The following is a 72089-nucleotide window of genomic DNA, read 5'->3' on the forward strand; positions in this document are numbered from 1 at the left end:
TGGATTCCAAGCACGACACTGCCACCCAGGTTCATCCCGAGGCCATCCTTTGAGGCGCCTCGTCCCAACCAGCAATGTGAGGGATGTGTTGAACATGTTTTGGTAAATGTATCGATGAGAGGCCATGTAGGAGTACATGGTGGGTTGTTTCATTGAGGCCGTCCCTAAGAACTGAGATCTGTATGTGTGATTTAAGATTCAGCTACTACCATGCATTCGGATCCTTAATTGACCCTCTCGGCTTCTTAACCACCCTAGTACTCTGTCCAGGAGTTGCAACTAGTTTCTGGTGTTTGTAGGTTATGTGTTGGCGGCCGTGCGTAGCGCTGACCCTAGGGGTGGGCTATGTTGCGGTAGATACACCATGGCCGGGTATGCTGGGCGACCATTAGGCGTCTCGAGACCCTGTTCACATCGTTCAGGGCCGTATGTGGAAACCTCGGCCGGACTCCCTGCGGATGAAACCTGGATAGGCGATAAACCTGGACTAGAGACTTAAGTGTTTAGGTAGGCCGTTGCCGACACCCTCGCTGGGCTTCCGCTTGAAGGTTGCCGAGTACATGTCGTGTAAGCGGCGGTAAGTGGTGAAAGCGTGTATGAAGAAGTACACCCCTGCAGGGTATAAAACTATTCGAATAGCCGCGTCCGCGGTAAAGGACTACTTGGTTGCCGATACAGTTCATAGACAAGTTAACGGATACTAATAAAAGACTCAAGATAAGTGTGAGTACCGAGGATGGCCCTCTCGTAGGATGACGAGGGAGGATCCCCGGTGGAGTATTGTTTTGGTGAGTAGTGGACTCGTGTGCGAAAACTATTTTACTGGTGAAGTTCTGTAGGATAGCTTAGCCAAGAGTCAAAGCTGGCTTGCTGCATTAACCCCACCACCTTCTTGAGAATAAGCATGTATAGTAGGTTCTGATGCAAGACTTGCTGAGTACCTTTGTACTCATGTTTGCTTAATTACTATTTTCAGACAACAACACCGCCCCCTCTGATGGGTTCTACGTAGACCTTGACGTCGATGAGTGACTAGCCACCCAGGTGGTGATCCAGGCCATGGAGGGCCCTATGTAGATAGACAGGCTTCGAGAAGCCTTCTTTCTTTCTAGAGTCTGTACCCAGACTAGTTGCTTCCGCATGTGCTTGTATGTTTGTATGACTTGAGTGTCGGGTCATGTGATCCCTATATGTATGAACATGTTATGTATGGCTCTCTGGAGCGTTTAAATAAAGTACTTGAGTTGTAGAGTTTTGTTGTGATGCCATGTTGTATGTACTCATATCGGGCATACTGTGTGTATGATTGAAATGCTTGGTATGAGTGGGATCCGACAATCTAGTTGTTTATCCTTGGCAGCCCTTCTTATGGGGAAATGTAGTCTAGTGTTCCTCGAGCCATAGTAGTCCGCTACAGCCCGGTTCACCGGAGTCCTGCTAGCCCAGCACTACTGTTCGGGACACTTGACTAGCCGGCATGTGTTTCACTTCGTGCCTATGTCTGTTCCTTCGGGGAAATGTCACGCGGTGATATCCAGAGTCCTGCCTAGCCTGCTACAGCCCGGTTCCCCGGAGTCCTGTTAGCCCAGTGCTACAGCACGGAATCACTCGCTGATGACCGACATGCTCAATGTGATTCATGTATGCCTGTCTCCATAGGTCTGTGCCGCTTTGGGTTCACGACTAGCCCTGTCGGCCCGGGTTCTCTGTCATATGGATGCTAGCGACACTATCATATACGTGAGCCAAAAGGCGCAAACGGTCCCGGGCCATGGTAAGGCGACACCCGTGGGATACCGTGCGTGAGGTCGCAAAGTGATATGAGGTGTTACCGGCTAGATCGATGTGATTTGGAATCGGGGTCCTGACAGCTCGGCCCCTCGTGAGGGTCTTGATTGGTTGCTGATGAAGATGGGCCGTACCAGGCCGTTGGTGGAGCCATGCTGTAGCGCCAAGATGTGATTCTATCCCAATCACGTGAAGAACTCATGATTGGGGCACAACCGCATTTCGAGCGCATAGCAAGGTGGATATCATTACAACATACCATGTACTGAATAGATGAGAATACAAGATAAAGGCTTACCCTCGCCAAAAGCTACAACATGAATATATCAATACATCAAATAGAAGAGCAGGATCCGACTACAGATGAAATCAAACGAAAAAGAAGAACAACATCCACCCTCCTAGCCCAGGCTCTCCCGACCCAGAACCTATCCCTTGGTCGAAGAAGAAGAAGAACTCCAAAAGCAATCAAGCATCGCTCTCACATCAGATCATCGCATTACCTATACCAGCAACTGTTATTGTAGTAATCTGTGAGCCACGAGGACTCAACAATCCCATTACCATGGGTATCCAGACTAGCAAAGCTTAATGGGTAAGGAAGGGGTAAGGTGGTGAGTTTGCAGCAGCGACTAAGCGAAGTATGGTGGCTAACTTACGAGTACAAGAGTAAGATGAGAATCTACGCAAATGGTCGCAAATTAGTAACAATCAATAAGTGATCCTAAACTACTTACGTTCAAACATAACCCAACTGTGTTCTCCTCTCGAACTTCCCAGTAAAGAGACAGTCATGGTTATGCTTGCGGTTGGTGTATTTTAGTTGAGTTTACTTCAAGTTCACTACAACTGGATATTAACAAATTCCCATCTGCTACATTACCGTGGGCACGACTCTCAAAAGTTTAAACCTTGTAGGGGTGTCCCAACTTAGCCCATGATAAGCTCACGATCCGTGGAGGCAATCCTCCATCGCGGGACCCTCCGATCAGACTCGGAATCCCGGTGCACAAGAAATTTCGACCATGGTAAAACTAATCCAGCAAGACCTCCCAATGTGCCGACAAATCCCGATAGGAGCCGCACGTATCTCGTTCTCACAGCACACTGGATGGGCCAGACATCAGGTTGGCTGAGACCCTGGTTGCCCAGGGGCGCCGGACATCGCCCGGTTTGAACCAACACTCGGAAGAGCACTGGCCCGAGGGGTTGATTAAAAATCCACGGGTGCTAGCCGGTCCCTATGCAAGTTTTTAGTTGTTATTAGGCAAATGGTAAAACCAATGTAGGGCCTTGCTGGAAGTGTTTTATTCAAAGCGAACAGTCAAGAGGGCCCCATACCCATCACCGTGTTAGGGACACAAAATCAAGGAACATAACATTGGTATGACGGAAACTAGGGCGGCAAGAGTGGAACATAACACCAGGCATAAGGCCGAGCATTCCACCCTTTACCAAGTATATATGTGCATTAATTAAATAAGAGATATTGAGATATCCCATGATATCCATATTATCCTTGAACCAACATGGAACAACCTACAACTAGTAACGCTATAAGAGGAGCTGAGCAAAGAGGTAACATAGCCAAACAACGGTTTGCTGAGATGGTGGAAAAACATTAGAGGCTGACATGGAAATTTGGGAGGCTTGATAAGCAAGTGGTAGGTAGCAGGACATTGCGATAGAATCGAGGCAACTAGCATAGCAAATATAGTAGTGAGATCCAATGTGACAGTCATCTTGCCTGAAATCCCGCTAGGAAGAAGACCGAATCCATGAAGAAGACGAGCCAACGTAGTCGAACGGATCCTCACAATCGCAATATGACCGGAACTATCAAGAAGAAGCACAACCGGAAAGAAGCAAACAACATAGTAAACAACCATCACATAAACATAGCATGATGCACAACCAAGTATGATGCATGTCCGATTTAAAGAGGCATGTCATGGCAAGGTGCAATAAACAATACTACAAGTTAAGTGGAGCTCAATATGCAACGAGTTGCATATTGACGAAACACCACATTCAATTATTTAGTTCTATCTCATTTATGTTCACAACAATAATAAATGTTGGTTAACATGGCAATAGGTGAAGCATAAGTAAACTAACTATTTAGGCAAGTTTAAATGAGGCCGAAAACAACAAACAACAATTTCGGAAAAACCCCATATGCATATTTTGAATTTGCTACTGTTCTTCCCTAAGCCATATTTTAAAGTTGTTAAAGATGCAAAGTAAGTCACGAAGTTAATCTATGCATTTTTCTAAGAAAATTACATATATAATTTATTTAATTCGGAGCTACGGTTATTTAGTTATGAAATAAACCATTTTAACATGCTATTTGAGCAAATTTAAGAAAACAACAATTTTAAACATTTTAACATGATTGAAAGTGCATATTGTGAAACTATACAAAATTCCAAGCAATTTTCATATATAAAGTTTTTACATAAGATGCACGGTTTGTGAGTTGTTAAATGCATGATGCTAGGGGGTTTTCTGCAAAACTGTAAACTGTGGAAAATAGCTAAATTCGTAGAGAGAGAGAAAAAGGACATGGGCCGAATCTGAGATCTGACCCAACTACGGGAAAAAGAGAAAGAAAAGGAGGGCGCACTGGGGTGGCCTCATCATGGGCCTCAGCCCGATTGGAGGGGAGGCTGCAGGAAGGGCGCGCTGGGCCTTGCCAGGAGCGGGCCGGCTGCTGCACTGCGGTGCGGTCGACCTGGTTAATGCACGGGCGACGCGCTAGCGTGGCTCGAGATATGGGCGTTTCGAAGCGAAGTAGGCAGCAGTGGTTCGAGCAGAGAAACAGGGCTCCAACGACGCGGAGGCTTGTCGCGGGGTGACGGGCTCCAGGGTGTTGGGGACGGGCAAAGGATGGAGAAGCAGGAGGGAGACGGGCCGGAGAGGAACTTGACTGTGGCGGGAGTTGGGCGCAGGCATGTGGGGACGGTGTTGGTGCGGGAACAACAGGCGGCTATGGAGGAAGGTGGTGGCTTCACGCGATGGAGGGGAGCAGCTGAGCCTGGGCGCAACCAACGCACGCAGGCTCTGCGCGGTCGTGGCTCGAGGCAGGGTGTCGACCTCCTGCTCATGGCAGAAGTAGAGGAGGAGGTGGGAAAGGACAGATCCGAGGCTCTCTAGCGCGGACCACGGCGGCGCGTCGATCGGAACAAGCAGGCTGCAGCGCCATTCGTCCTCCTTAGGTCAAGGCCGAGGCGAAATGTGGCCTGGCGGTGTGGACCAGCGGGGCGAGGCAGAGGGATTTGGCGCACTGGTCGTCGCTGAACATGATGATGAAGCCGAGCCCGGCATGGAGCAAGGAACTTGGCGCGGCGGCTTGTCCTTGCAGAGGTCAAGGCGGTTGGCCACCAGGGAGAGTAGAGGTGTCTGCGCGCGGCAGCGCGGTGAAGCACAGGTGGCTGTATCCAGACGAGAGGGTGGTGGGGAGGCGGTTCCCGGCCTGATCTGGACGGCGGGGCGAGCAGCGACAACGATGAGCATCTGCTGCGAGGCTCCATGGCGCTCCTGTCTGCTACTACCATGACGGGGAGAGAGGAGGGTTAGAGAGAGAAGAAGAAGGGAGAAAGAGAAGGGATAGTGGGGCAATGCGACCTGGGTCCAGCAGGGTTGTCACGGGCGCCAGCTGGCTCCGGCGAGGCCGTTGGCGAGTGGTGGCGCTCGAGGTCGAGGTGAGGAGGCGGTTGCCTCTACAAGAGGATGCGGGCGGCGAGGCTAGGGCGTTGAGAGCCTCCTGGGCTGTCGGATCAGAATTCTGGCGGTCCAGAACAAGTGGGAGGTGGTTGCGGTGGTTGGTGGAGTAGATCCGGGGGCGGTAGGGGATCGGGCAGGCGCGGATTTCGAGGGGAGTGCAGTGGGGTGGCGGCGCATCTCGGGATTGGGTGGAAGGATGGTACAGGATCCCTAGGTTTTAGGGTTTGGTCTAAAATTAGACTAGGGGTGGACTATATATATGGAAAAGAGAGGAGTTGGATAATCTGATCGAAATTCAACGGACGAGAATAAAGAGGTAGGAAAGTTCAAATGAGAAATAGAAGATATTTTAGGGATGTTTGGAGATGATCCGGACCCATCGGTAACGACTGCCCGGGTCGGGTTCGGGTAAGTTTCGGACGCACACGCGAGGGGTCACTATTGCAGGATGGTCCAAACGTGACACTATGATCAGAGACCCTTCGACAAAACTGTGTGCGATGCCATAATCGCAAATGAGGGCGTAAAAAACTGTCAAAGAGGTGCAAAACGTTTGTGATGACGGATGCATCAAACACGATTAACATTTTAGTTGCGTCTACGATGCAGGGCATATGGATCAGTTCAATTAACTATTTGGGATGAGGAGGAACAAAAGAAATAGGCAGCCAGATGAAGGTGTGTACGATATATAGAATACGATTCACTAGGATGAACCGTATGTGATTAGGCAACACAATGGAAACGGTTCAACTGAACAAGATTTGTGTGATACGCAGCAAACAGGTCTGTAATCAGAAATGTGTGAGAACACCAATTATAACATAGACGATTGCTGCTAATAAGCCATGTGATTTTCTTTGTCTATAGTAGAATAACATGTATATATATAACTGAAATAAACATCCAATTACATAAGTGACTATACAGATCATTCGCACACACCTCAATAAACAATTGCGTGCATTCTAAAGTAGGAGAAACAATCGTCTAGTCATCTACTTCTTGTGTCGCTCCCGCCACTGCTAGGTGGCTCGATCCCTCGTCTGGGTCAGGAAGAAGACAGTTCCTCATGTCAATGATCCGCCCAAGGTTGCCAGAATCATGATTTTGAATCGGATCGGAGCTTTGATGGTTGGATCGCAAATCATAGGATCTTCACTATCAGGATCGTAAAGTCATAGATTCTAAGAACTAAAATCATAGAATCATAGGGGTTAGTTTGGACCGTAAAGTCGTAGAATCGTATAACAGAATCACGATTCTGACAACCTTAGATCCGCCTGTACATCTTGTAGCTTGTGTACACGTCCATGGTCGCGTACTTGACATGTTGTTCATCTAGTCCCTTATGCCACACACTGTGTCAGGCGTTCCTGTCCTTATTGCTCTCATTCTTCATCTTCATGTAGTAGGGGTCAATGATGGCTGAGGCGAGGTCAACCAGGGAGTTTAGTTTGTTTTATCGCTGCCCTAGACCTTGTAGTGGCTTTGGATGTTGACAAGATTCAGGCATTTCAAGCACGAAACCTTGAGAGCTTTTAGATCATTGGTGGTGTCGACTGCAGCGAAACTATAGTCGGAGCTGTTGGTAAACCTGGAGAAATGCTTGAAGGCGTTGTGTCTAGGTGGTAGTGGTAGACAAGGTCGTCATGTCGCACGCACAACTGGGCGACGACAACCTTCTGATTGTGCCCCACACGACCCATGGTGTAGTCGAGGTCGAAGCCGAGACCACGTGGTACTTGTCCTTGGCATGGAACTACTCCATAGTTTGGATGGAGTGCTCAACCAAGACCGGATCGTTCGTGTACACCACCGAGAGAGCCTTCCCCCTCACATGGATGTCCACGACATGTTGCATGGTGAACTTCCCACCGTTGTCATGGTCGGCCGCTGGGCGCGCCATTGGAGCCAGGGGAGCGCCATTGGAACCGCTGGATATCCTCTCTGTATGTGTCCTCGTGGGTGTGCTTATTGTGTCGTGTAAGACGAGAGATGAATGTAAATGGCCGCAGGAATAAAAGGGGGCCGGGCAGCATGGATTCTTGGCGCATCCGCATGGCAGTTTTTGTAGCGGATAACTGCATCATCGCGGCGCGCCCGGCACACCCGCATGCACACGAACGTGCATGATTGTGCGCCGGCCCCAAACACTGGCAGCGCGTGTGGAGGGACGAGGGCAGAGCACCCAGAGGGACGCGGGAGTAGAGCGCGCGCGGCGGGAAGCGAGCAGAGTGCCCCGCGGCTGCCTGAACCGCAAGCAACCACACGCACAGAGCAGTTGAACAGGCAGGAAATGGTCGCCTACAAGCCGACCGACAGTTGCGTCGCTGCATAGAGAGTGGCTGCGTGCTACCACCTCCATCTAATCTATAGTCCCCTTTATATTCTATGCCATAATTTGCCCTCGAATTTAACCAACAAAATGTTAATGCATGTTATAAAAATTATATAATTGGAAACTATGCTCAAATACGAATCCAACTATATAATCTTTGGTGACATGCATTCGTATTTTATTAATTAAATCATACTTATAAACAAGGATGGGGGTATGGTAGGTAATTAAATCACAAACGTTCTTTTATTAACCGTATGTGTACGCGGCCTTTCTTCCTCATCTCGCATGTCTTGTCACCCCACTGGCGCAGACGGCTTACAGCGCAAGCTTGCGCCGCGCGCGGGGGTGTTCCTTTGGCCAAACAGTGGCGCCAATGAATTGTCGGTGAGCCTGTTCCTGCGCAACCTTGCAGGTTCCCACGCAAGCTTCCTGCCTGACTCGGTGAAATCCCCCAAAATCCCAATCCTTACCGGCCTGCTATAAAAACCCTCATGGCCGGCGAGTCCTGCATCGCATTTTCCGCTCCCTTCCTGTAGCTTATCTCGTCTGCTTCTCCCACAATCACCAATGGCACCGGTACGTCGTTGTCGCTCAGCCACTCCGCCGTCATCAGAGGACAGCTCCATGTAGGACGCTACACCGTGGCGGCGACGCAGTCCCCAGCATAGTGTAGTGCGCGTGGCATCCATGTTGGGTGTGCGCGGAACACCCACCACAGCTCTTCCGCCGGTGCCCGTCAGCAGCTGTTCCCGGCCACTGTTGCCGCCACACCACCACCGAAATCCAGGGCCATCACCTGCTCCGCCACCGCGGCCCGAAGGCGGGAGGTGGCCTTCGTGGCTGCCACTCTACTGCCGGCCACCATAGGCATCGCCCGCTCTGCTACCGTGGCCCAAAGGCGGGAGGTGGTGGTCGTGGTGGCCGCCCCGTCGTCGGCCGCCGTGGCCACCAGCCCACCGTCGACCGCCAGGGTCATCACCCACTCTGCCACCGCCGCCCGAAGGTGGGAGGTAGAGGTGGATGCATGCACATGTGTCAGGGACCTTCCGCGCTACACCATGTTCCTACGGGAGGAGGAGGAGCATCTCGTCGAGCATGCAAAGAGACTTACCACCGCCGTGGCCGCGGCACACGCTGCCTCAGAGGCGAGGAATCAGGAGATCTACGAGGAGAACCACCACTTCGAGAGGGATCGTCTGGAGCGGCAGAGGACGTTCGAGGTGAGTGTCGGTGTCAAAACCGGCGGATCTCGGGTAGGGGGTCCCGAACTGTGCGTCTAGGCAGGGGACACAATGTTTTACCAAAGTTCGGGCCCTCTTGATGGAGGTAAAACCCTACGTCCTGCTTGATTAATATTGATGATATGGGTAGTACAAGAGTAGATCTATCATGAGATCAAGGAGGCTAAACCCTAGAAGCTAGCCTATGGTATGATTGTTGTCCATCCTATGGACTAAAACCCTCCGGTTTATATAGACACCGAAGAGGGCTAGGGTTACCCAGAGTCGGTTACAATGGTAGGAGATCTACATATCTGTATCGCCAAGCTTGCTTTCCACGCCAAGGAAAGTCCCTTTCGGACACGGGACGAAGTCTTCAATGTTGTATCTTCATAGTCCAGGAGTCCGGCCGAAGGTATAGTCCGGTTATCCGGACACCCCCTAATCCAGGACTCCCTCAATAGCCCCTGAACCAGGCTTCAATGACGACGAGTCCGGCACGCAGATTGTCTTCGGCATTGCAAGGCGGGTTCCTCCTCCAAGTACTTCGTAGAAGATTTTGAACACAAAGGTAGAGTGCGGCTCTGCAAAATAAGCTTCCACATACTGCCATAGAGAGAATAATATTTACACAAATCTAATCTACTGACGTATTCCATAGCATGACATCACGCCACGGCCAAGTCTTTATTCGAATCGTTTTACTATTCCACCTCAGCGCGTTTAGCGAAGCGGTTTCCTTGGCACGTCTTGTCAAAGCAGAGATCGTGTCCCCTTATTCCGGGATTCTCATCAATACGGGCGTGGGTAACCCAACTGCGCCATTGATTATGGCGCTTGGGAGATAAGCGAGTTTTACCAGGCTGGTGGGGACGCATAGTCGCGTCGGCCCATATAAGGGGATAAGGATCCACCTTTTCATCCACGCCTTCTTCCTCCTTTGCCTATCTGTTTCCGCGCACTCGAGCTCCAGCGCCCATTTCCGCACACCCCACCTCAACCTTCTCCAGCCATGTCCGAAGCGGGAGGCAAGTGGATGGTCTCCTCCGTTACGGAGGGACACATCGAAAAACTGAGGAAGGCCGGATACTTGTCTAACGACATTGCGCACTAGTTTCCCGAAGAGGGGCAGCTCATCCCCACCCCTAGGCCCCATGAGAGGGTGGTGTTCCTCCCCCATTTCCTCCGCGGACTGGGCTTCCCTCTCCACCCATTTGTCCGGGGGCTCATGTTCTACTATGGCCTGTATTTCCACGATCTGGCCCCGAACTTTGTCCTCAACATCTCGGCGTTTATCGTCGTGTGCGAGGCTTTCTTCCACATCCGCCCCCATTTCGGCCTATGGCTCAAGACATTCAATGTCAAGCCGAAGGTGGTGCGCGGCACCCAGGCGGAGTGCGGAGGCGCCATGATGGGCAAGATGCCCAACGTCCTATGGCTCGAGGTCTCCTTCGTGGAGTCCCTAAAGGGGTGGAAGTCGGGGTGGTTTTACATCACCGAGCCACGCGACCCTGAATGGGTCGCAGCCCCCGAGTTCCGATCCGGACCCCCTACGCGGCTCGCCTCCTGGAATGAGACGGGCCTGTCGTGGGGTAAAAAAGGAGAGCTGACCGGACTCCAAACATGCTTCCAAACCCTGGTGGGCAAGAAGCTCAAACTTGTCAAAGTAGTCCAGGTTATGCTCATCCGCCGGATCCTCTCGTGTCAACAACGGGCTTTCAACCTGTGGGAGTTCGACCCGGCGTGGCACCGAAATCTTAGCAGGCTCTTCGACACGACGTACGAAGATGCCTGGAAGGTGCTTTTCGAGGGCACCGAGGCCCCTGCATCCGCTACCGAGGATCGCGGATTCAGCATGCAATGTCACGCTCGTGCGGTAAGCTGTTTTTACCTTTTACAGGGTATTAGTTTTCCATAGTTTGCCTCCATGCGGGATCTAAGCTCCCTTACCTTTGACAGGATTGGCAGGAGACGTCTGGACAGATCAACTGTCTGGCTCCTTTGCCCGAAGGCCCAGCAGACGCTCGCTTGGCGAAGCTGCTGGTTCCGGCACTCTATGTGGTGCCGGAGAAGAAGGCCAAGAAGAAGGCCACGGGGACTCAAAAGAGTGCTCGGCGCTAGGAGGTGTCGGATTCGTCATCCGACAACTCCAAGGCGCACTCCTCCCATGAAGACGAGGAGGAGGAAGAAGAGACCTCTCCCCCTCCAGCGGGGGGATGGAAGAAAAGGAAGGCCGCCCCAACTGGGGAGGCCGAAGGGTCCAAGAAGGGGAAGACCCCTCCTCCGGACTACTCCACCAATGTCGACGACGGCGAAGAGGAGTGGCCGCACAGGGCCAAGCCCCTGGCGAGATCGTAAGTATCCGGATACCAGAGTGATTCATAGTATTCCCCCATTGCACAACTTTTCCTTATGTCGAACATGTCTATGCAGTCCGCCCAAGGCCGGGCTTGACGAGTCGTCGAGTGGCTCCCTGGATTCGTCGGATGTGAATTTGCTTCCGGCGGCTACCTCCCCCCACCCTACGGACGACGCCGAGGCAGCGTCCCAACAGGTTCCAAGCCAGGAGGAGGTGGTCCCGGAGGCGCCGCAAGGCGACCTCCCGGACTACAGGCGTGAAGGGGATAGAACCCCCAAGGGCTCCAAGTCTGGCTTTGTGCCGGACACCGCGCCAGAACCTTCAACGGTTCCGGACTCCGGTAGGCAGCCTCCTTCCAAGAGGAGCAAGCCTACCGAGCCGGTGACCTCCGTCCAACCGGAGGCACCGGACAATTTGCTGGAGGTGCTTAACAGCGCCTCCATCGACGAGGAGCACCACACTATTATGAGTGCGGTGATCCAGAAGGTTCAGTCCACCAAGAGCGGACTGACTGAAGCCTGTGCCAGCCTTCTAACAGGCTTCGAGGTAAGTAAAGAATATGTAAAAATATTACCGCATAGATAGTAGCCCCTGATGCTCTGTTCGGTGTTCGGAAAGTAAAGCCGAATAGAGGATCTAATAACATTCGCAGGAGTCTAACATAATCAAGTCAATATGCGTATGCAAGCTTTGCTGCTGGCCTCCGCCGCACTAACTGCGGAGGTGGATACGCTGAAGCAAAACCTCATGCGGTCCGAGAACGAGCTCGGCCATGCCAAGAGGCAACTCGAGGAGAAGGAAGGTAAGTAATACCTTGCGCAGGTATATAGAGAAGTTGTGGTTGCAAAAAATGACAGGATCAACGTGCTATTATAGGGGCCACGACCGAGGTGGCAACCCTTAAGAAAGCGCTGTCCGAGGCCGAAAATAGAACGGTCGCGGAGCGCACAGAGAGAGGGAAGCAGGAGGCGCGGGTGGAGGAGGTGCAGAAAGAGTTCCAGGTGCTCGTGAAAAAACACGAGAGTATGGAGCTTGACTCGAGGACGCAAGCGTTCGAGCTTGCGGAAGCTCTTGAAAGCGCGAAGTCTGCCAAGGCCGAAGCCTAGAAAGCCCTCCAAGAAATTGGAGATATGAAGAAGATAGCAGCGGGTAAGGCATTCATTATGCAAAGCAAGCACGTGAAAGTGAATTACTTGTTACTTACCCGAGTCGGGAGCTCTCCAGGAGCATTCACAGATTTGCCCCGTAGTGCGTCTGATGCCACTGCCTACTACCGACCCGAGGAGGGGAGCTCGACGGAGAAGGTGTTCTGGTCTCAGTATGCTGAGGCCGGACACCTGGTGCCTTTGAGCGACCAGCTGAAGCAAATGGTCGAGCTCCACAAGGTGGCCGAACAGGCCATAAAGGGCCTCATAGTTCGGCTTTGGCCCGGAGAAGCTCTGCTTGGGAGCTACTTCGGGCTGGTGAGGCGGCTGGTGGATGCCTGTCCACGGCTTGAAGTAATCAAGCGCTCTGTCTACATCGAAGGTGCCCGTAGGGCGCTTGCCCGTGCTAAAGTGCACTGGGGCAAGATGGATGCGGAGAAGCTGGTGAAGGATGGGCCGCCACCGGGCAAGGAGCATCGCGTCCCGGAAGCGTATTATGAGGGCGTCCTGAAGGGTGCCCGCCTTATAGCGGATGAATGCTCCAAAAATGTAATATCTGAGTAAACTTGCTTTTGTGATCCTGTACGCTGAAAACTTGTTCATATGACCTGAGCAACGCTGTTGAATTTAAAATATTACCTTCTGTGTGGCCGTTTATCGAATTTGAGAGATGGCGAGTCGTCGGCTTCTGCCCCCATGCCGCGAGTGCTGGGGTGTTCGGGATAAACATGAGATCTCTTTTTCCCATTCTTGGGTCCTTTGAGGGAGGTGCTCAACACAACGAACAAGGCAATCAGACTATAATGCTTGAACACTCTCACTTAGCCATAGAATTCTATAATTTTAAATTTCAGCGAAGCCCCTAGTGTTTGGAAGACCGAGTTCGGGACGCAATCCACGCCTAGGCTGGACAAAGCCGACTCCTCGCTCTAAGCGGCATAAGTCTTTAGGGACTCTAAAACCACTCGAACAACGACCATCTCTCGCCTCATCATGACAATCAGTTTTAGCTTTCTCTACTAAGGTGCTTAGCCCACCTCAACTGGGGCACAATTGCAGTAGTTCTCCTAGTGCTACCTTAGCCGATATAACGGAACGTAAGGTACCAAAACATAGGAGCCGGGCAAACCCAACTATTGACCCAAGACATGATTCGGAGCTGATGGATATAATGCTATAAGTTCGGGGTGCCGCACTTGTAAAAGTGTTCGGACTTCTCAAACCGTATTGTGGGGTACTTAAGCCCCTAGCGTATTTGGCCGTACCAAAGTGTACGGGTGCAACATGTCATTAATGAACATATATTCGTAAGAAATAGTAATGCAATAATAGACGGAAGCTATGCATTGTTTATTTAAAAAGGCTGCAATCAAACAGAGCGATACAAATAGTGCAATAAGCAAAAGATGGGACTATTTAACATGTCCCTTCCAGGGGCGAGCTGCGGAATGTTATGTGAAACAGGTATACTGCTTGTTATAGAGACCACCTTAGAGTTCCGTAGTGCGGCGTAGCTTTCTGCTTCCCTGGTTGTATCGTTTGTGCGGCCATTGTACTGCCGGATAGGCCTTCCGAAGAATGGAGTCCTGAAAATAAGAGAAAATTAAGAAATCGGCAGCCCCTAGTGTGGTTTAAGACGTGTGTCGGGCATGCCGTGATGGTGCCCCTCCCCTTGTGCCCATGGCATTTCCAGAGCATAGTTATGTACGCGCAACACTGGTTTCGCAAGTTCGCGAGGGCTGGGGTTGGGGCCGCATTGCTACGCTTGCTCGGATCATGCCAGGCGGTCTGGTTGTAGGTTACTCTGGGCACACTTGACGGTGTCCAGATGTTTAATGGCCGGACTGGAGAATTGCCTTGAGAGGCTGCTTTGTACTTCCGCTACGATAGCCGCCGTATGCTCCTTCATTCGGAGAGAGCGTTCGATGTTTCCATTGACCGTGATTACTCCTCGAGGGCCTGGCATCTTGAGCTTGAGGTATGCGTAGTGCAGCACCGCATTGAACTTGGCAAATGCGGTTCGCCCGAGCAGTGCGTGATAGCCACTGCGGAACGGGACTATGTCGAAGATTAACTCCTTGCTTCGGAAATTATCCGGAGATCCGAAGACCACTTCAAGTGTAATTGAGCCTGTATCGTTAGCCTCTACACCTAGTATGACGCCTTTAAAGGTCGTTTTAGTGAGTTTAATCATCGAGGGATCGATGTCCATTTTCCACACTGTATCCTGGTAAAGCAGGTTCAGGCTGCTGCCGCCGTCCATAAGGACTCTAGTGAGGTGAAATCCGTCAATAATTGTGTCTAGAACCAATGCGGCGAATCTGCCATGACGGGTGCTAGTGGGGTGGTCCCTTCGATCAAAAGTGATCGTGTAGGAAGACCATGGGTTGAACTTTGGGGCGACTGGCTCCATCGCGTATACGTCCCTTAGCGCACTCTTCCGCTCCCTCTTGGGGATGTGGGTTGCGTATATCATGTTCGCCGTCTGCACTTGTGGGGGAAAACCTTTATGTCCACTATTGTTCGGCAGCCGGGCCTCCTCCTCGTCATCGCTATGCAGCCCCTTGTCTCTGCTTTCGGCATTTAACTTGCCTGCCTGCTTGAACACCCAACAATCCCTGTTGGTGTGATTGGCTGGTTTTTCGGGGGTGCCATGTATCTGGCATGAGCGGTCGAGTATTCGGTCCAAACTGGACAGGCCCGGAGTATTTCTTTTGAATGGCTTTTTCCGCTGACCGGGTTTAGGGCCTCTGAATCCGGCATTAACTGCCGTATCCTCAGCATTGTCGCCGTTAATGCGGCGCTTTTGCTTGTTACGACGCGACCTGCCACTGCCGTCCTTGGTATCCGAATTACCAGGGCTCTTGGTCATGTTATTGCTGCGAGCTAGCCAGCTGTCTTCTCCCGCGCAAAAGCGGGTCATAAGTGTCGTGAGGGCTGCCATAGATTTCGGCTTTTCCTGTCCTAGGTGTCGTGCAAGCCACTCGTCGCGGATGTTATGCTTGAAGGTTGCTAGGGCCTCTGCGTCCGGACAGTCGATGATTTGATTTTTCTTGGTTAGGAACCGTGTCCAGAATTGTATGGCCGATTCCTCTGGCTGCTGAATTATGTGGCTAAGGTCATCGACGTCTGGTGGTCGCACATAAGTGCCCTGGAAATTGTTGAGGAATGCGGCTTCTAGGTCCTCCCAACAACCAATTGATTCTGCTGGCAAGATGTTAAGCCAATGCCAAGCTGGTCCTTTAAGCTTGAGTGGGAGGTATTTGATGATGTGTAGGTCATCACCGCGGGCCATGCGGATACGAAGGAGACAGTCCTTGATCCATACCGCAGGATCTGTTGGGCCATCATATGATTCGATGTTCACGGGTTTGAAACCCTCAGGGATTTGATGATCCATTACTTCATCTGTGAAGCATAGTGGGTGTGCGGTGCCTCTGTATTGGGCAATATCACGACGCAGCTCAAACGAGCTTTGTCTACTGTGTTCGGCCCGGACGGATTGACTGTATCCGGAGTGACGATTACCGTCTCGTGCCGTGGAGCGCCCACGCGATCCGTAGATCGATCTTGTTTGCCTTGCCTTGTCCTCCAATATATCTCGCAGGTTTGGCGCATTTTCCCGTGCCTTGGTATTTTTTGAACATCGCAGGGGTGGGGCTTGAGTGGAGGGCCGAGAGGCTTCTCTGTCGCGGCCACGGGGTGGCCGATCAGCTGCATCATGCGCTGGTGATGTAGGTTTAGGTGCTTCCTCCTCTAATCGGGGTAGCAGCCTGCGCTTTGGGTAGCTCTTGCAGGGGCGTTCGAGTTCATACTCTTCGGCCGCAAGGACCTCAGTCCATCTATTGGCTAGCAAATCTTGATCAGCTCTAAGTTGTTGCTGTTTTTTCTTGAGGCTGCTCGCCGTGACCATAAGCTTGCATTTGAAATGCTCTTGTTCGACGGGATTCTCCGACACGACAAATTCGTCGTCGTCGAGGCTTGCCTCGTCTTCGGAGGGAGGCATATAATTATCGTCCTCGACCTCTCTACCTGCCGCTCTCTCATGAGGGCTGGCTTCTCCATCCTCCCGTGCTGAATCTTGCTGGAGGTGGTTGTCTTCGGCACTGTCCGGGGTGTTATTATCTCCCGTGCCGGAATCACCATTTTTGCTTTGGCGGGATTTAGAGCGGCGCCGCTGACGCCGGCGCTTAGGCTGCTTCTTGGAGGGGTCATCCTCTGCTGTTCCATCGCCATTGACTTCTTTTGGGGTGTCCACCATGTATATATCATACGACAAGGTGGCTTTCCAGTGCCCTATAGGCGCTGGTTCTTGATTGTCTCCTGCATCGGCGTCCGTACCGTCGATGTCTTCGGAGTCGAAGTAAAGCATGTCGGTTAAATCATCGATAGTGGCTACGAAGTGGATGGTGGATGGGCTTTGAATTTCTTCATCATCCGCATCCCAACCTTGCAGACCATAGTCCGGCCAGGGCTCCCCTGATGTTCGGCTCGATCGCCATAGAGATTGCAGCCCCCGAGGCGGTGTCCAACCACCCATCCTCGATTGGCGCAGTTGGCTCCGAATTAAGGGTCGAAGCTGATGCGGGTGCGGCCTCCAGGGCGCTGTTCGGCGGCAGAGCTAGATCATGCCCATCGTGACAGTGCGGCGCTGTGTAGTTTAAACTTCCAAATCTAACATGACGGCCAGGGGCGTAGCTTTCGATCTGCTCCAGATGGCCAAGCGAATTGGCCCGCAGTGCAAAGCTGCCAAGTATGAAGATCTGTCCGGGGAGAAAAGTCTCACCCTGGATCGCATCATCATTGATTATCGGAGCAGCCATCGGGCCTAAAAGTGATGACACAGAGGAACTCCCAATGAAAGCACCAATGTCGGTGTCAAAACCGGCAGATCTCGGGTAGGGGGTCGCGAACTGTGCGTCTAGGCGGATAGTAATAGGAGGCAGGGGACACAATGTTTTACCCAGGTTCGGGCCCTCTTGATGGAGGTAAAACCCTACGTCCTGCTTGATTAATATTGATGATATGGGTAGTACAAGAGTAGATCTACCACGAGATCAAGGAAGCTAAACCCTAAGAGCTAGCCTATGGTATGATCGTTGTCCGTCCTATGGACTAAAACCCTCCGGTTTATATAGACACCGGAGAGGGCTAGGGTTTACCCAGAGTCGGTTATAATGGTAGGAGATCTACATATCCTTATCGCCAAGCTTGCCTTCCATGCCAAGGAAAGTCCCTTTCGGACACGGGACGAAGTCTTCAATCTTGTATCTTCATAGTCCAGGAGTCCGGCTGAAGGTATAGTCCGGTTATTCGGACACCCCCTAATCTAGGACTCCCTCAGTGAGCGTCGGCGAAGCTGCAACAGCGGCAGGCACCGTATTGTGGTTGCCCAGCTCGTCGGTAGGCTCGTCCTCCTCCGCCTCTTACTAAGCACGCTCAGCAGAGGAGAGGCAGCCGAAAGTAGTACAAAGCCCATCCGCAGTAGTAGTAGTATTTAGAGGCCATATTGTTCAGTTCATCTGACTATAGATGTGGTGGAACTGTACAACATACTTAAAATTAGCTAGTATATATAGTTGAACTAGCTATTTCAGTACGTGGTTGGCAACAATTGGGAAAAAGTTTGGTCGGTTCAGCTGTCGAGTTGAACTGTTTGTTTAAATTAAGAACAATTGCTTAATCTATGAATGAAATTTATGCTTAATTACCAAATTTTAGTTGCAAAAATTAGATACTGCTAGTGATTTTTAGCATCATATTTTCACAAATCACAGTGTTACAAGGTTGACAAATGGCAATGTTGCTAGGTAAACAAATATCATCTTTCTAGTTTGACAAATTGTAACATACCCAATATGATAGATGCAAATCGCACCAAATTGTTTGTAAGTGGTTGCACACGGGTCATCCAAAAGAACCGTTTGCGTTGAAGAGATGCACAAATCCTGCTCTCACTTTGCATCCTGTCGTCCCGGGGTCAACGGGCATGGGGCGGGAGGACAGCAGCTGGCGGCGCTAGGAAGTAGCATTCGACGGCGGCGTCCCATGCCGTTGAGGGGGGCGCACGCACGGAGAGGAAGGCGGGAATCCATGAAAGTCAAAGGGCTCGCTTCCTAATGAGCTTGCGCATGGTACATCTCGCACGCTTCTCGGTGAGCCTGCGCATTGGAGGACAGTTTGCACTCCTCTCGGTGAGCCTGCGCACCGGACTGCGCTCGCATGCCTCCCGTATAGTCAAGGTCAAGCAGTTGTCCGGACAGCACATCCTACAACCATTAAAACCAAGACACATGGTGTCACGTGAATGGTTAACAGAACGCACACGGTTTGTATTATACAAACGTTTGAGATATTAAAGTGGGAGCTATTTTTTCAAAATGCCTTTATTGGCGGTCATTATTCAAGTGAGCTTTCTCTCAAAATGGACACGAAAAATTCCACATCATGTCGGGTGCCATTCCATGATAGCATGCCAAATTTCACGAATTTCAGACGAGTTTTGGATTTACTAGAATTTAAAAACCAGGCATCTCAATTTTTTCCGGCAATCAAAGGTGCCCTGGTGTTTGAAATTCATTCCAATTTCTTGCATGGGACCTAAGCATGCACCCAAGGACACATATTTGATTTTTCAACCAATTTATATGCACTGGAGCATGTGCATGTAGTTCAAATTTGAATTATGCACATAAATGCGTTGAAAACTCAGTTAATGCATAAAAATGTCCAAGCGAACCCCGAAAAATCACAAAAATTGAAACAACACTCCTGTTGTTCTATGTTGACATGAGAAAAATTTTGGAAGCAATAAGAGGCAATGGATATCGTTTCGTCCCCAAAGGTGGGACGTTCCCTACCCAAACCATCATGCTTGTTGTGAGAAGCTCTGGTTTGTGAGAAGCATATACCCAAACCTGCCCCAAACGGGACTAAAGTTTTACCACGGCATGTTGATGCCGCTCCATGATAGCATGCCAAGTTTCATGAATTTCAGAAGAGTTTTGGATTTACTAGAATTTAAAAACCAGGCATATCAATGTTTTGCCGTCAATCAACAGTGCCCTAGTGTTTGAAATTGTTGGAGTTGTGTCGAATATAGTATACAAGGTAGGTTACAGTTGGACTTGTAGTTGTATTGTGTTTAGATAGGATATGGAGTCGTGTCCTAATAGGACACTTGTATCCTAGGCCTCTCATATATAGCGGGGGTAGACACACGATGTAACCTATGCCAACATAATAGCACAGGCACGCAAGAGGGAGCCGGCAGCATGTGTCGGCGCCCGGGTGGACGGTGTGCGGTATTGTGACGGTGTCACGGGGAGGAGCGCCCGTAGTCAAGCCCCGGGGATGTAGCCATATCGGTGAACCTCGTTAACAAATCTCGGTGTCATGCCTTGTGTGATTGCTTGATCCTCGGTAGATCGACGGAGCACCTCGGATTTATTCTAACAAGTGGTATCATGAGCTAGGTTGTTCGGAGGTTGTGGATCGTCGATCTAGAGGAAATATCGAGTTTGAGATTGCAACCGAGTGCGGTGTGGTTCTCGACGAGATTGGAAAAGAGCGATCTAGACCTCGGAGATATTGATACGAATCAGATTCAACGACATATGGCAGCAGGACTGTCTATTGACGCAGAGCCTAGAAGCGGCCTGGTAGGTGCACGTTGGCGCAGCAATTGTGAAGCCCAACTGAGCATCCGCGCAACAAAGGCCCAGGCGTGGGCACGCTTGGTAGACAAGGACGCAAGTTTGCCTGTGCTAGCTTCTGGTGCACAGACAAAGGGTGATGCGCGGAAGCGTTGCTGTGTAGATTCGATGGAGACACCAGAGGCAAGGTACATGCTTGAGATTTGTTTGGTAAAAAGAAGAGTCTACGCTACAAGAAGAAGCTACTAGCAAAAGAAGATAGAAAAGCAGTGCAGAATGAATCCAATGGGGCAACTATGCATGGAAGACTTTTTTGTGTCAAAGTTTGTTGAGATAGCTTGGTCCGTGTGTGGCATGGATGGTGACGTGCGTATAAGGCTCATGGAGTCTGGAGCATGTCATGCAGTCGAGTAAGTTCGGCTAGGTTGGACTGGACAGTCTGACGGATCGACGCAAGTCGGTTGGTACAAAAGACGGTGGTGGGATCGGCACGACGACATAGGAGCGTGATGCTGATGGTGACCAACTTCTGGGCGTGGAAACACGTGGTGTACATGCCCGAGGCTTGTGCGGCTTCGACAAGACTATGGCGCGGGATTGATTCAAGGTGGTGTATACACGGATCTTGAAGTCGATGAGGCGCAGGGGTGGATTGATCATCTACCATGGAGTCATGTTGAAGGTGGAGCTGGATTGAGGGGCTACGGCATAAGTCGACAGAGAGTCGAAGCCTATTCAGCAGGGGAAAAAAGCGAGTGACATGCAATTCGGACTGGAGCCTAGTGGTCTGATGGAAGCGTGAAACTCGTCATCGGTCGGTGATGATCGGTGGTACTCTGCAATGGGGGTTGAGTGGTGTGGTTTCGCGACCCTTGAGACTCAACTGGGATAGCGGAGGCTCGACGCGGTAATAGCGGCGAGGCATGCGGTATGCATGGGACATGGAGACGGCCCAGGGGTCTGGTGGTCATACATGTGGTGAGACAACTGCGAATTTGACTCAGGATGACTACAAGCAATGGTGAAATTCCTGCAAGTTTCGGACAGGCTATCAAGAAAGGAGCAGTGATGTTGAGTTTAGGTAACTCTTATGTGTGACACCCAATATGTGAGTTGTTCACTTTCACGCAGGTCAGTGATCAGTGTGTGATGGCGTTGGACTGTTGCTATGAAAGTTGGGAGCACAAACTAGAGTAACAAGGAACTTAATTTTGCTGGAGTGTTGACTGTGGTCAAGAAAAGGAGGGACTACAAGTTGTAGGTGGAGTCACATGGAGTCTTTGGACAAGCAGCGGTTCTCATGGGATAAACTCAAGTCCAATGTACATGGAAGTTTGACGCATGGACAAATCCTGGGTGGTGGAGTATATTCGCCAAGGTGGAGTTTGTTGGAGTTGTGTCGAATATAGTGTACAAGGTAGGTTACAGTTCGACTTGTAGTTGTATTGTGTTTAGATAGGATATGGAGTCGTGTCCTAATAGGACACTTGTATCCTAGGCCGCTCATATATAGCGGGGGTAGACACATGATGTAACCTATGCCAACATAATATCACAGGCGCGCAAGGGGGAGCCGGTGGCGTGTGTCGGCGCCCGGGTGGCCGGTGTGCGGTATTGTGACGGTGTCACGGGGAGGAGCGCCCGTAGTCAAGCCCCATGGATGTAGCCATATCGGTGAACCTCGTTAACAAATCTCGGTCTCGTGCATTGTGTGATTGCTTGATCCTCGGTAGATCGACGGAGCGTCTCGGATTTACTCTAACAGAAATTCATTCCCATTTCTTTCATGGGAGCTAAGCATGCACCCAAGGACACATATTTGATTTTTCAACCAATTTATATGCACTGGAGCATGTGCATGTAGTTGAAATTTGAATTATGCACATAAATGCATTGAAAACTCAGTTAATGCATAAAAATGTCCAAATGAACCCTGAAAAATAACAAAAATTACAACACTCCTGTTGTTCTATGTTGACATGATAACATTTTTGGAAGCAACAAGAGGCAATGGATATCGTTTCGTCCCCAAAGATGGGACGTTCCCTACCCAAACCATCATGCTTGTTGTGAGAAGCTCTGGTTTGTGAGAAGCATATAGCTAAACCCGCCCCAAATGGGACAATTTTTTTACCACGGCATGTTGATGCCGCTCCATGATAGCATGCCAAGTTTCATGAATTTCAGACGAGTTTTGGATTTACTAGATTTTAAAAACAAGGCATCTCAATGTTTTACCGGCAATCAACGTTTCCCTAGTTTTTGAAATTCGTTCCCATTTCTTGCATGGGACCTAAGCATGCACCCAACGACACATATTTGATTTCTCAGCCAATTTATATGCACTGGAGCATGTGCATGTAGTTCAAATTTGAATTCTGCAGATAAATGCATTGAAAAATCAGTTAATGCATAAAAATGTCCAAACAAACCCCGAAAAATCAGAAAAAATGACACAACACTCCTGTTATTCTATGTTGACACGACAAAAATTTTGGAAGCAATAAGAGGCAATGGATATCGTTTCATCCCCAAAGGTGGGACGTTCCCTACCAAAACCATCATGCTTGCTGTGAGAAGCTCTGGTTTGTGAGAAGCATATACCCAAACCTGCCCCAAATGGGACAAAAAGTTTACCGCGACATGTTGATGCCGCTCCATAATAGCATGACAAGTTTCCTGAATTTCAGAAGAGTTTTGGATTTGCTCGAATTTAAAAACCAGGCATCTCAATGTTTTTCCGGCAATCAACAGTGCCCTGGTCTTTGAAATTCATTCCCATTTCTTGCATGGGACCTAAGCATGCACCCAAGGACATAGATTTGACTTTTCAACCAATTTATATGCACTCGAGCATGTGCATGTAGTTAAATTTGAATTATGCACATAAATGCATTGAAAACTCAGTTAATGCATAAAAATGTCCAAACAAACCCCGAAAAATCACAAAACTTGACACAACTCTCCTATTGTTCTATGTTGAAACAAGAAAAAATATGGAAGCAATGAGAGGCAATGGATATTGTTTCGTCCCCAAAGGTGGGACGTTCCCTACCCAAACCATCATGCTTGTTGTGAGAAGCTCTGCTTTGTGAGAAGCATATACCCAAACCTGCCCCAAGTGGGACAAAATTTTTACCACAGCATGTTGATGCCGCTCCATGATAGCATGCCAAGTTTCATGAATATTAGACGAGTTTTGGATTTACTAGAATTGAAAAACCAGGTATCTCAATGTTTGCGGCCGAGTGACGGTGGCAGGGTGTTTGACATTCGTTCCCATTTCTTGCATGGGACCTAAGCAGGCAACCAAGGACACAAATTTAAATTATCAACTAATTTATATGCATTAGAGCATGTGCCTATAGTTCAAATTTGAATTATGCACATGAATGCACAGAAAACTCAATTAATGTATAAAAATGTCCAAGGGAACCCCAAAAAATCTCAAAAAATGACACAACACTCCTATTGTGTCAATGCTGACACTAGGAAAAAAATTTGGAATCAAGAAGAGGCAACGGATATCATTTCGTCCAGAAAGGTGAAACGTTCGCTACCGAAACCATCACACTTGTTGTGTGAGAAGCTCTGGTTTAGCAGAAGCTTATTCCCAAACCTGCCCCAAATGGGACAAAAATTTTACCAAGGCATGGTGATGCCGCTCCCTGATAGCATGCCAAGTTTCATGAATTTCAGACAAATTTTGGATTTACTAGAATTACAAAAGCAAGTACGTCAATGTTTGCTGGAGAGCCACGGTGCCGTGGTGTTCGAATTTCATCCGCATTTCTTGCATGGGAGATAAGCATAAACTCATGGACACATATATGATTTTACAACCCATGTTGGTGCACCGGAGCATGTGCATGTAGTTTAATTTTGAATCGTGGACTTGAAATGGCTAGAAAATCAATTTAATGTATAAAATGTTCAAACAAACCCTGAATAATTCTAATTCTTTTACGACAGACATATAGTTGCATGTTCACTCCAGATAAAAGGTCTAGCAATTCAAACACCATCCATTGCCGCTGTGACCCCATTATGTAATTCAAATCAAGATGAAAAATCAAGTAGATCACACACAGTTTATTATCACCAACCGTGTGAGATGCAACACAAAATATCCTGGAGCACCATCGGTGTTTTTGGTAGCCTATGGCTTACGCGAGAAGGTGTGTTGGCTACAGTCCACAGCCGGCGTCTCAAGCACACTAGCTCGCTCCCCAAATATCATTTCACTGTTCAATCAGTGCTAGTGAAAGATGGGAACATGGACTGGCGTCGTGAGGGCAACTTCGGTGGCCCACTGCGGCGAGAGTGCGGCCACAACCGCCATGTGCATGCTAACAAGGTGCATGAGCATGGCCGCAATCTGCGACCGGGCGGCCATGGCAGCCCCAACGGCCACTGTTGCTTCTCATGTGGCAAAAACAACATTTGGCTCGGGGATAACAACTGGGGAGAGCGGCACCGTAGCTCTCCATTCCGCAGCGGCAGCCTCAGTCCTGATGGAGGCCGCCCACGACCATGTCGAGGCCGCCCACGCCCAGTTCTTGGCGGTCACCGCACAAATCTAACAAAGCTTCTCCGACAACGGTCGGCAACCCACGGCTGAAGCGCTGGCAATCGCCGAGAGCGTTCGAGCAGCCAGCCGGTCCTCTGTCGCATACCTTGCGACGACGGAGCCCGTCCAATCCCAGATCGCGTCCGCCCATGCCCAGCTTGTGGCGGCCTTTTCCAAAGAGATGGATGACGAGATGCTTGCCGAGTATAGTGTGATGGATCCCATGGAGCCCCTTCCCCAGGAGACTGTCGGGCAGGAGCTGGACATGGAGGCGGCGACGGAGATCGAGGAGCACCAGCCGTAGTAGTACTCTTTGTTTTGTTTAATTAAGAGCGCCGGTCTTTAATTTGTTAGAGTAATGTTTAGGTCAACTAGCTCTGTTTAATTGCTGAACTTGCTCGATTAAGAAGTTAGTCTCCTTTGTGTACCCAAGTTATGCAATGACGTGGATGACCACTATAACCAGGTAAATTCGAACCAAAATTTTTGACATTCAAACTCATCACACACAGGTTAAGCTATCTGAATTGTTTGTGATGTTCACATATCATATACAGTTCTAAATAAGGGATCGTGTCTGATGACACATTGCGCACCAGTTTTTTGGCTGAAGCGATTCCAAATTTTCTGCTTCCGCGGAAATATCTACCTCCCCCCCCACCCCCCTTACCAAAAGCCACATTTCCCATGCTTCTGCCTTCCTTTCCAAGTTGAAACCTTCACTCCATGCTTGCAGCGTCGGCGCCTCCTCACCGGAGACCCTCCTTCACGCTGCTCGACCTCGCCTATCCAAGCAGGTAATCCACACCGACCCCCATCCTCCTCTTCCTTCCACATCCCACATGCCCCGACCGCCAGCACGAGCGCGGCACCTTCCACCCAAATCACCGACCCTCCACCAAATAAGCACGGCCCTAAGCCATGGTGCATGCAATATAGCCAGGATTTCAAGGAGCATTTGGCAGCGGAGAAGCAAATCACGGCCGCACGCGCGGATGAGGTCACGATTGCTGCCATTCGTGCCGACCCCAAGATGTTGGTGGAGCACCTTGACATTTGCTAGCTACGCCGATTACGCATGAACGGTTTACCCATTGCGTGTGCTGCTCCTGCATTTCCTTCACAAATTCTAGTGAATTGTGCTATCTAATTTTACCATGCAATATGTTGCTCTAGTGTATATGTTCTATATGTCATGCAGTGTGGTGCTCACTTATTAATTGTTTTGTTAATTAGTTGTCATTTCAGTTAACAGTTTGGTTCAATTCTGCAAATGTGATGTTCAATTCTTCAGGCTGCAATTTTGTATTGTCTTCCATGTGAGAAATAAATCGAATTTATCTTTACAAAATACATGAGAAACGAAAACAATTGCTATATTTCCAAGTTGTTAAGCATGCTTGGTTTGGTTATACATTGTGCAATGTGGTGCTCAGTTAACGTTTGGTTCATTTGTGTTCTGGTGTTTAGTTAATTATTTGGTTCAATTCTGCAATGCGATGTTCAATAGTTGTGGGTGCATTCTCTTATTGTATACCAGGTGATGAATAAATTGAATTTGGCTGTAGTAGATACTTAACCTGATGACTAACTACCTTATATGTGTTGCAGGGAAACAATGGGAAGCACTGAGGTTTACAATCGAGGTTAGCATGTGCATGGTCCGTTGTCTAATAGCACATTATTGTGCAATTGCAGGAACCATTCTAATATTTTGCTTTTTAACAATTTGGTCTAGCACATGTAGGTCCTGCTGTCAGAGGTTTTGACCCACTATTCGACCCTTTTTGCATATGGGGAAATGAGTTGTCCATGAATATCAATCAAATCAAGAAACTCAGAAAGATTGTTAGGATAAAGAAATTAGCGACAAAAAACAACAAGATCTTTGTCTCCACAATGAAGAAGACATCAGTTCACAACAAGATGGTACTAACTACTATACCTTGCTTTTTTATCCCTTTGCCCCATTTCCAATATAGAGAAGATATTTATGCACATCTGTCGGATTTCGGGGTTCCGGCAGACCCTTAAGGTTCGAACACTGGGGTGCGCACGGAGATCACGTCTTCTACCTCTCCGTCTCGCAAAGATCTAGACTACTGAAAGAACTGCACAAGAGACACAAGGTTTATACTGGTTCGGGCCACCGTTGTGGTGTAATACCCTACTCCAGTGTGTGGTGGGTGGATTGCCTCATGGGGCTGATGATGATGAGCAATACAAGGAAGAACAGCCTCGCGAGGGTCTGTTCTCGGATGGGGCGATGAACTGTTGGGAGGAGTTCAGCCGCCTTTCTCTTTCTCTCTCTTTCTCTCCCTAGCCAACTGACCGACCCCTGCTCCGTGAGCGGCTGGTCCTATTTATAGAGGCCCTGGTCCTCTTCCCAAATATCGAGCGAGAAGGGAGCCAACAATGGCGGGCTAATTTGAAGGGGGACAACAAGTATCAACTATCCTGACAAAAGCAGTATTCGCCTGCGCAAAGCTCTGGCGATGACACCGTCTTGGGCTCCACGGTGACTTCCGTCTCGTAGTCCTCCTGGTCTTGGTCTCGTTGCACCGAAATGACAACCTTTACCTGATGCCTCGGTACTCCGCGGCTGAGCTTGCTCCCTTTGCACCAAAGAGGAAAGGAGGACATTGCGCGGGCTGGCACCCGCCTGGCGCCCTGAGTCGTCATGGCTTGCGTCACGGGCACCTCGCAAGGTACCCCGCCTTGATTTCTCCGCCTCCTCGTGAGCCAGCCTGACGAGGCAGCGCCTGAGGAAGCTCCACGTCGTCCACCCCGCGAGGCTTGGCCCCTCGCGAGGTTCTTGAGTCTTGTGTTGGTGAAGATGGGCCGTGTTGGGCCCCCTTTGAGCCACGCCGCAGGCCGCAGGCAGGAAAGTCTGGGGACCCCCATTCCCAGAACACCGACAGTAGCCCCTGGGCCCAAGGCGCGCCTGGACTTGGCCGTGCAGGGAGGCGGAAGGGCAAGTGCGAAGCGCCGCGGGCCCTAACAGCCTGCGGCCTTGGGCGCTGCGTGGCGGTTGATTGGACGTGGGCGTCTCCACTTCCCCATGGTGCCTCGGCAACCGCACGGATTGGACAAGTCCCTGCATGCAAAGCGGGTCATAATTACCTGCGATTGTGGGGGCCGTTGGTTGGCCATCGCCAGCCATAAGTACGGGCTGGCGCGCGCCCCTCCAGTTCATCCCCCCTTGCTTCTCCTTTTTCTTCATGGCCCCGTCGAGGAGGTTCTCGGCCGCCGAGAAGGGGAAGGCTTGCCGGGTTGAGCCCGCCTCTCCGCCACCCAAGCGCGGCCGAGGGCGCCCTCGCAAGCATCCTGTGGCCACCATGGTGGCTCCCCGCGGCCGTGGAGGCGATCTTCAGCTCGGCGATGGGCGGATTGCTGCAGCCGGGGGGCGCGCTCCGGCCGCGCGTCACCCCAGGCCGCGCATTCGCGCTGCTGAAGCGCTGCCGGAGTTCATCGTGTGGTCGGCGGAGCCGACTAACACCTGGCTCCTGCTTCCTCGCTTCCTCCTCGGCGAGCTCCCGACCGGCGCCCCGGGCGGCCTCTGGCTCCAGGCCGACGGCTGCTGCAGCCGGGCCTCATGGGTCTGCCTGGAGGTCTCCGCGGCCGGGAGCCTGTCCCTGGCCCGAGGTTGGCAGACGTTTGCCCGTGCGCGTGGCCTGAGCCGTCGGTGCACCCTTCACTTCAAGTTTGACGGCGACGCCACCCTCTACGTTAGGGTGTTTGGGGAAGATGGTCGCCACGCGGGGTGTTGCCCCGAGGGTGACGACCGCGGCTGGGAACCCAGCTCCGGTGACGATGGAGGGAGTGGCGCTCGCGCGGCTGGCGGTGTTCGGGGTTCCTCACGCTTCTCCGGTTCTTATTCAGGCGGCGACTCCTCTAGCGGTGGCCGCGACCAGTCTCCACGCCACCGTGTCTGCTTGGGGGGCGGCAACGTGTCCGCACGCCGCCGCGCCCTGGTGAAGCGCAAGAGGGAGTCCGCCTGAGCTCCGGAGGCAGCTCGGGCCTTCCCCGCGGGCCGGTGTGAGGCGAGCCGCTCCGAATTTGTTCTTCCTTTTCCCTTTTTCCTGCGTAACAAAGACAATAGTGTGAAGCCCCGTAGGGGCGTGTTTGGGTTATTGCTTGTTGATCATCGTTTTGCTTTCGTTACCGTTCCTTCCGGCTATGTGCCCGAGCGTGGATAGTTCCCGACCCGGCCGTGAGGGGGGCGACCGACCCAGGCCCTTTGTTTGTGTCGCGGTGCCCATGGGGCACGGACTGGAGGGGTGCTCCTGTAAGGGGCCCAAGTCGCGAACTCTTTGAATGACTAGGATAGGAACGCTCGCGAGAGCGCTCAACTGCCCCCCCCCCCTCGTGAGGCCTTGTGCCAAAGAAATTCGAGGCAGGAGATTGGAAAGCTGAAGAATCGCAAGCCAAAGATGGCAATAGCTTCAATAAAACTTCAAATGCGAACAAACAAGCCAACTGCGGAAAGCAAATGAAAAAGCCGCGTCCGGCACCTAATCTAGTCTTCGACGTCTTCTCACCAGCGCGGAGCTAAGTGCTGCCTCTGGGCGTGGGAGGGAGCCCCAGGGCCTGAGGCCGGCGCTCCTGACACTCCGGGGCATGTACAGCCCCACTCATTATTACGTGAGAGTGTCACGGGCGGCGAGCTTCACAGGCGTTGGCCTTCTTCACAGGCTCCGGGCCTTTCTTCTTAGGGGAGACGGGCTTCACAGGCATTCGCCTTCTTCACAGGCTCCGGGCCTTTTCCAAAGAGGATGATCTTCACAGGCGTTCGCCTTCTTCACAGGCTCCGGGCCTTTTCCAAAACGCGATAGATTCACAGGCACTCACCTTGCTTCACAGGCTCCGGGCCTTTTCCAAAACACGATAGCTTCACAGGCACTCGCCTTGCTTCACAGGCTCCGGGCCTTTTCCAAAACGCGGTATCTTCACAGGCACTCGCCTTGCTTCACAGGCTCCGGGCCTTTTCCAAAACGCGATAGCTTCACAGGCACTCGCCTTGCTTCACAGGCTCCGGGCCTTTTCCAAAACACGATAGCTTCACAGGCACTCGCCTTGCTTCACAGGCTCCGGGCCTTTTCCAAAACGCGATAGCTTCACAGGCACTCGCCTTGCTTCACAGGCTCCGGGCCTTTTCCAAAACGCGATAGCTTCACAGGCACTCGCCTTGCTTCACAGGCTCCGGGCCTTTTCAAGGGTAGAACCTCTGAAGGTGCTGGATGTTCCATGCATTCTGGACTGGCACTCCCTCTTGAGTCTCCTAGCGCGTGGAGATGGGCCTGGAAACATGAACAACCTTGAACGGGCCCTCCCACATGGGAGAGAGCTTGTGCAGTCCCTCCCTGGAGAGAACCCGCCTGAGCACGAGGTCTCCTACCTCGAGAGTCCTGTGACGGATGTTGCGGCAGTGATATCGCCGCAGCGCTTGCTGGTACCTCGCCGCTCGCAGCATGGCTTCTCGGCGACGTTCCTCCCCCAGCACGAGGTCCATCCCCCGCATGGCGTCCTGCTGCGCCTCGTCGAACGCCAGGACCCGCGCGGTGTGACGTCTGACCTCGTGAGGGAGGACCGCTTCCGCTCCGTAGACCAGGAAGAACGGGGTCTCTCCAGTCGGTTTGGTCGCGGTGGTGTGGATGGACCACAGTTCGGACTGAAGCTCGTCGTACCAACCTCTGCCACAGGCGCAGGAGGGCGCCGGACACGCTTTCCTATGCGGTGGAGGGAGGCGCCCCTGGAGTGCGCGCTGATCCTGACGAGGCTCCTAATGCGACGCCATCTTCTTGGGGTCCTGCGCGGCGCATCAGCTTCTTGTTGGGGATGGTCTCCGGAGGGCCTTCACTTCTGTTGCCAGGGTTGTCGATTGCTGTAGCTTGGAAGGCGCGCCCAAGGGAGCACACCGCATCCCTTTCTTCACATGGGACCGTGATGATTCCCCCGCTTCCTGGCATCTTGAGGACGTTGTAGCCATGTTGAGTGACTGCCATGAACTTGGCCAGGGCTGGATACCCGAGGATGGCATTGTACGGCAGGCGTATGTGCACGAGGTCGAAGTCGATGAGCTTGTTGCGGTAGTTCTTGCGCTCCCCGAAGGTGACAGGCAGGCGGACCTGCCCTATCGATGTGGTGGAGCCGTCAGTCACTCCTGAGAAAGGCTTGGTTGGCTGGAGCTGCTCATAAGGCACCTGGAGGTTGTCGAACGTGTCGACGGACAGGACATTGAGCCCTGCGCCACCGTCGATGAGAGTCTTGGTGACTTGCACATTGCTGATGATTAGGTAGCATAGCATAGGCAGGGTGCCAGCGGTGGCTGCACACTTGAGCTGGTCTACCGAGTTGAAGGTGATGGCGCATTGGGACCACCTGAGCGGGTGCGTGGCCTCAAGCTTGGGGAGCATCGCGTTCACCTCGCGAGCGAACTGTTAGAAGATGTGCTGAGAGGCTGGGGCCTGAGCACCGCCTAAGATGCAAGTGATCGCACGCGGCTCCTGGAAGCCCCCAGCCCCCTCATCTTGGTGGTGGTCGTCGTTCCTTCTTGGAGGCGGCAACGGGGGAAGACTGGCGTTTCCCTGCAGGCGATCCTCACAAGGCGGGTCCCTCCAGGTGCCCTGGCGAGGTTGTTCCTACCAACGGTCCTCACGAGGTCGGTCGCGCCACTCCTCGCGCAGGCCACAATCATCCTAGCGTCTGGCTCCGCGTCCTCCTCTGCGGTCGTAGCCCCGCTCGTTGCGCTCGGGGCGTCGACCGAAGCGTCCTTCCTGAATGGCTCTGAGATCTTGACAGTCGCTGGTGTTGTGGGTGTTCAAGTTGTGGAAGGAGCAGAACGGGCGGCCGTTCTTGGATGACTCGGGCTGATCTCTGCCTCGCTTGGTGTCGGGCTCCGCTGCGAGCACTAATGCCTCTTTGCACTTCACGTCCTTGGCCTTGGCCTTCTTCTCCTCCACTCCTGTAGCTGCCAGCTCAAGGAGAGAGAGGCGCCCCTCCTCAGCTCTTGCGCACTTGGTCGCCAGGTTGAACAGCTCTTGAGATGTGCATAGCTCCTCGTGGATAGCCAGCTCTTCCTTCATCTTGATGTCACGGACACCGTCTGAGAAGGTGGAGATGATGGCTTCATCTGCGACCTTGGGGATCTTGAGGCGGGTGATGTTGAAGTGCTGGATGTACTTCTGGAGGGTCTCTCCTGGCTGTTGCTTGATGCGGCATAGATCGCCCGCGGCCGGTGGGCGGTCGTGAGTGCCCTGGAAGTTGGCGACGAAGCGGTCGCACATCTCGTCCCAGGAGGAGATCGAGTCGTGCTATGGGTTCAGGAGCCAGGAGCGGGCCCCATCCTTGAGAGCCATGGGAAACTAGTTCGCCATGACTTTTTCATCGCTGTTAGCCGCTTCGATGCTCAGCTCATAGAGCTACAGGAACTCTGCATGGTCGGCGGTGCCGTCGTATCAAGGACGTAGACCTGGATTGAACATGCCTGGCCAGGCAATGCTACGCACCTCGGGGGTGAAGGGACAACAGCCAGCTGTGGTTGCCGGGGCTCGCTTCTGAGGTGGAGCTTGGTCATGGCGAGGTCCGCGATGCGCCACTGTAGGCGGCACGCGGTCTTGACAAGGTGGCACAGGGAGCGCCGGGGCAGCTTCTTGCGGCCGCGGGATTTCTTGGCAGCTCCTTTCTTCATGCGCGGGCGCTGGGCGTGGTGGATCACGCCGCAGAGGTGTGCGCCTTGGTGCCAAGGCACCGTCTTGGGGACGAGGCAATGGAGGCACGCCATGAGCCCTGTCACCCGCGGCTGGTTGAGGGGGAGGCAGAGAGTGGGACGGCGTCGGAGAGCCCCCTACGGCGCGGACGAGCTCGGTGACACGGTCGAGCCACTCCTCATAGAGGTTGTCGATGGGGCGGTAACGCAGGAGTTCGTTCGCCTCGATGATCGTGGCCCACGAATCCATGGGAGCGCGGTGCGCGTGGGACGAAGAACTGGCAAGGGTGAGTGATGGAGTAGTGGTGCGGCCGTCCTGCCGCACTGAAAGATGCAACGAGGACGCCTGCTGCTCGTTCCCCATTGGGCCGGTGGCAGCGTTGGCGGCGGGGGACAGAGAACGACGAGGTGGCCCACCGACGGGAGCCGTCTGAGCGACGCGGGCGGCGAGGGCGGCCCGACGCTCAGCTCGGGCACGGCGAGCGTCCGACATGGAGGCGACGGAGCGACGGACTGACGGAAAAGAAGCTATGGCGCACCCCGTACGTGGCGCGAAATGTCAGACGTGGGGTTTCGGCTACCCTTAAGGTTTGAATACTGGGTTGCACGCGAAGTCTTTCCCTTCTACCAATCTATGCTCTAGCTCGCTAAGATCTTGCGGACAAACTTGATGAACTCGCAGCACAGAAAGACACATGGTTTATACTGTTTCGGGCCACGGTTGTGCTGTAATACCCTACTCCAGTGTGGTGGTGGATTGCCTCTTGGGCTAATGATGAACAGTACAAGAGAAGAACTGCCTCCTGAGGTTGAGGTGTTCTTGTGCGTATGAACTTGTGTGTTTCTCCGGCCTCTGGCCTCTCTATGGTGGCTAGTCCTATTTATAGTGGCCCTGGTCCTCTTCCCAAATATCGAGCGGGAAGGGAGCCAACAATGGCGGGCTAATTTGAAGGGAGACAGCTAGTACAAGCTATCCTTACAGAAGGTAGTCTTCGCCTGCACAAAGCTCTGGTGGTGACGCCATCTTGGGCTCCACGATGACCTCCGTCTTGTAGTCCATGGTCTTGGTCTTGTTGCACCGAAATGGCAACCTTTGCCTGAGGCCTCGGTACTCTGCGGCTGCGCTTGCCTCCCTTGCACCAAAGAGGAAACAAGGATGCTGCGCGCGCTGGCGCCCGCCTTGCGTCGATCATCATGGCTCACATCATTAGAGCCTCGTGAGGTTTGCCTTGCCTTGATATCTCCGCTCCTCGCAAGCCTGCCTAACCAGATCACTCCTGAGGAGTTCTTGACGTCGTCCGCCTCGCGAGGCTTGGCCCCTCGCGAGGATCTTGGGTGCCTTGTTGGTGAAGATGGGCCGTACGGCCTGCTGGCTCCGCCACTCCATGGGTCGCAGGCAGGCAAGTCTAGGGACCCCCGTTCCCAGAACGCCGATAGAAGGGCCTTCCCAAGGTGCCGAGAGCTTGTGCTGACCGGCTGTTCGCTGGATCAGCCGGAGCAGAAGGTCTCCTTCTTGGAAGGATCTTGGCTTGACCTTTGGTTGCAGTATCGGCGCCGGCTCTGCTGGTAGATGGTGGACCTGCTGAGTGCCAACAGCCGGCCCTCTTCCAGCAGATCGACGCTGCCTTGTCGTGATTCTTCTGCTTCCTCTTTGGTGTACATGGTGACTCGAGGGGAGTCGAATTCTATGCCCGTCGGAATGACGGCTTCGGCACCGTAGACGAGAAAGAAAGGCGTAAAGCCGGTTCCCTTGTTCGGAGTTGTGCGCAGGCTCCAGAGGACGGCCGGAAGCTCGTCGAGCCAATAGATGGCTGACCGCTCAAGAGGCTCGACCAGTCGGGGCTTGATGCTAGATAAAATGAGGTCGTTTGCTCACTCCACCTGGCCGTTTGACTGCGGATGGGCAACAGACGCTAGGTCCAGTCGGATGCCCTGCGTCGTGCAGAAACGGGCCAAGGCACCTTTGGCGAAGTTTGTGCCATTGTCGGTGATGATGCCGTGTGGTATGCCATACCGGATGGTGATGTCGCACCATTCAACTTCTTGATTGGTTTTGCTTCTATCCACTTTGTGAACTTGTCCACCGCGACAAGCAGATGAGTCAAGCCACCTCTTGCTGTTTTGAATGGTCCCACCATATCAAGGCCCCAGACGGCAAAGGGCCAAGCGATGGGAATTGTCTTGAGTGCAGAAGCCGGCTGGTGAGCCTTTGAATGAAACTTCTGGCACCCTTTGCATTTCTGGACCTAGTCCTTGGCGTCTTCTAGGGCAGTCGGCTAGAAAAAACCATGGTGGAAAGCCTTGGCCACCAGAGCCCTTGAGGCCGCGTGGTGACCACACTCGCCCTGATGGATATCTTTGAGGATTTCCTGGCCTTGCTCTGGCTCAATGCAGCGCTGGTAAGAACCAGTGACACAGCGCCTCACAAGCTCTCTGTTGACTATGTTGTATGGTGCCGCCCGGCGTTGCACTTGCCGGGCCAAGATCTCGTCGGTTGGCAGCTCTTTTTTCACCAAAAAATTGAGGATGGGCTGGGCCCACGAAGATGCTGCAATTTCTTCGACTGCCAGGACTGCCACTTGTGCGAGGGCGGCTGGGCTGGGAGGCGGTGGGTTGGAGTCGGTCGCCGCTTGATGAGTTGATGAAGTCCCCGGGCCGACTGCTGCAGTCCCCGGGTTGTCCGCCGAAGTTCCCGCGTCGGTTGGCGGGGCTCTCAAGTCGGATCCGACTTCTTCAGGAGGAGCCGGCACAAATATAGAATCTGACTCTGGTGATGGCTTGACGGATGGCTTGAGGAGTCGTTGCAAGGCAACGCCGGTTGGTATTGCTTGCCAGGTGGAGCCGATTCGTGCCAAGGCGTCGGCTTGCTCACTGTCATTTCTTGGCACATGAAGGAACTCGCACCATAACACATCCAATAATCCCAGCGAGTGGAGCTGTGCAGACCACAGTGATTGGGTGCTCTTGGAAGTATGGCTTCAGTCTCTTGGCAGCAAAGTGCACGCCATAACACATCTTCTGATGGTGGGGGTAGTTCTTCTTGGAGGCGGACAGTACTTCGCTTAGGTAATACACCAGCCTCTAGATTGGTAGAGCTTTGCCTTCTTCTTTCCGTTCCACCACTATGACGGTGCTAACCACCTGGCTGGAAGCGGCAATGTAGAGGAGCATGGGCTCCTTAGGAGTAGGGGCCGCCAAGACAGGCGGGGTGGTCAACATTTTCTTGAGCTGGAGAAAAGCTTCATCCGCCTTGTCGTTCCACTCGAAAAAGGTGGTTTTCCTCATGAGCTGATATAGGGGAAGGGCCTTCTCACCCAGCCGACTAATGAAACGGCTGATAGATGCCAAGCAGCCGGTGAATTTTTGCACATCGAGCAGTCGGGTGGGCACCTCCATCCTCTCGATGTCCTTGATCTTCACAGGATTGCACTCTATGCTGCGCTCTGAGACCAGAAAGCCAAGAAGCTGGCCGGCTGGTACGCCAAAGAAACACTTCTCCGGGTTGAGCTTGATCTAAAATCGGCGTAAGTCCACGCTTCTGTGTCTTCACCACCACATCATCTACATAGACATGAACGTTTCTGCCGAGTTGTTTGAGGAGACACTTCTGCATGCAACGCTGAAAGGTGGCGCTGACATTTCTCAAGCCGAACGTCATGGTCAGGTAGCAGAAGGCTCCAAATGGCGTGATGAAGGCGGTCTTCATCCTATCGGCCGGGTCCAGCTTGATCTGGTGGTACCTGGAGTATGCATCCAAAAAACTCAACAACTCGCATCCGACTGTGGAGTCGATCACTTGGTCGATTCTGCACATAGCAAATGGATCTTTGGGGCATGCTTTGTTGAGGCTGGTATAATCAATGCAGATGCGCCACTGCTTGTTCTTCTTCAGTACTAGGACTGGATTGCCTAACCATTCTGGAAAGAACACCTCCATGATGAAGCCGGCTTCCAGGAGCCGGGCTATCTCTTCCCCAACAACTCTTCTTTTCTCTTCTGATAGGTGGCGCAAGGGCTGCCAGACGGGCTTGGCATCAGATCAGACGTGTAACTTGTGCTCGGCGAAATCCGCCGGTACACCTAGCATGTCTTTGGGGGACCATGCGAAAATGTCCCGATTCTCACAGAGGAAATCGTCGAGCTCGCCTTCCTATTTACTATCAAGGTTTGCGCCAATGATAGCATACCTCTCCGGGTGCTCCGGGTCCAAAGGTGTCTTCTTTGTCTCTTTGGCCGGCTTGAACGAGCCCTCGGCTTCCGACTCCTTGGGGTCGGGTGACATTTCCGGTTACTTGACTGCCATTGCCACAACCCGGTCAAGAAGTCGATTCTCTGCTATGATCACGAGAGACTCGGCTAACCGGCTGCTCTCCGCTGCGCAGGCGGACGACTTCTTGTAGTCTCCTGCTATGGTCAGGATTCCCTTAGAGCTTGGCATCTTCATTTTTAGGTAAGCATAGTGGGGAACAGCCATGAACTTGGCCAAGGCAGGCCGGCCAAGCAGTGCGTGATAAGGGCTCTCAAGGTCCACCACCTCAAACCAGACTGGCTCTCGGCGGAAATGAGTTTTGGCCCCGAAGAGGATATCTATCTGAGTCTTGCCGATTAGTGAGCAGAAAAGGCTAGGAACTATGCCATGGCAAACAGTCCGACTTGGCTGAAGGTGTCTCTGCTTGATTCCCAATTTCTCCATGGTATCCCTGTACAGAATGTTGATGCTGCTCCCGCCGTCTATCAGGACACGGGAAAAACGGGCAGCCCGCCTCTCTGTGGCAAACGTGGCTTCCAATACCAGAGCATAGGAGCCAGGACTGGGCATCACCTCCGGGTGGTCGGCTCTGCTATAGCTGATGGGCTTCTCAGACCAATGCATGAATTCCGGGGTCTCTGATGCTACTACATTCACTTCCAACCACTACTGACGCCTGCTGCGCCTATCATCGGCCATACTGGTGAACACGATGTAGGCCCCCTGCTCCTCTGGATAATCATCCTGCACAGCGCCGACTGGCCGAACCGCCGACTGCTGCGGGGGATGAGGCGGCGGGCCGACAGGGGGAGCGGGCTGGAGTCCGTCACCCTTGGCAATCCTGGTGAGCCAATGGCACTTTCGAGTGGTGTGATTGGATGGCTTCGCACCGTTGTGGAACTTGCAGGGGGCATCAAGAGTCTGCTCGTACGAGAAGGCGGGCAGCCAATTAGGCTTGCCGCCCTTTTGACGCTTGGGATGAGGCTCCCCTTCTGGTTGTTGATCTTCAACTGCTGCCACCTGCCGGCTTGTGGAAACCGGTTGCTGCCGCCGACTGGCGTCGCCAGTCGGGGTCCGAGGGGCTTGGGGAGCCACCTTACCCGATGCATTGAATTGAATTTCCGTCTTCATGGAGAACTCGTCAAGGGTCACTGGCTCATCGCAGAGGAGCCGGTGCTTGAGGAGTGTGCCCTCTCGGCACCCGGCAGTGAAGTACTCGATGGCCTGCACCTCGTGCACGCCCTCGCAAGAGTTGCGCAGCTCGGCCCAGCGTGTCAGATAGTCGCGAGTCGACTCATTGGGGCCTTGGATGCACAGGGAGAGCTGGCGAGGCTTGGGTGGCCGTTTGTATGTGCTGGTGAAGTTGCGGATGAACGATTCAGTAAAGTCAACCCAGCTGTTGACGCCGCGGGGCTTCAGGCTGTTTAGCCATGTCTGTGTCGTGCCCTGGAGCATGAGGGGGACGTACTTCACAACAACGCGCTTATTGCCATTGGCGATGCTGATGGGTGTGGAGTAGTCGACCAGCCAGTCCTCCGGCTTCACGAAGCCGATGTACTTGGGGGTATCTCTTGGGAGAGTGAACCCTTTGGGAAAGGGCTCATCTAGGATGCGGGGGCCAAAATAAGGCGGACCCAGCTCGTCTTCCTCTTCTAGCGCCAGGGACCGATTAAGTCGATCGATCCGGTGGCGGGCATCGTTTTCTCCGATTCCTTCTTTGTGGCCAAGGCGGTCGCCGAGTGATGGGTAGTCAACAGGCGGTGGCGAGATGCGCCTCTCCCTGCGAGGAGGAGGCGGGGGGCAGTCGTCTCGCCGTTACACTGCTCTCGGCAGCCATCTTGGTCGCGCTCGATGGTGATGTGAGTCCGGCTGCAGCTGGCAGCCGGCTCCTTGTCTCTTACATCATGGATGCCACCAGTCGGCGTCCGGGACATCACGCCTTGGTCTCGGCGAGGTGGTGGGTCGTCATTTCGCCGGTTGGGCATTTCAGTGCGGCAGCCGGCATCTTGCTGCTTAGCAGCCGTGTCAACGAGCTGCTGAACTCGCTCTGTCATGTGATGAGGCTCATCGCCCTCGAGCTTGTCTAGCTCGTCTGCTGACGCCTGGGCAGCTCGTATGTTCTCTGCAGGCGTGGCATATACGGGACGGTCTGTCCCGAACATGCTGTCGATGGTCGCACCATGCTCCCTGAACAAGCCAACGCGGCTAGGCCCACCAGGAGCCGGAGTGCCTCCTACAGCACGGTCCATCTCCCGTTGGTAGGCCTCCAAAAGGAGTCTCATGCTGGCCAGCCGGCTAGCGCTCTCGACGAGCTGGACGCGACACGCTTGTAGCGTCTCGGCATCGGCGTCCTCCGGGATTGGCGCAGCCAAGTCTTGCATTGTCGTCTGCAACGGGTCCTGACCGCCCCCGCCAGAGTGCTCGTCATGGCCGATCACGAGTACCTCCGTGACGGTGCTGCCACCGCTGTCCAGTCAAGGAAGCGACTCATCGTAGACCACCACATTGGAGGGGAACGTGTCGAGCGAAGCCGTGTCAGAGTCGACCAATATCGGGTGGGTGGAGCCAACCGACTCCAAGTCAGCAGCAGGCTCGCTGGTGATGTGGAGCTGATCGAGGAGGCCCACGAGGCGGCCTTCGGGGCCATTGGTGCCCATATCGGACGAGGCTCGTCGGAGAGGCGAATCTCGCCAACAAGATCGGCGAGGCAGCTCGCTGTGCAGGCGATCTCTGCACTGTGCAGCGCCTCGGCGCAGACCCCGTCTGGCGTGCCGGGCTGGCTGTGCTTGCCAGGAAGGGATAGGGTTCCCGTCCAGAACAAGTCTCTGGGAGACGGTGCAGCTCGCCCCACGGTGGGCGCCAAATGTGGGGGGTTGGGTGCGACATATGCCAAAGGATGGCTTATCATGGTGGGAGCGAGTAGAATGTCGCCGGTGCCTGGAAGCGGGATGAGGCGTAGACACGTACGCCGGCGTACTTTACCCAGGTTCAGGGCTCTCCTAGGAGATAACACCCCTAGTCCTGCTCTGCGGGGTCTCCACATGATCACTAATGTGTAAGTGGTACAACGGTGCTCCTCGAGCTGTTTGCTAGAGGTGGAAGAAGGCAGGCACGCTCTCTCCTATAGATATGAGTCTAGTCCTAACAGGGGCCGAACCCCTTTGCATGGGTGCCCTAGGGGGTTTATATAGGCCTGCCCCCAGGGGTACAATGGTAATCTGGCCAGGCGTAGGGCCCGGTCGTCATTCCCTCTGGTCGCCGGCCTCTTGGCCGACAGTTAGGGCCCACCGCCTGTTCTTGTACGGAGCCGACAAGCCGCTCCCGCCGCTTGCGGGTCTTGCCGGCTGTTGATCACTGTAGCAGTAACGCTAATGACGCAGGCTTGGTCGGGGAGGCGTGGCCATAGTCCCGCCGCCTGGTGGGCGATCACTGTTGCCACTCTGTGTCTCATCTGGTTGATGGCGCATGGGGCCCAAGGGAGGGATTGGCGCCTGCTGGTAGCCGGCTCCTCCAAGGTCCGGCTGCCCCAGCCTCCTCCGACTTTAGGGCTCTGGCTGCCAGGAAGGGCCCGCCGTCTGCAAGCCGTACCTGACATGCCTTCGTGGGAACAGGACTCCGCCTGTCAGGTGTGACGTGTGGGGCAAGAGGCAACAGTGTCGCGTCGTGCAGAGATATCCGCCTATATGGGGCACTATGGCCACGCCGGTCCCTGGATTCGGGGGGAAGGCTTGCACTGTAGCCATACCCGTCTTGTCTCTTTGAAGAGGGCGCAGACTTTGAGTGCGCCACGGGCCGACTACTTGGAGCCGGCCTCTCTGGAGGCCGCTATCTAGGAGTCGGCCCGTTGGGATGCTACCCTCCGGAACTCGGCCGCCCTCGACCAGTCGGCCGCTTGGCCAACCCGCCGCCAGAAGGCGCAGTCTTTATCTTGACGTCTTTGAGGGGCGCAGCCGGCCCCGTTGTCTTGAAAGGCTCGGGGGCTCGGGTTAGGCTACCCGCGGCCCATTACTCCGACAGGCATATCCCCGATGGTTTTTGGGTCGTGCGGGAAGGAACCCCCCCTATTGCCCACACTCACTTGGCGACGGTTCCAAATGCCATCGCAGGAAGGGGTTAAAAACCGTTTATTTAGGACCGACGCGTACCAGTGGGTCTATGCACTATGAAGAGAGACTTCGGTTTAGACAAGAGGGAAAACTAAGAACAAGGTTGGTCTCAGAACGGTGAACAAAATCAAGGGGAGACGCGGCAAATACGAGCCGATGCAAGCTTTATGAAAACATGTAGATGCAATGCACATGATGCTATGATGAAATGTAATATACAAATAAGACACAGGCAGACACGAAAATATATGGAAGTCTTCTGGAGCGTCGGTCTTGGGGCGTCACACAGGCCCTGGGCTGCAGGCAGGCAAGTCTGGGTACCCCCATTTCCAGGATGCCGATAGTAGCCCCCGGCCCTAAGGGCAAGTGCGGAGCACCGCGGCCCCAACCACCAACGGCCTTGATTGACGTGTGGCGACTGACATGAAGTGGGCGTCTCCGCTTCCCCACGCTGCCTTGGCAACTGCCTGACCTGACAAGACCCTGCTGCATGCAGAAGAAAGCCATCATTACCTTAGATCATGGAGGCTGCTGGTTGGCCTCCCTCTGGCTATAAATGAGGAGAGGGGCGAAGCCCCCGTTGCTCATCTCTTCCTGCATCCCGTGACAACTTCCTCCTGGTGACGCCGAGGAACGAGGGCCTTGAGGAGCGCGCTCCATGGGTATCCGCGGGGGAGCGCCCGAGGGCCATGTGGGGCCTCGTGACAACCCCCTCTTGGTGACCCCGAGGCATGAGGGCCCTAAGGTGCGCACTCCCCGGGTTGCCGCGGGGGAGCGCCCAAGGGCCATGCGGGGGCTCATGACAACCCCCTCTCGGTGACCCCGAAGCACGAGGGCCCTCAGGTGAGCGCTCTCGGGTAGCCGTGGGGGAGCGCACCCCACCATGCGCTCCCCAGGTATCCACCTTCATCCCCGCGGGTGGCGTGGGAGGCTCCCCGCCTGTGGATGTAGCCCATGTCCTTGTCGTGGAGGGCTACACGCCAGGCCCCAGCACGTCCCCTCCAGACCCTAGGGAGCCGCCGCAGTCCTGCCCCAAGGACCCTGAACAAGTGGAAGTGGGTCGCTGTGGATGTGTAAGTGTCTTGCCTTCCTCTTGATTCTCGCATATCATACCACTGCGTGATTCTTATTCCCAGGATCCCTTCTGACGAGGGAACAAGTGTGTTCTGAGCGCCGTCACCGGTAGGCACTGGTCCCGCCGTGACCTCAGGCCTCGTGAGCCGCGCAGTTGTGCACAAGGGGGCGGCCGCACCAGAACCAAGGCCATAATTGAGGGGTCTTGGGACTAATTCCTAGTGTCTTTTTTTTGGGGCGCCTCCAGAGTGTGGGGGCATTCTAAGGGCCCCCACTGATCCTTCCTGATAGTGGGCAACCTGCGAGACGCGCCATCCCCAAGCAGCGGGGTGAATCCGCACTGGACCCCATCTCGGGCCAGAGGAGTGGGCAAAGGAGTTCTAGTGCCTAGGCCCTTGCCAGAGGTGAGCGAGTCCTCACATGCTTCCCTAGCTGATCAAGGCACGGAGGAAAGCCCATGCCGGTACTTGGAGCTCTCATGCGGGCACAGCACCGTCTGGCGCGGCCTTCTTCAAGAGGCAGTGAGCATGCTAGGCCGCCTCAGGGTGGAGCTTGGTGACGTCGATGCACGCCTCGAGGCGGAGCACCTACTCCCGGCATGTGAATGGCGCCAGCTAGAAGTCACCATCAACTTCGGCTGCCTGCAGCATGAGCATGCTCGTGCGGAGGCGGAGGGGTCTTTGGCCATGGCGAGGGTGGCTCTGGACCGTGCCTTGGAGGAGGCCTGAGCTGCAGATCATTAGTGCAAGGCGACCGATGGGCATGAGAAGTAGCTCCAAAGTTGGAGCACAATCCTCGAGCGACAAGTCCAGGCGCGCACAGCCGCGCTTGCTACCTTAGTGAATGGGCCACCCATGAGTGAGGCGAGGCCCCGCACTCTCGAGGACGCGCTGGTGCTGGAGGCGATGGAGCAAAGCTTGGAGCGCGAGTGGCTGGATGTGATGGAGCACCAAGTGGTCGCTGTTGAGGAAACCCACGCCTCCCGGGAGGTTAAGATCTAGAGGGAGACCGATGAGAAGGTGGCGGGGATCCGCAAGACTCTAGCCGAGTAATACTGCCGGAAGCCAGAGCTCCAGGAGGCTCACTTCTGCACGCGGCGTGACGAGCTGAAGGGCGAGGCTGACGGCCTCAAGGAGAAGCTTGTTGCGACGGAGCAGCACAAGAAAGCCGCGGGGGATGCTCGGGCCGCTATTGAGGCTGAGCGATCCTTCCTTTACAAGCAGGTAGAAGGTGTTTCCTCTGTCAGCGTCCTGGGAACGGGAGTACCTAGACTTGCCTGCCAGTGGCCCACGGCGTGGCTCCATCGACAACCCGGTATGGCCCAGCTTCAACGTCAACAACACAAGACCCTCGCGAAGGGCCAAGCCTCGCGTGGCGGACGACACCAAGACCTCCCTGGGGGCAGCCTCACCAGGCTGGCTCCCGAGGAGCGGAGATATCTATGCAAGACGCACCTCGCAAGGTTCATATGATGTGAGCCGTCAAGACCAAGCTAGGTGGGTGCCAGTGGGTGCAGTGTACTAGCTTCCTCTTTGGTGCTAAGGAGGCAAGCGCAGGCACGGGGTCTCGAGGAATCAAGCAAAGGTTTCCATATCGGTGCAACAAGACCAAATCCGCCAGGACGGCAGGACGAAGATCATCGCGGAGCCCACCACAGCGTCACCCCTAGAGCCTTTTACACGCGAAGACTAATTTTGTCGGGATAGCTTGTACCAGTTGTGCCCTGAGCACCTAGAGCCTCCTAAGGTTCAGGACCAAGGCGGCTCATGAGGAGCGACTTCTTCAGCACACATCTTCATCTACTCCAACATCTCTTCAGGAATGGTGCCAGGTGACATTTTCTGGTTTATTCAGTTGGGGGCGCCCTTCGGGTTGCGTTATCCGTAGATCGCATGTATCGTTCTTGCATCTTCTAATTGTTCAGCTGGGAGTGCCCCTTGGGCTGCATCATCCCCAGGCCACGTGGGTCCATCCATGTGGCATGTATCGTTCTTTGCATCTATTTAGAACTAGTGTTATCTCCTTCCATGAGATGTTTTATGTTGTCACCTGCTTGCCTGTTGCCCTTCACGGCATCCCGCATTGTTGAACGGCCTCCTGCTCATCCTGCAACGGAGGCTACACATGGTGGCACAACGGTTGTGCTCTGGTCCATCCCTGCAATGCTGACAAATCTGGCAGATCGAGCTCTGGCCTGCGGCCCGCCCCACGCACGTCACCTCCCCAAATCCTCAGTGCCTTCATCTTCTTGCGGAAAGATCAATGGCAGGATAGGAAACACGATTATGAGTTATATTCTCCTCTCGGAATAACCAGCAGGAATCTCTAGAGCTTAACTATAGGAAGTCAAGCCGGTGGCGCCTTTTTACGCGATTCGCTTGCGTGTTAAAGGGGGGCTCCTGAGCATCGCCCTCTCAGGAGCTCCTACTGACTCTCTAGCCCTCACCCCTGGCCTTGACTATGGCATCATGACTTGGCATACCAGCGAAGGCTGAGCCTCGCTCGAGGGTCGGGACCCAAGGACGCAAAGCATTTAGATGAGCGAGGAAAACGGAGGCCGGCGTGAGCCCTGCGTGGTAGCACCACCGCTAAAGCGCAAATCGAGCGCCGCACAAAGGAATCACCTCAGTCTCCTGAAGATAAGTTACTTATATGAACCAGCGTGAATCCACAGCCTGGAATTTTCGACTCTCGTAATCTCGCTCCGGCAATGCCGCTTCCCTTTTCGACCTTCAGGGAGCTACCTGCACGCCAAAGGGGACCTCTTGAGCATCGCGCCTCAGGAGTACTTACCGGACCTCAGGCCGCTCACCTCCTGGCCTTGACCACGATATCGCGACCTGGCATACCAACGATGACCGAAGCCTACCTGAGGACTGGGACTTGCCAGCGTAGAGAGCTAAGCTACCGCGAGAGCGAAAAGGGGGAACAATGCCGAAGCGGGACACAAAGCTACAACCTTACACTAAGAATGATAAACATCGGAGCAAAAGCATTACAAGTTAATGCATACCCCCACGGGGTTTGTCTTGATTCCTCGCAGTGAACAAAATGAGAAAAACCTCAAGAAGCCTTGGCTACGGGCACCGCCATCGACGCCATCATCAACAATCGGCCACGTGGGGCTGGCGCCAACACCATCCAGATCATCGTCGACGCCTAGCAGATACCGTTGCCGTGCTCCAGGCACGATGAGAGTTCGGCGGCACGTAGCTATTGTCGCTCGACATCGAAGATTTTCTAGGCTCAAGAGAGTCATTGGTCTCCCAAGAGTCGTCGCTGCTTCTAGAGGAGCTATCTGTAGGACCGGAGGCGGGCCCGATGCCCGCAGTCGCGCCATGCAAGCTGCTTCCTCCAGGGCAGCACTCTAGGCGGCGACCCTCCTCGTCAAAGACCTTAAAGAACAACGTGGAGGCGCCATCGTACTCGAAGTGGATGGCGACGGCCCCGTCCGTGCGGCAGGCGTGAGCAACCTCGCCCCATCCTCGGGTCACGAAGATGCCACGCGGAGGGACAGCCTTGACCTCCGCCCCCGTGGCTAGGATGCAGCACCCGGCGTCCTGCAGCCACAACTATAGCGGCCCCCTCGGCGGCATATCCTTAGCGAAGAACCGCAGGAATCGGATCCAAGTGCGCGGCGGCATTGCCGCCCATATCAAGAACTCACGCGAGGAGCCCTCAACGTGGGTTCGCGGGTCGGCCGGCCACACAGCCTCAGCCTAGCCACCGTGGTCATGGCCCGCGCGGTGTTTGGCGCTGCCGCCCTCTCCGGGGCCCTGCGCACGGGCATATAGAGAGAGCGGGAAGCCAGGCAGTGGCCGCTCGTACCAGGGCCGCGTCACCTCCTTCCCCTCCCCAGCATCGCGAGGGAGGCTAAACCATTTCTTCGGCGGAAGTGGTTTAGATTCCTCCTGAGGTGCCTTTCCCTTTTCCACCGTAGAGAACCTCCTAATCGGTGTCATGGGAACTACGATAAGATGGAGAGACAAGAAAGAAGAAGAAGAAGAAGCGGACTACGAGAAGAGAGAGATGAGCAAGGGGGCTACGCCCCTCCCCACATTTATAGCCGGAAGGAGGCCAACCGTCGGCCTCCACGGCCGCGCGTAATGATTGTTTTCTGTACATGCAGCAGGGTCTTGTCAAGTCGAATGGTTGCCGAGGCAGCATGGGGAAGTGGAGACGCCCACGTCCCATTAATCGCCACACGTCAACCGAGGCTGCAGGCGGTTGGGGCCCGCGGCGCTCTGCACTTGCCCTTTGGCTTCGCCTCTGTATGTGCATCTAGTGCCCCTTAGTGATTTTGGTGTATTGAATACTTATAGGTTAAGGGACAAATGTGTTTGTTAGTGTACACAGGTCTATAAGTCTATGAGAAGTTTGATATTTACATAGAAAGTCGACCCGTAAAAATGAATGTTTTTAACTGAAGACTTTGGATTTCTGAAGACTTTCTGAAGACTTTGAAAGTGAAGAAATTGGTGTGACCGTGAAGACTTGATATTCATGCGAGGAATATGAAGCTTGAAGACTTTTGTTTTCGTAGTTTCTTTTTCTCTTTCTTGAGTCATAGGAAACACCTTACTGTTCCTAAGTGGGTAAAAAGGGTGATGACTGAGCGTAAACTTCTCCTCAGTCTTCACCAGAAGGTTAATCGCAACCATAATTGTGTAAAAAGGCAGTTTGGTTCAATTCTTCAGAACATGACCATCACTCAAAATTCAGTGAAGAAGAACAAATACTATCTCATCTCTATGGTGAAGAAGATCTAAAATAGATGGGCTTCAAGCAAGACTTTGACTGGTCTTATCCACCTTCAAAGAAATTCAAGAAGGTCAAAGGTCCTCACTTGGTGGCCTGCTCTTATTCTTCATCGCACGAGACTGATGAAAATGAAGACATGGATGTCACTGCGGCAGGCCCTACTTCAACAACCAAGCCCAACAACGTTGGCGCTCCCCCATCGACTTCATGATGATATTTTTCAGGGGCGTTAGTCCTCACTTTTCGTCCCTTTGGTCATTTGATGACAAAGGGGTAGAAATTTGAGTTAGTCTTCAAACGGGTCTATCTATATGGGCGTTTCTTTTGCTAAGTTACAACTCTCGTTTTTCTGAAAACTTTGTTGGGTCTAGTTGTAATCTTCACTCCGATGGTGGTCTGATACTTCCTCCACGTTCTTATGCATGTTGTTTCCTCATGCATGATAATGCACGCATGCGGGATTACATCAGTCACCTTATTTCATCATGCATTTCAAATTCTTCATATCATTTGTTAAATGTGTGTATGAATTACAAGATATAGGGGGAGATCTCCATGATTCTACTCTTCAAATGTGCATTGCTTCAAAAGCAAATTCCTCACTATGCGCATCTATAGGGGGAGTTCCTCTACATCTTGCAATGAAATTCCTCAATATTAGTATTTACACTTCATATGTTTATTTCCGTTGAAAACTTAACCTACATTGTCATCAGTCACCAAAAAGGGGGAGATTGTAAGTGCATCTAGTGCCCCTTAGTGATTTTGGTGTATTGAAGACTTATAGGTTAAGGGACTAATGTGTTTGCGAGTGTACATAGGTCTATAAGTCCATGAGGAGTTTGATATTTACACAGAAAGTCGACCCCTAAAAATTAATGTCTTCAACTGAAGACTTTGGATTTCTGAAGACTTTCTGAAGACTATGAAAGTGAAGAAATTGGTGTGACCGTGAAGACTTGATATTCATGCGAGGAATATGAATCGTGAAGACTTTTGTTTTCGTAGTTTATTTTTCTCTTTCTTGAGTCATAGGAAACACCGTACTGTTAAACGGGGTCGAGGAAAAACTAAGGAAAAGTTTCCAAGTGATGCTCATCTCAAAATCCTACACCTACTAATCCCTTCGAGTCAAGCCATTGGAAATCTCATATAGTTCAGTCAATTTCTTCAGTGACAGATACAAAGTTCTTCTGGTCTCTGAGGAATTTGTTGTGACTGAGGAGGTAGAATTTACCAGTGCGGATTTCCTATAAGTGAGGAACATGATAGCCCTGAGGAATTTGAACCTCAAATTTCTGACCGTTGTTGTGCTCTGCGCCAGCTGTCCCAAAATATCTTATCCTCTTAATGGTCATATCATTGAAGGGTATTTATGCCTTATCATGTGTGGCTTCTCCCAAGGCTATAAATAGTCACCCTCTACAACCACTAGCTGGCTAGCTGCTCCGCGAGAAACTGACACTTGTCATTGAGAGCATCCCATCCTATGAGGACTTTGAGAGAAAATCATCAAGTGAGGAAATACCTAAAACCCCAAACCAAACACCTATAGACCCAAAGTGATTGAGTATCACTGAAGATATTGTTCCTGAGTGGAACCGACGCTTGTTAGCTTTGAGGACTATGCGTCCTTTAGACGATTAGGTGTCATGGTCTGGAGCATCCAAGAGGAAATTGTGGATTGCCGAGTGACCGAGTCTGTGAAGGTTTGGAAGTAACCTGAAGACTTACCACGAGTGATTGGACGAGATCTATGCGACCTTAGTTCAAGGAGAATACAGTGAGGACTTTGTGTCCTCAGGTTTAAATACCTAGCCGCTCCAACCAGATGTACGACTGTCACAACAGTTGGAACTAGTCTACCAAATCATTGTCTTCACCAAGCTAACTGGTTCTATTTCCTCAATCCTTTCATTTCCTCATTACTGTGTTGTGTTCTTGATCACTACTATTTGAAAACTTTGATTGAAGACTTTCTCTATTTCCTCAGTTCAATTTCTTTAGTCAGTCAGTCTCCAGCCTGCTTATCCTGTGTTTACGCTTTATGTACTCTGCGCTTGTTTTCATTTCTTCATGATGACTATGCTACTACTCTGTTATGATTACACCTCAGTACTTATTCCGCTGCATGTAGTTCTTCGCTTAGGAATTTCCTCACCCTGAAATTCCTTAGTGAAGAATTCATAAAAATCGTCTATTCACCCCCCTCTAGTCGACTTAACGCACTTTCAATTGGTATCACGGCAAGGTACTCCCTTGTTCTGTGTGGTTTTGGTTTAACCGCCTGAAGTTTTAGTTATGTCGACCGCAGGTATGATCAAGGTCTCTGCTGGGTGTCCTACCTTTGAAGGGACGTACTACCCCTACTGGAAGAATAAGATGCGAATGCATCTTCAGGCAATTGATAACGATCTCTGGTACGTTGTGGAAAATGGCGTTCCCTCTGTCATTCCTACCATCAATACTGCTGATATGACGAAATTCAAGCAACTTGACTCTCAAGCGAAGAACATTATATGTGGCCATCTGAGCAAAGGGCAGTATGGCAGAGTGAGTGCTTTGGAGACAACAAAGCTTATCTAGGATAGGCTGTCCAAGGTGAATGAAGGAGTCTCAACACAGCATGAATCTCGAGTTGACGTTCTTCGCAATCTCTTCAACTGCTTCAAAAGACGCGATAATGAAAATGTTCAGCAAACCTTCGATCGCCTCATTGACATTTCAAATGAGCTTCAAGCACTTGGTGCCACTAACATCACTGACCATGAGGTGGTGAAGAAATTGCTTCAATCACTTGATTCCTCATTTGACACCCTTGCACTGATGATACAAGAATGTGGAGACTACAAGTCACTTGATCCCGCTGATATCCTCGAGAGGCTAAACACTCATGGGTTCCAGCTTGCTGAGAAGAGAGATCTCTATGGACCGAGCTATGGCAGATCACGAGCTTTGAAGGCCAAGGTAGGGTCTGAATCTGAAGGTGAGGATTCTGGTAGCAACCTTGGTGATCCTGAAGAACTGAGTCAGGAGCTAGCAATGGTCGTGAGGAAATTCCAGAAGTTCTCAAGACGTGGTCGCTTTGGAAAATCCTCAAGAAGTGATGACATAAGATCAGATTCCGCATCCCATGATTACAAGAAGAGACTTTGCCAGAAATGCAAGAAACCCGGTCACTACATTCAAGATTGTCCTCAGTGGAAAAAGGAATCAAAGAACAAGAGGTACAAGGACTACAGTTCTAATGATTCAAAGAAGAAGAAGAAATCTTCAAAGTCCTCTTCATCTAATCCTTCAAGGTCTTCATCTCACAAGAAGAGCAGCTCCAAGAAGGCTTGGGCATTCATTGGCAAGGAAATGTACTCTGAGGCTTAATCTGAGGAAAATGAGGAAGAAGAGGCTTCCGAGGAATCAGACTCTAGTGTGGCGAGCCTAGCCCTCGCTACTGCATTCGTCAGCAAGAATATCTTCAACTGTGATGAAAATGACCTCCCCAACATTGCTGACAACAGCGATGATGACTACGCTCCCACCTATTGCTTCATGGCAAAAGGTACAAAGGTACTCAAATGTCCCTCCTCTGAATCAAGTGAGGATGAATCTGATGAAAACCTCAACACTAGCTATTCTAAACTTGCTAAGATTGCTGTGAAACAACAAAAGGCTCTTGAAAAGATTCAAAATATGCTGGAGAAAAGCGATGATATTTTGGGTGAAGAAATGGATCGTACTAAAACTTTGACTGGAAATCTTGAGAGACTTCAGACTAAGTTTTATAATCTTCAGAGACATCAGACTAAGTTTGATAATCTTCAGCGTCATCATAACATTCTCTTATCTGATCATGAGAAGCTTTCTTATGAATTTCTTCAAAGAAAGCAAGATCTCGAGCAGCTAAGGGTGAGTTATGAAGATCTTCAGAAGGAACGTGATTCATTGCTTGCTCAACAGATCAGTTCCGCTCAAGTTGTCTTCATGCCACCATGTTTGAAATGCATTGGGCATGAATCTGCTAATTCTTCACCTGAAATTTCAAATGCTTCTATTGCTGCAAATTCTTCAACTGTCTCTGTTATCACTAATTCCTCATCTGAAGATGCTGCTAGTATCACTGACCATGCAGGGCTGAAGGAACTGTATGTAACAGGCATGTACAAAAGCATCAAAGGGCATCTGGCACTTTGTGATGTGCTTAAAAAGCAGATCCTCAACAGGAACACTAGGAAAGAGGGTATTGCCTTTGAGAGGAAACTCAATGTTGATGGGACCTACTAGAAACCTGAGCAGTATCCCAAAACCTCATGGGTTGCTGCAAAGGGGCCTTCACTGGATCCATCTACCTAATCTGGCTTTACATGTGAATCTTCATATTCTTCTGATGAGTCATTTGACTCCAATTATAAATTGTTCAAAAATCAGAATGGTGAAGTATTTGCTAGATATGTCGGCACTAACTGCAGGAACGGTCCCCCTATGAAGAAAATCTGGGTTCCCAAAAAGTGCCTTGAAACTCTCAGGTGAATGTCATCATGACACCACCTGTGAAGAATAGGAACCCTAGATCAAATTGTTCATACGGACCAAAGTCTTCATATGGATCCAAGTCATCATATGGATCAAATACCTCATCTGGATCAAAGTCCTCATATGAACATCATCATGCTAACACCTCTGTTTCATAGGGAAAGACTAAGGGTTAAGAATATGTGCATTACTATTCAAATCATTATGTTCATAAGTCCTCGAAGAATTTATCTTCTTATTCATATGCTTACTCTAACCCCTCTCATGTGAAACGAAGTGGATTGGCATCTATGCCACCTTTCTCTTATGGAGCTCACAGAATGATGAACTCCTCGCCACCCCTTCAGATGTGGGTGGTGAAGAAAAATAACTAATCTCTTATGCAGGGTCAGGTCTCCAAAAGAACTTAAATGTCTGAAGAATTTGCTAGAGACCTGAATATGCTTGAAAGGACGCAAGCTAATCATGAAGAAATGAATTTTCATTTCTCACGTCCTAATTGTCGGAGTAAATAACCACGGGTAGCCTCATCTGTTGTAACACCCCGGATGTAATTTACCTTATATGTACTCCAACTCTTGCCGTTTCCGGCCTAAGTTATTTTGTTTTTCTTGGGTTCGGGTTTTTGTCTCCGTGTGTTGTTGCCTTTGTCATGCAACTCATATCATGTCATCATGTGCATTGCATTTGCATACGTGTTCGTCTCATGCATCCGAGCATTTTCCCCGTTGTCCGTTTTGCATTCTGGCACTCCTATGTCACCCGGTGGTCCTTTCTACCTCTTTTCGTGTGTGGGGGTTAAAAATTTCCGGATTGGACCGAGACTTGCCAAGAGGCCTTGGTTTACCACCGGTAGACCGCCTGTCAAGTTTCGTACCATTTGGACTTCATTTGATACTCCAACAGTTAACCGAGGGACCGAAAAGGCCTCGTTTGTGTTCCAGCCCAAAACCCTTAAAATTTGGCCCAAAACCCACCAAAAACCCTTCCATCTTCTAGAGTGTCCGATCACGATCGCGTGGCCACAAACCGTGCTCAATTTGGAGCCTCCTAACTCCTTCTACCTATAAAACTAGGTCTTCCCCGAAAATCCCGGATCCATAACCACCCTAACCCTAAAATTTCGTCCCCTCCGCCGCCGGACGTGTCCGCTCCCGCCAGACATGCCCGGCGCCGCCGCGCCCAGCCACTCAGGAACTTCCACGTGGCTTCCCGCCATCCGCCACCGCCGAAGCCCGCCGGGCCCGAGGCCGGCCCCGCCCGCGTGCCTTCGTCCTCCTCCTCCGCGGCGCCCGAGCCGCCGCCTTCCTCCGCCTCAACGCCGGCGAGCCGCCGCGCCGCCTCGGCGACCGACCTCGCCGCCACATCCGACCGACGCCCCGCCGCCTCCGCTCGCCGCCACCAAGTCCACTCCGCCCCCTCGCCAAGTCCGTCCGCCTTCTTCCTCTCCCTCTCCGGCCACGGGTGGGAACTCCGGCGACGTCGACCTCCTGCTCCAGCGAGTTCTTCAGATCCGGCTGGTGAACCTCGAGTTGCGTGCTCCGGTGAACAGTGTCACGCCAGATCTCAGATCCAAAAAAACCTAGGGTTGACATTCCCCTCTCCCCTCATTTTTTTGCAATTTTCATCATGTTGTAACTCTTTCATCGTAGATCCGATTTGCGTGTGTAGCATATCAAAATGTTCGCCTCGACGAGTACATCATTTCATCTCATTGCATCATTTTTATTTGAGCTCATCTTGATGCCCGAAATGCTGTTGGAAGAGGGCTATGTGGTAATTTGCCAGATCTGTTTTATCAAATAGATATTTGTCATTTTTGCCATGATTAATGTGTGCATGATATGCTCCTCATATGCTCCTAATGTGTGCATGATTAATGTGTGCATGATATGCCATGCCATCTTTACAGAGGTGCTTACCATGTATTTTTTTGATATGTGTGGTGACTAGCACAAGCTTGCAAAGTAGCGTAATCGGTAATGCTGATTTCAGGGACATAGAATTTCACCAAGTCCTTGTCCTGATTTTGTCGGTATGCCATATGTTCATGTTGTTTGCTAGTGATCCGTGCCTATTTTGATGATGATCAGTAAGGATGATTTGTTAACATTGTGGTGCTCTATCCATCCATGTCTTTATTTGCATTTATGGAGCAACCTAGCTTGAGTCAATCGAGCTCTACTTTTGCTATATCGTGAATCCTGGCAGATTGTTGACATGATTAGCGATTTTGTCGAGGATGTTGCTATTGATCCGTGCATGCTATGTTGTTGTTCTTGCCATGTCTATCTTCTATGTCATGTATTCCTGATGGGTGTATGCTTAGTTTGTCATGCCATGCTCTGTAGTGAGTGCATCGAGCTCGTATACATGCCTACTCGTTAACTGATTTGCATGCTCCAGTTTTTCACCAAGTCTGAGATCTGTTTATGTTTTTGCCATGTTCACATGCTTGCAATTGTATTTTCTGATCCCTTTTGGCTCAAGGTCACTAAGGGACTTTTGTTAAGTGCTTTGAGTAGCTTCATGCCATGCCTTTCTTTGCCATGTTAAGTTCCTGTAGCATGTAGTTTTAATGCTCTAAAGTGTGCTTCCTGATGATAAATTCCAGACTTGTGTTAATTTCACGAAGTGTGAAACCTGTTATCATTTGCACTTTTGCCCTGTTTGTTTGAACCTGTTAATGGATGAATTAGCCGTAGCTCAGTGTTCATATTTTGTCAAGAATCATGAGTGGATCCATGCCATGCATTTTGTTGTCATGTTTCAGTGTTGTAGCATATTTATCTTGATGCATTTAGATGGCTACTTGCTGATTATCGCAGACCGGTGCCATATTTGTTTTGCTTGCCATTTTCAAACCGTGCATCCGATTCCGGTGATCTTTATATCGATTTCAACCGAAATCACCTCATCTTTCCAGTGGCGCTCTTGGATTTCCATGTTGAGGCCAGGTTCAATCATTCCTTGTCAAATCTTGCATATGCATCACATACCGCATCCAGCATATCATACCATGTCTGCATCATGTTGTTTGAGCATTGCACGTGGTTGATTGTGTTCTGTTTGCTTGTTGTTCTTGTTTGGGTAGAGCCGGGAGACGAGTTCGCGAACGAGGAGCCCGTTGAGTTCGCTTACGAGGATCATGTCAACTCTGACAACTTTGCAGGCAAGATGATCATACCCTCGAAATCACTTATATCTTTGCTTGCTAGATGCTCGCTCTTTTGCTATGCCTATGCTACGATGCCTACCACTTTCTTATAATGCCTCCCAAAATGCCATGTCAAACCTCTAACCCACCATGTCCTAGCAAACCGTTGATTGGCTATATTACCGCTTTGCTCAGCCCCTCTTATAGCATTTCTAGTTGCAGGTGAAGATTGGAGATCGTTCCTTGTTGGAACATTGTTTATTGTTGGGATATCACTATATTATCTTGTTATCTTAATGCATCTATATACTTGGTAAAGGGTGGAAGGCTCGGCCTTTTTGCTAGTTTTTTGTTCCACTCTTGCCGCCCTAGTTTCCGTCATATCGGTGTTATGTTCCCGGATTTTGCGTTCCTTACGCGGTTGGGTTATAATGGTTACCCCTTGACAGTTCGCCTTGAATAAAACTCCTCCAGTAATGTCCAACCTTGGTTTTACCATTTGCCACTTAGCCTCTTTTTTCCCTTGGGTTTCCGGAGCCCAAGGTTCATCTTTATTTAAAGCCCCCCGGGCCAATGCTCCTCTGAGTGTTGGTCCAAACTAGAGCCCCTTGCAGCGCCACCTCGGGGAAACTCGAGAGCTGGTTTTAGTTGTACGGATTGCTTATCTGAGTGTGCCCTGAGAACGAGATATGTGCAGCTCCTATCGGGATTTGTCGGCACATTCAGGCGGTGTTGCTTGACTTGTTTTACCATTGTCGAGGATGTCTTGTAAAACCGGGATGCCAAGTCTGATCGGAATGTCTCGGGAGAAGGAATATCCTTCGTTGACCGTGAGAGCTTGTGATGGGCTAAGTTGGGACTCCCCTGCAGGGATTTGAACTTTCGAAAGCTGTGCCCTCGGTTATGGGCAGATGGGAATTTGTTAATGTCCGGTTGTAGATAACATGAAACTTAGCTTAATTAAAATGAATCAACCGCGTGTGTAACCATGATGGTCTCTTCTCGGCAGAGTCCGGGAAGTGAACACGGTTTTGGAGTAATGCTTGACGTAGGTTGTTCTTGGATCACTTCTTGATCATTAGTTGTTCAACCGTGCTTTTGCCTTCTCTTCTCGCTCTCTTTTGCGAATAGGTTAGCCACCATATATGCTAGTCGCTTGCTGCAGCTCCACATCATACCCTTGCCTTACCTAAAAGCTTAAATAGTCTTGATCGCGAGGGTGCGAGATTGCTGAGTCCCCGTGGCTCACAGTTTACTTCCAAACCAGATGCAGGGACCGATGATACCGCTCCAGACGATGCGCTTGAGCTCAAGTGGGAGTTCGATGAAGACTCTCGCCGTTACTATGTGTCTTTCCCAGATGATAAGTAGTGGTGCCCAGTTGGGGCGATCGGGGACTTTGTCGCATCTGGGGGTTGATCTTTATTTTGGTACCGTAGTCGGACCATGAGTGTATTGGATGATTGTAATGTTATTCATGTATTTGTGTGACGTGGCGAGTGTAAGCCAACTATGTATCATTTTCCCCTTTTATCTATTTACATGGGTTGTTGTGAAGATTACCTTACTTGCGACATTGCTTTCAATGCGGTTATGCCTCTAAGTCGTGCTTCGACATGTAGGAGATATAGCCGCATTGAGGGCGTTACATCTGCTCCCCTTGGTATTTCAAGATATCGGGGCCAGCCGCGACCCTCAAGCCTGAAAGACGATGAGCTGCCTTCTTTGGGTCGGCTGGTCCAAGCGGCCGGCTGCAAGAAGGCAACGGAGCCCAGAGGGCGGCCGTGAGGTGGGCCGACTCCTAGCAGGTGGCCTCTAGAGGGGGCGGCTCCTGGCAGGCGGCCCCCTCCTTTCCCTTGGAGGCAGGACCTCATAACGAGGACGAGACGGGGCGTGGCTACAGTACAGCCTGCCACCCTCGAATCCAGGACAGAATGTGATCATAGTGCTCCGTACCAGACAGGCATCCCCTGCCCGGCGCGACATTGTTGCCACGTAGCCCGTGACATCACCTACGGCCGAGGGGGCGGCACCCCCACGACGGGCTGTCGCTACGACGCGTAGGCGGCGGGCCCTATCTGTTCGTGAGAAGCCAGCAGACGGCATGCCCTGACCAGTCGGCGCGTGGGAGGCCGACTCCTAGCAGGAAGCCCTCCCCCCCTCAAAGTCTGTCCACCATTAACGAGAAGAGATGAGGAATGGCTACAATAAGAGCCAGCCAGGCGGAGGCACTGTAGCCATGCTCCCCCAACAAAGCACACATCACAGTGGCGCTGCCACAGTGCTAAGCAGCCGGCAGGACTCGCAAGCGTTTGGCATGGTCTGTCGGCTAAGTACGAGACTGCCGGCGGGCCCCAGCGCCGGCCACAAGAGACACTAATGGCTGGGACCTACACCCAGCCGGATTACCATTGTACCCCTGGGGGTAGGCCTATATAAACCCCCTAGGGCACCCATGCAAAGGGTTCGGCTTCTTAGATAACACACACATAGAGAGAGGAGTAGAGCTAGCCTTGCCCTTCTTCCTCCTCTAGCCAAACAGCTCAAGGAGCAAGCTTGTAGCTACTTGTTGAGATAGTGATCATGCGGAGACCCCGCAGAGCAGGACTTGGGGTGTTATCTCCTAGGAGAGCCCCGAACCTGGGTAAGATGCATCGGCGTACCTATCTATGCCTTATCCCGTTTCCAGGCACCGGCGATGTATTACTCTCCCCCACCATGATAAGCCATCCTTGGGCATATGTCGAATGACACCCCCGACATTTGGCGCCCACCATGGGGCCAGGTCCACTGTCATCCGGAGATCTGTTCTGGACGGGAACCCTCTTCCTCCTAGCGAGTGCAGCCAGCCCGGCACGCCCGACGACGTTTTCGCCGACGCGCTGCATGGCGCAGAAGTCGCTTGCGTGGCGGCCTGCCTCGCTGATCTCATCCGCGAGATCCGCCTCTCCGATGAGCTCGCACCTGACGCAGGAGCAGCCAGCTCCGAGAGATGCTTCATCGACCTCCTTGGCAAGCTCCACATCGCCAACCAGCCAGCCACTGACCTAGAGTCAGTTAGCTCCACCGACCCGATGCTTGTCGACTCCGACACGACACCCTTTGACTCCTTCCCTGCCAATGTGGTGGTCATCGACGACCCGTTTCCTCGAGCGGATAGCGGCGGCATCACCGTCACGGAGGTGCTTGTCATCAGCCACGATGGACCGCCGGATCGACCGCGCCGTCTGTGGCACGCTGGCTGCTAGCAGGCCCAGCCGCATAGGCATGGTCCAGCAGCGCGGTGCTGCCGTCGCCAGCATGTTTGGGGTAGACCGCCCTGTCTACGCCATGCCCATGGAGAAAGAACATGCTGCCCAGGCGGCAGAATATAAGATGGGCTACCTGGAGGGTGACGAGTGGCGCTGCATGAAGGAGCACGTTCAGCAACTCATCGACGTGGCCACCACACAGCAAGAGGTCGGCTGCCGCGTGGAAGAACCTGGCCAGCATGCCGAAAACCTTCCCCCTCGCAGAGAGACAAAGAGCCAGCTGCTAGCCGCAGTCGGACGCATATCACCATCGAGCGCGACCCAGACGGTCGTCCACCAGTGGTGGAACGGCGGGACGATTATCCGCCTCCTCCCCCTCCTCACCGGGAGAGGCGCGCCTCCCCGCCGCTTGTTGATCACCCGACTCTCGGCGACCGGTTGGGCCGCCGTGAAGGAGTCGGAGAGAACAACGACCGCCACCGGATTGACCATCTGCTGTGATCCCTGGCACTGGAAGAAGAAGATGCAATCGGCCTGCCTTGTTTTGGCCCCCGCATTCGCGGTGAGCCCTTTCCGAAAGGGTTCTCGCTCCCAAGAGACACGCCCAAGTATAACAGCTCCATGAAGCCGGAGGATTGGCTCGTGGATTACTCCACGGCCGTCAACATAGCAAACGGCAACAAGCGCGTTGCCGTGAAGTATGTTCCGCTCATGGTCCAGGGCACGGCCCGGACGTGGCTAGACAACCTAAAGCCCCGCAGTTTCAAGAGCTGGGTAGATTTCACCGAAGTCTTCATCTGCAACTTCACCAGCACCTACAAGCGGCCGCCCAGGCCTCGCCAGATTTCTTTGTGCATCCAAGGCCTCATCGAGTCCACACGTGACTACTTGACGTGGTAGGCCGAACTGTGCAACTCCCGTGAAGGGGTGCACGAGGTGCAAGCCATTGAGTACTTCACAGCAGGGTGCCGAGAGGGCACTTTGCTCAAACACCGACTCCTCTGCGACGAGCCGGCTACACTCGACAAGCTGCTGAACATAGAAGACAAGTACGCCACGGCTGACTCCTCCATGAAGTCAGAGCTCCAAGTAGACGCGACCGGAAAGGTGCTCCCTGTGGCTCCCCAGACGCAGTCTGGTGACAACAATCAGCGCCAGCAGCAGAACAACAACAAGCGCAAGGCCCCGCAGCCGGCTCCCACCAGCCGGCAGGTGGCGACAGTTGAGGACCAGCAGCCGGAAGGCCAACCCAGCCCCAAGCGTTAGACGGGCGGAAAGCCTGCTTCGCTGTCCGCCTTCTCCTATTAGTAAACCCTTGACTCTCCCTGCAAGTTCCACAGTGGCACGAAGCCGTCCAACCACACCACCCAGAAGTGCCACTGGCTCACTCAAATCCCCAAGGGAGAAGGACTGCTGCCTCCTCCGCCTGCTAGCCAGCCGCCGCCTCGTCCCCAGCAGTCGGCGGCCCGTCCAGTACTCGATGATGTCCAAGATGAATACCCTGAGGAGCATGGATCTTACGTCGTCTTCACCAGTATGGCTAGTGACCGGCACTGCCGACATCAGCAGCACCATGAAGTAAACGTCGTGGCCTCAGCCTCCCTAGAGTTCATGCATTTTTTTGAGAAGCCTATCAGCTGGAGCCGTGCGGACCACCTGGAAGTAATGCCTTCTCCGGGTTCCTATGCGCTGGTGTTGGATGCCACCCTTACAACAAAGAGGCGAGCTGCTCGTTTCTCCTGGATTCTGATAGATGGCGGTAGCAGCATCAACATCCTCTACCGTGACACCATGGAGAAGTTGTGCATCAAAGAGAGACAGCTTCAACCCAGTCGGACTATTTTTCATGGCATTGTGCCCGGCCTTTCCTGCTCACCAATCGGCAAGATCAAGATAGATGTCCTCTTCGGAGACAAAGATCACATCCGCCGTGAGGCAATTTGGTTCGAGGTGGTTGACCTAGAGAGTCCTTATCATGTCCTCCTAGGCCGGCCAACTCTAGCCAAGTGCATGGCAGTACCTCATTGTGCTTACCTCAAGATGAAAATGCCGGGAACCAAGGGCATTATCACAATAGCCGGGGATTACGTGAAGTCGGCCGCCTGTGCCGCGGCCAGCAGCCAGCTGGCTGAGTCCCTTATGATTGCAGCTGAGAAGAAGCTCCTGCACCGGGTAGTGGCCATGGTCAGCAAGCAGGTAGACCTGTCACCAGATCCCAAAGAGTCGGAGACTCAGGGCTCCTTCCAGCCGGCCAAAGAAACAAAGAAGATCCCTTGGACCCCGATCACCTGGAGAGGCACGCTGTCATAGGGGCCAACCTTGACAACAAATAGGAAAGCGAGCTCATCAATTTCCTCCGCGAGAATCAGGACAGATTTCGCCGAGCACAAGCTACATGTCAAATCAGATGCCAAAGCAGTTGAACAGCCCCTCTGCCTACTGTCGGAAGAGAGGAGAAGAATTGCTGGTGAAGAGATAGCCCGGCTTCTGGCAGTCGGCTTCATTATGGAAGTATTTTTTCTAGAGTGGCTTGCCAACCCAGTCCTTGTACTGAAGAAGAACAACAAGTGGCATGTGTATTGACTATGCTAGCCTCAACAAAGCCTGCCCCAAAGATCCATTCGCCTTGCCTCGGATTGACCAAGGAATAGACTCCATGGCCGGATGAGAGCTGCTGAGTTTTTTGGATGCCTACTCAGGGTACCACTAGATCAAGTTGGACCCGCCCGACCACTTGAAGATCGCCTTCATCACACCATTTGGAGCCTTCTGCTACCTGACTATGACATTCGGCTTGAGAAATGTCGGTGCCACTACCAGCGTTGCATGCAGAAGTGCCTCCTCAAGCAACTCAGCAAAAATGCCCATGTCTATGTACATGATACTGTGGTGAATACGGAGAAGCGCGGTACCCTCTTGGAAGATCTCCAGGAAACTTTTGCTAATCTGCGTCGTTTTCAAATCAAGCTCAACCCAGAGAACTGCGTCTTTGGGGTACCAACTGACCAGCTCCTTGGCTTCTTGGTCTCAGAGCGCGGCATTGAGTGCAATATTGTGAAGATCAAGGGCATTGAGAGGATTGAGAGACCCACCTGACTGCGAGATGTCCAAAAGTTCACCGGCTCCTTGGCATCCATCAGTCCCTTCATCAGTCGGCTAGGTGAGAAGGCTCTTCCCCTATACCAACTCATGAATAAAACCACTCACTTCGAGTGGAACGACAAGGCAGACGAGGCCTTTCTCCAGCTGAAGAAGATGCTGACTACACTGCCTGTCCTGGCGGCCCCGGATGGTAAAGAGCCCATGTACCTCTACATCGCCGCCACCAGCCGGGTGGTCAGCACTGTCATTGTGGTGGAACGACCAGAGGCCGGCAGGGCACAGCCGGTCCAGAGGCATGTGTACTATTTAAGCGAGGTGCTGTCAACCTCAAAGCAGAACTACCACCACTACCAGAAGATGTGTTACGCCGTGCACTTTGCCGCCAAGAAGCTAAAGCCATACTTTCAAGAGCACCCAATCATGGTTGTCTGCACTGCCCCACTTGCTGAAATCATAGGAAGCAGGGATGCATCAGGTCGGGTGGCCAAATGTGCCATTGAGTTGGCCCCTAACACCATCTCCTACCAGCTGCGCACTGCCACCATGTCCCAAGCACAGGCCGACTTCCTCGTCTACTGGGCTGAGACCCAGTACCTGCCGCCAGCTCCGGACTCCACTCATTGGTGGATGCACTTTGATGGCTCGAAGATGCGATCTGGCTTGGGAGCCGGCGTTGTCCTCACCTCTCCCAAGGGCGACAAGCTCAGATACATATTGCAAATTCACTTTGCCACCTCCAACAACAAGGCCGAATATGAGGCGCTAATACACGGACTCCGGCTGGCCAAAGAAATCAGCATCCGCTAGATCCTATGCTATGGCAACTCGGACTTGGTGGTCCAGTAGTCGTCTGGCGACTAGGATGCCAAGGATACAAACATGGCAAGTTCCCGCTTCCCTGTCAAGCAGATCAGTGGATACTTTGACGGGTGTGAGTTCCTTCATGTGCCACAGAACGACAACGAGCAAGTTGATGCCCTGGCACGGATCGGCTCCACCCACCAAGCAATACCAGCCGATGTTTCCGTTCAGTGCCTCCGCAAGCCATCTATCAAGCCTTCTGTAGAATCCGAGTCCATCTTCGTGCCAGCTACTCCTGAAGCAGTCGGATCCGACTCAGGGTCTGCGATAGCCGGCTCGGGGACTTCGGCAAGCGGCACGTGTACTGCAGCAGTCACACCTGGCCTAGGGACTTCACAACCCGGCCCGAGGGCTGCAGCAGCCGGCTCGGGGACTTCACCAATGTCTCGGGGGCTGCAACAGTCGACCGGAGACTCCAACAACACAGCAAGCAGTGGCCGACTCCACCCTGCCGCCTCCAAACCCAACTACCCTAGTACCAGTACAGGTGATGACGGTGGACGAAGTCCAAGCACCATCCTGGGCATAGCCCATCCTCAATTTCCTAGTGAACAGAGAGTTGCCGGTTGATGAGATCTCGGCCCCGCAGGTGCAGCACCGAGCAGGAGCCTACACGATAGTCAATAGAGAGCTTGTTAGACGCCGCATGACTGGGGTCTTCCAGCGCTGCGTAGAACTAGAGAAGGGCCAAGCAATCCTCAAAGATATCCACCAAGGTGAGTGTGGCCACCATGCGGCCTCTAGATCCCTTGTTGCCAAAGCTTTTCGCAATGGTTTCTTTTGGCCGACTAATTTGGAGGACGCCAAGGAGTTGGTTAAGCGTTGCAAGAGGTGCCAGAAATTCAGCTCCAAGTAACATCTACCGGCTTCTGCACTCAAGACCACCCCCCTTACCTAGCCTTTTGCCGTCTAGGGGCATGACCCATCTGCTTGTCGCCATGGACAAATTCACCAAGTTGATTGAAGCAAAGCCAATCAAGAAACTGAATGGTCGGACTGTTGTGACTTTCATCGCAGATATCACCGATATGGTGTACCACACATCATCATCACCGACAATGGCACAAACTTTGCCAAAGGCGCCTTGACTCATTTCTACGCGACATAGGGCATCCGACTAGACTTATCGCCCGTTGCCCATCCGCAGTCAAACGGCCAAGATGAACGTGCAAACGGCCTCATCCTCTCTGGCATCAAACCCCGACTGGTCGACCCACTAGAGCGCTTGGCTGGCTGCTCGATCGACGAGCTGTCAGCCAAACTGTGGAGCCTCCGCCCCGCTCCGATCAGGTCAACCGGCTTCACCCCCTTCTTCATCTTCTATGGGGCGGAGGACGTCATCCCAACTGACATTGAGTTCGACTCACCACGCGTCACCATGTACATGGAGGCGGAGGCAAAAGAAGCACAAGAAGAAGGCGTTGATCTGCTGGAAGAGGGCCGGCTATTGGCACTCAGCCGGTTCGCCATCTACCAACAGAGTCTGCACCGCTACCACAGTCGGAAGGTTAAGCCAAGATCTTTCCAAGAAGGAGACCTTGTGCTCCGGCTGATCCAGCGAACAGCCGGCCAGCACAAGCTCTCTTCCCCTTGGGAAGGCCCCTTCATCATCAGCAAAGCTTTGGGCAACAACTCCTACTACCTCATCGACGCCTAGAAGCCCAGAGCGCGCAAGAGAGACGACTCTGGCAAGGAATTGGAGCGTCCATGGAATACAAATCTCCTCCGAAGATTTTACAGTCGATCCAATATGTACCACACACCTTTTGTATTAAAGAGCTAAGAAATCAGGGCCCTCGAGGAGCACTCGGGGCTACCCTTTTTTCTCTATATGATAAGTTTTGTGCATATGAATGTGTTATTTCATTGTTCTGCCTGGCACCGGGTTCGACCAGTCGGCCCGGGAGCTTGCCGCCTTGTACTATGTCGGTGCTACCTGCAGTCGGACGATTAATGGGTTGGCACCTAAGCCCTCTCTTGCCATAGGCCGCAGCTCGCAGAGCGACTGTTCGGCTGGCAAGTGTTAAAGGCAGGAATTGGTGCTCACATGCAAAATGGCTAAGGACCAAAGCACTCACATAGGCCAAGCCGGCTCCTCACCTCGACGACCGGCTGCTGATCAGCCAGCCGATGGTTTCTCACTTAACTTTCTACATTCCAAACGGCTGAAGTACTTGCCTTCTCAAAAAATGGCCAAGTACTTGACCCAGCCACAGACCGCAGAGCGGCTGTCTGGCTGGCAAGGAAGAAGCCAAGGGAAGGCAGCCAAGGAAAAAAGCCAAAGGAGCAGAGAAGCAAGACGAGTTAGAACTCAGCGAAATTAATTTACATAGCAAAAGGCCCTTCGCCGGCATTCAAAAAAAGTTTGAATACACCCCCTACGGGTGGAACTGCGCAAATCTAACTAGTTTTTCAAAAGACTACTAAAACAGGAAAAGATAAAATAAACTGGCTGCCTAGGCCAGAGGAGCAGCAGCCGGGTCCGGTAGCTTGGTGGAGTCGGCAGCGCCGTCTGGCGGGGTGGCCGTCTGGCGAGTCATGGCTTGGTCACCATCGGCAGCAGTCGGCGAACTCGCACGCGGCTCATTGCTCGATGCTCGATCAACCTGAGGCTGGTTGTCCGCTCCGTCCTCCGGTGCGTCGTATTCACCATACGCGCCTTTCTCATCCTTGCCCTCATCGCTGGAGGCGATTTCTTCCACCGAGTCCTCGTCGTCATTCGGGTTCAGCCCAAACCAGTTCGTCGGCACCTCGGCACTCTCTTCGTCCAGCTCGGGGAGGAAGACAACGGTATTGGTGTACTCCGCGATCACCGTCGCGCGTCGAGTGAGCGCAGGCCCCACCACCGCCAGCTCTTCCATGGCCTCCTGCCGGAACGTGGCCAACTGGGCGAGGTTCATCCCAGGATACCACGCCTTGACAAACTCCAAGGCCCGCAATGCGCCTGCCCAGGCTGAGGAGCTCTTCCACGCCTCGAAGCGGCCGACAGCCACCTCTAACCAGTCGGCGGTCCGACTGGGGGTGCGCAAAGCTGGAACGCCTGGCCAGAGGGCGGAAACCGCCTAGGCTCCAACGCGCTGCAAACGGCGGAGCGCCCGATGAGCCAGCCGAAGACGAGCTTGAAAGGCGAGAAGCTGCTTGACAATGGTCCGAGGGGTGTTGGGTACAATTTCTACTCCAGCTCATCTTCGCTCGTCGTAGCAAGCTTCGATGGCTTGGCTGGCGGAGACGGTGTGGCTGGGGAAGTACTCTGCTCATGAAGAGAAAAGAAGCATGATGTTGGAAGCCGACTCATATGATAGTCGGCAGATGAAAGAAAGGAAAAAGATAACTTACCATTGAGCATGTCCTCAGTCTCGCCGTAGCCGTCGGACAGAGATTTCTCCCTCTCGGCCCATCCTGATCGTTCAGTCTCAAACACATCCTGGAGGGCGGCCTCTTTGTCCTTCGCCATCTGGAGCTCCGCCTTTTGTCGGTCCGCCCGGCCTGCCGACTCCTTGACCAGGCGGTCGCGCTCCTGGGCCGCCTTCCAGCATTCCTGCTCCTTGGCGCGCAGTGTAGTTTGGGCTTGGCCTAGATGCTGCTGCAAGGCGGCGTTGGTTCCTGCAAAGACAGAGAAAATAAGACAATCAACAAGTTGACCAAAGAAGAGAAGTGGTTGCCGGGAGATCCGGCCCGACTGCTCAGCAGTCAGCCTGAATCTTAGGGGCTACACCCAGTGGGTGCACTGACGCGCCCCCGCAAGAGAGAAAAGTTGGAGGCCTACTCCGGCTGTCGGACAAGGAGGTAGTCCACTGGGCCAGCTCCTGGACCTGGGAGTTGAAGGCGGCTGTGCGGATGTTGTGGTAGTCCTGCAACAAAGACAACAGAAGAAAAGAAAATTTTGGCACTCGGAACTTACCTTTAAGTTCGGAGCCGCCTCCTCAGCTGCCGGCCCGGAACTCGGGGGCTACACCCAGTTGGTGCACTGGTGCCCCCCCCCCACAGAAGATTGCAATAATCAAAAATAAAGCAAAGGAGCGTACCCGGACGGCAGCTCGCGTCGACAGGAACATCTTCGTATATTGCTGGAGGGCGGCACCTTGGGCCTGAAGCTGGGCCTGGACGTCCTGCGCCGCCTTGTTGAGCACGCATGTCCCACCCCCAGGCGTCCATTCTAGCGGGACGACGTTGGTGGCCTCTGCATCTAGGGCCGATGAGCTCGCGGCCTCGATCTCTTGCGGTCGTGGCGCTGATATCGCCTTTGCCATGCGCCAATGCACCCTAGTACGGATCTCGGGGGTCGCCCCCACCACAAGCTCACCGCCGACTGGCGGCGCCAGTGGCACGTTAGGCTAACTGCCATGGGCCTCGACAGTCGTCGGTTGCGGGGGCGCCTCTGCCCCCAAGATGATGACGTCGCGCCCTCCCCTCTCCACGACCGGTTGTTCGTCGCCAGCTCCTCCAGTCGGCGCCTGGGTCTCTGGCGCTGGTGGCGCAGCGCGTAGAGAGATGATAAGTTGCGAAGATTGGCCGTGTGTGGCCTCTTCCGCTTGTGCCTTGGCCGCGGCGTCCGCCTGTGCCTTGGCCGCGGCGTCCGCCTGCGCCGCCCTGGTGGCCGCTGCCTTCTGCCGCTTCACCTCCTCCAGCTCCTCACATGCATCCCGCGCATTCCTCTCCGTCGCCTCCTGAAGGTCGGCAAGCGGGTCCATGTGGTGGGTGTTGCTGGAGCTCTTCGCCGCCCCGATCATGGAAGCAGAGGTGGCCCGCTCAAGCGAGAGCGGGGCCCTGTTCGAACAAGATAAGAAGAAACGCAAAAAGGAAGAAAAGAAAGAAGAAAAGAAAATGCAAGAGAAAGCAAGAACTTACGCGGACACCATCGGTGTCTGCTTTGGGGCCCTCTGGAACTGGGACGCCTTCGCGGTGGCCTCCTACCGTCTGGTCATGGCAGCCGTGTTCCTCAGCTTCTTCGGCCGGCTACCGAACAGCAGCGAGCCATCTCGGCGCTTCGACGCGCCACCTTGTGCAGCCGGCACGGCTAAGGAGCTAACGCCTGCCTTGTCGACGCCGTGCGGGCGGCGCGGCTCGGCCTCCTCCTCATCGTCGTCCGACCAATCCTTGATGCCGCCTCCTCTGGAGCCGCCTGCTCTGCCACCACCGCCTGTGGCGTCATCCTTTTCCAGGGCGGCCGCCCCCAAGTCAGGGTCAGCTGCGTCACTCACTGCCCGGTCCAACAGGTACTCGTGACCCTGCTCTAGGGCATCGGCTGCTGACTAGGTTGTGAAGATCTGCATGAGGACCGACTGATCACGCAGCAAAGCAAAACCCGGCAAATAAAAAAAGAAAAAGGAGTTAAGGACTCAACGCACGCGGCGAGTGTGCGTGGGAGTACGACCTCTTGCCGAACTGCCACTCCGCGTCCAAGAGTTTGGAGTTCGAGATATGATTCACCAGCCGGGCTACCTTCGTGTCCGACATCTCTTTGGTGCACATATGGCATGGGTCTCGATGCCCGCACATCTGGCTGATCTTGTGAGGCCGGGATTGAAGAGGGAGCACCCGGCGTGCCACGAACGCGGTCAGCATGTCCGAGGCGGACGACAGCGTGTTAGGCCGAAATGTCCAGTTAGTACGGGGCTCAGTCAGCGGGCCGACTGTATAAGCCGGCAGATTAACGAAGTTCAGCGTCGGGTGGACATTCTTCATGTAGAAGTAAGATTTTTGCCACAGCTTGACCGACTGTGTCAAGCTGATGGCTCGGAAACAGTTCTCGGCGCCCGGATGCCGCACCGCGATGAAAGCTCCGCACTGAGTCGCCTCCTTCTTGGCGGCAGTGCCGAGATTTGTGTAGAAGAATTCCCCCCGGAGCTCGAGGGTGGGGAGAACGCCAAGGTAGCCCTTGCAAAGCGTGACGAAGGCGGACAACGGCACCACCTTGTTTGGTGTGAGGTGGTGCGACTGGAGCTGATAGAAGTAGAGGAAGGAGCGAAAGAAACTTCTCGCCGACAGGCCGAGGCCGCGAAGGAAATGTGACTGGAAGATGATGCGTTCGCCATCTTCCGGCGCCGGTGAGATCTCCGTCTCGAGCGAAATGCGTACCCGTACATAGTTCTCGCTGGGCAACCGTCGCGTCTGTCGGAGGAAGGCGAGGTGATCCTCGTGGACGTTAGAGCCGGCCCATGCGCCAGCTCCTTCGCGCGCCATGAGAGCTCGATCTCGACCGAGCCACGGTGAGACGACGAGTGCGCGAGTCCGCGGCGGAGCATCAGTGTTGCGGAGAGGACAAGCTCAGTGACGACGGGCTGCGGCAGCACTTCGGTGAGAGATGGGACTGTTGCGGCAGAAGTGAGAGGAAGAGGAAAGGAGAAGGGAGAGGAGGGCACGCGTGCGTCTGCCGCCCCCTCCTCCCCCTACTTATTAACTACGCCCACACCCCCCATGATTCCATGATTACCTCGCCAATAAAGGCGCGTGATAACTACCATGGGAGCCCAACAGCTCACCTCGGCCGCAGCGGATCCACGCGTGTGATGAGGCCCTGTAGTGGCGGGCCCCGGCCTACGGCGATGTCCCGTCGCGTGCGTGGGATGGCCGGCTGGCCCAGCCTACTGCCTCCACATGGCGGGCAAGCAATGGGCGGCAGGCCAACCATCCGGCTGGCGAGCCGTCCGACTCATCGCGGACGTTTCGAATTCACTAGGCGGCCTGCTTGAATATGGCCGACTCCTAACTGTCGGCACTTCAGAAGACGGACAAAGCAATACTTCCAGACCACTCGGAGATGGAAGCTGCTGAGGCTTCTCGCCTTCTCAGCCGCGGCGCCCCACCAGCTTCGGGGACTACTATCCGAGTAAATAACCACGGGTAGCCTCATCTGCTACCCTTGGTATTTCAAGGCATCGGGGCCAGCCACACCCCTCAAGCCTCAAAGACGACGAGCCGCCTTCTTTGGGTCGGCTGGTCCAAGCGGCCAGCTGCAAGAAGGCAACGGAGCCCAGAGGGCGGCCGTGAGCTGGGCCGACTCCTAGCAGGCAGCCTCTAGAGGGGCCGGCTCCTGGAAGGCGGCCCCCTCCTTTCCCTTGCAGTCAGCACCTCATAACGATGACAAGACTGGGTGTGGCTACAGTACAGCCTGCCACCCTCGAATCCAGGACGAAATGTAGCCACAATGCTCCGTACTAGGCAGGCATCCCCTGCCTGGCGCGACACTGTTGCCACGCAGCCCATGACATCACCTACGGCCTAGCGGGTGGCTGTAACACCCTGTATGTAACTTGCCATATTTGTATTTCAACTCTTGCCATTTGCGGCACTAAGTTATGTTATTTCCTCGTTGTCGGGTTTTTGTCTCCGTGTGCTTTTGTCTTTGTCATGCATCTCATATGATGTCATCATGTGCATTGCATTTTCGTACGTGTTCGTCTCATGGATCAGAGCATTTTCCCCGTTGTCCGTTTTGCATTCCGGCGCTCCTATGTCCTCCGGTGTCCCTTTCTGCCTCTTTTCATGTGGGGGTGTTAAACTTTCTCGGATTGTACCGAGACTTGCCAAGCGGCCTTGGTTTACTACCGGTAGACCACCTGTCAAGTTTCATGCCATTTGGACTTCGTTTGATACTCCAATGGTTAACCGAGGAACCGAAAAGGCCTCGTGTGTGTTTCTGCCCAACACCCTTCCAAAGTGGCCCAAAACCCATCTAAACCTCCTCCATCACCTAGGCCGTTTGATCACGATCGCGTGGCCGCAAACCGTTCTCAATTTGGAGCCTCCTAGCTCCCTCTACCTCTATATATAGCCCTCTCCCCCGAGATTCCGGATCAAAACACCCCTAACCCTAGCTCCCCGCTCCTCCACGCTCCGGACGTGTCTGGCCCACGCCGGACAAAGCCCCGTCGCCGCCCGCGGCAAATCAGGAGCCACCACGTGGCTCCAGCCAGCCGTCGCCGCCGCAGCCCGCTCGTACCTGGGCCAGGCCCTCCCCGGATCGCGTCTTCCGCCGCCCGCGCCGCTTTTCCTCTCCCGCGCCGGCGCCGGACCCCGCCGCCAACCACGCCAACCACCGCCGCCCCTCGTTGCCGGATGCCGCCAGTTCACCGGGCCGCGCCGCCCGAAGCCTCCGCCGCCTCCATCGTCGTTGCCGGCGCCGCCAAGCCCCACTCCGGCCGCACTCCTCCATGTTTAGAGCTTGCGCTGATGAACCTCGGGATCTGTGCCGAGTCGCTAGATCTGATCCGCGCTATAGTAAACCCTAGCCGGGGTTGACTTTTCCCTCGCTTTCAGTATTTTTTGCATATGTTCATCATGTCATAACTTCACTACCGTTGCTCCGATTCATGCGTGTAGCATATCAAAATGTTCGTCTCGACGAGTACTTAATTTCATCTCATTGCATCATGTTCATTTGATCTCATCTTGATGCCCTAAATGATATTGGAAGAGTGCTAGTTTCTGTTAGTTTCAGATTCATATCAGTAAATGCACTTTTGTCATTTTTGCCATGATTAATGTGTGCCTCCTATGAACTTGAGCCCTACATGAGTTTCGAAGTATGCCATGCCATCTTTACAGGGGTGTATGCCATGTATTTTTGTGATCTCTGTGGTGACTAGCACAAGCATGCAAAGTAGCTTACTTAATGTTGCTGATTTCAGGGACTTAGAAATATTCTAAGTCTTTTTCTTGTCATTATTTTTATGCCATGTGTTCATGTTGCTACCTAGTGATCTGTGCCTCTTTGGAGCATGATCAGTAAGGATGTTTTGTAGAGATTGTGGTGCTCTATCCATCCATGTCTTTGTTTGCATTTATGGAGCACCCTAGCTTGAGTCAATCGAGCTCTAGTTTTGCTATAAAATGTTCTTGGCAGAATGCTTACATGTTAAGCATTTTTGTCGAGCTTGTTATAGTTGATCCATGCATGCTATGTTATTGTTCTTGCCATGTCTAGCTTCTATGCCATGTCTACCAGCTGGGTGTATGCTTAGTTTATCATGCAATACCTTGTGGTGAGTGCATCGAGCTCGTAAACATGCCTACTTGATATCTGTTTTGCCATGTTCCAGTTTTCTACTAAGTCTGAATCTGTTAACGATAATTGCTATATTCAAATGGTTACCATTGTATTTTCTGATCCCTTTTAGCTTATGGTCAGTAAGGGACTTTTGTTGTATGCTTTGGGTAGCTTCATGCCATGCCTTGATTTGCCATGATATGTTCCTGTAGCATGTTGTTTTCGTGCTCTAAATATTGCTTCCTGATGTTAAATTCCTTGCAGGTTGTTAATTTCACTAAGTCTGAAACCTAATATCTTTTGCACTTTTGCCATGCTTTTTTGAACCTGCTATTGAGTGAATTAGCCGTAGCTTAGTGTTCATATTTTGTAAGCATCTTGAGTGGATCCCTGCCATATATTTTGTTGCTATGTTAGAGTACTGTAGAATGTTGTTCTTGATGCATTTAGATGGCCTCGTGCTGTTAATCGCAGATCGGTGCCATATTTGTTTTGCCTGTCATTTCCAAACTGTGGATCTGATTCCTATGATCTTTATATCGATTTCGACCGAAATGAACTCCTCTTTCCAGTGGCACTCTTGATTTTCCAAGTTGGGGCCAGGTTCAATCTTTCCTTTCTGAAACATGCATATGCATCGCATATCACATCCCGCATCTCATGCCATGTTTTGCATCATGTTGTTTGTGCATTGCACGTGGTTGATTGTGTCTCCCTTTGCTTGTTGTTCTTTCCTGGGTAGAGCCGGGAGACGAGTACGTGATCGAGGAGCCTGTTGAGTACGTTTACGAGGATCAAGCTAACATCAACTCGGAGAACTTTGCACGCAAGATGACCATACCCTCGAAATCACTTCTATCTTTGCTTGCTAGATGCTTGCTCTTTTGCTATGCCTATGCTACGATACCTACTACTTGCTTATCATGCCTCCCATATTGCCATGTCAAACCTCTAACCCACCTTGTCCTAGCAAACCGTTGTTTGGCTATGTTACCGCTTTGCTCAGCCCCTCTTATAGCGTTGCTAGTTGCAGGTGAAGTTTAGAGTTTGTTCCTTGTTGGAACATGTTTATTGTTGGGATATCATTATTATAGCTTGCCTATTTTAATGCACATATATACTTGGTAAAGGGTGGAAGGCTCGCCCTTATGCCTGGTGTTTTGTTCCACTCTTGCCGCCCTAGTTTCCGTCATACCGGTGTTATGTTCCTTGATTTTGTGTTCCTTACACGGTTGGGTTATAATGGGAACCCCTTGACAGATTGCCTTGAATAAAACTCCTCCAGCAAGCTCCCAACCTTGGTTTTACCATTTGCCACCTAGCCTTTTTTCCTTGGGTTTCGCGGACTCAAGGGTCATCTTTATTTTAACCCCCGGGCCAGTGCTCCTCTAAGTATAGGTCCAACCCAGAGCACCATGCGGGGCCGCCCCTTGGCAACCTGGGTTACGCTGGCTTCCATACGCTTAGCTTATCTGGTGTGTCCTGAGAACGAGA

At 52.7% G+C, this 72089-nt stretch overlaps 1 pseudogene; it reads left to right on the forward strand.

Annotated features, from left to right (window-relative positions):
• Positions 1 to 10093: 10093 nt before the first annotated feature.
• LOC123129589 (uncharacterized) lies at positions 10094 to 59953 on the forward strand (annotated as a pseudogene).
• Positions 59954 to 72089: the final 12136 nt, after the last annotated feature.

Source organism: Triticum aestivum, chromosome 6A (genome assembly GCF_018294505.1).
Source record: "Triticum aestivum cultivar Chinese Spring chromosome 6A, IWGSC CS RefSeq v2.1, whole genome shotgun sequence".
In the NCBI taxonomy this organism is placed as follows: Eukaryota; Viridiplantae; Streptophyta; class Magnoliopsida; order Poales; family Poaceae; genus Triticum; species Triticum aestivum.